This window comes from Motacilla alba, chromosome 1, assembly GCF_015832195.1.
Source record: "Motacilla alba alba isolate MOTALB_02 chromosome 1, Motacilla_alba_V1.0_pri, whole genome shotgun sequence".
NCBI classification, from domain to species: domain Eukaryota; kingdom Metazoa; phylum Chordata; class Aves; order Passeriformes; family Motacillidae; genus Motacilla; species Motacilla alba.
Genome location: NC_052016.1, coordinates 97,348,152 through 97,409,274, shown reverse-complemented (window position 1 = coordinate 97,409,274; position 61,123 = coordinate 97,348,152). Strand labels below are relative to the sequence as shown.

Here is a 61,123-nt window from a genome sequence, read left to right as displayed (position 1 = left end):
CGGGAGGGGTGGTTCCCTCCTCTGTCAGCCCTGCGGGAGACGCGGCGGCCGGAACGCCCGCAGTTATGTGAACTAGGTGCCTCCTGGGAGCGGCTGTTGCTGGCTTTGTGTTTTTCGGCTTTTTTTTAATTTTTTTTTTTCCAGAACCGAAAATTGCTGTCAAAACAGTTCCAAGTATTTTCACTGTTTCCTACGCGTGGTTGGGTAGTGCAGGATAATTTGTAGCAAGAAAGCTGTCGCCACGCCTTGGGGTGCCAAATATGCTTAGGTGAGTTTTGCTGGAGCCAGAGTCTGGTTTAGATCAACATGTTTTTAAGCCGGTAACAGCGTTAATAAGCAACGGCGTGGGGAAAGGCTAGCACCTCACTCAGGCTCAGCAATTTATAAAGCCAATGTAAGAAAGTTGCCAAACCTGGGGCCAAACCTTCCACTTCACTTGGAGAGAAGCAACCTCATTCCAAATCAGGGAAGTTTCAAAGGCACACTATGGACAAATGAAAGGAGCATAATAGAAAAGGTGATATTATTCAGCTGTCTGTATCGCCACCCATTGCCGTCCTTAATATCAGAACAAGGAAGTGGCGGGTTGGAATGAAAAATGCAAATATTTGCCCGCCAGGATTAAGGAAATATCTATATGGCTCCAAGAAGACAGCCAAAGGAATATGTTAAGCCAGTGGAGATCAGTATAGACAGGGATGAGTGAGCACAGATCAGAAAGAATAATTCAAACATGGAGCGCATCTTTTTTGGTATCCATCAGAACCAGGAAAAGAATGTAATTTTAGGAGACTATGATGTACAAAAGGTATTTGATGGCAGTGTCAGAAGCATGGTTCTAGAGAGGACTACAGCTATAGAAACACAGACTGGCTGTAGTACTTTTGTTTGTTTATTTGTTATTTTCTCCTTGGCAGGGTTCAGTTTTGCTTGCCAAGATGAGGAATCAAACACAGCAAGACTTTAGCATCACAGAGAATACATTTCTGCATAAAGAGGAAAATAGAGTATATGGCTGAAAAGGGAAGGGATGATATGCCAGAAGAGGGGGATATGATCCTTCTCCTTTACTCAGCATTGGTCAAGCCATACCTGGAGGGCTGAGCCCAGTTCTGGGCTTCCCAGTACAAGAGAGACATGGACTTACTGGAAAGAGCCCATCAAATGGTCACTAATATTTTTTAGAGACTAGAGCACCTCTCCTCTGAGGAGAGACAGAGAGCTAGGGCTGCTCAGACCAAAGAAGAGAAGGCTCAGAGGCATCTTACCAATTAATAAAAATACCTGAAAAGAAGGGTAAAAGGAGGACAAAGCCAGTATCTTTTCAGTGGAATCCAGTGACAGGAACAGAGGCAGGGGAAACAAACTGAAATATAAGAGGTTCCCTCTGAACATCAGGGAAATTTCCACTGTGAGAGTGACTGAACACTGGAAGAGGTTGTCTGTGGAGGCTGTGGAGTCTCCACCCTTGAAGGTACTCCATAGCCATCTAGATGTGATCCTAGGAATCTGGTTGTAGGCAACCATCCTTGAACAGAGAGGTTGGACAAGTGACCCCCCCAGAGCTACCTGCCAACCTCCACAATGGTGTGATTATGTTGAAAAACCAATCACATCACCCCTCCTCAATTAAAAAAAAAAACCAACAAAAACAAAACCACAAAATAACCAAACCCAAAACACCCACCCATTTTCATGAGTCTATCAGCAAAGCTTCCTTATATCACCTAAATAAGTAAGTACTCATTCTGTGCCAGCTGAAGGTAATACAACCCTTTTGTTTTTTTCTAATCTGCTTTGGGCAGTCTGCCATTACTTGTAGGCAGCTTCATGAATGTCTTTAATTAACCTCAGCTTGTCTGCAAGGATTTCATGGTCCCTCTCATTGCTGATCCTCCTGGGGAGCTGTATGAGGTGGTCGTCCCTGGCTGCTAAAGAGCAGCACCTCTGACCAGTGCAGCCTGAAAGGGCAGGGAGGTGGCTTGGCGGGTGTGCAACTACCAGGGCAGCAAACTTCAAAGCAGTAAATTCTGGAAATAATTAACAGGCAGTGCCAGCCAACAAGCGCAGCCGTTGTGGCGCTTCCTTTGGAGGGCACTTAAATGGATTTAACCGCGAGTGAATTGCATCATGTACAGTTTTCCAGGGCTTTTAAAGATGAAATCCCTAAAGCCCGGTCTGCTAGCAATATAATCTCAAAGTAGCAAAGGCATTCTCATAGAGAGTGGGAGAGCCTTCCCCAAACATGTACAAATGCCAAACACTAAGTACTAGCAGCTTTTGGAAATGCTAAGTACCAAGAAAAGCCAGGAATTCAGTTTTGCAGTTTCCCTCCCCATTCTGTCTGCACTTTGCAGCAAGTTTGCGCCTTGGGGGCTGTTTTGTCTTGCTTTACAACAGAAATAACAATTCTTAATTGTTATTAATTATCCATTACATAGTATTAGACCATGCTGGCATTCTAATTAACTTGTAAAATTCAGTCCAGAATACTTAAGCAAGTAATTTAATAGGATTCACAAAACACACTACAGACTGGTAAGGAGATCATTCCTTCCATTCCAGTATAATGCAGGCTATGACGATTTTCTTCCTATGCAGTTTAAAGAAAATATGGTAATCTGCCTACGTATTTCAGCTTACAAACCCATCACAAAGTTTAACATTCTGCTGCTAATGTACTTGGCATCAGGTACAGAAGTGCCATTATCCCCAGCAGGCAAGTCAGGAAATAGAGACAGAGACGCTGAAATTAAATTCACAAAGGAAGCATGTGGCAAAGCAGGGAATTTGGACTCCATGTCTCCAGACCAGCATATTAATCACAAAATTAATGCTGTGTTTTTGTTTTTTTTTTTTTACTCTCATCTCTCCCTTTAAGACCAGAGTAAAATGCAGTTTTAAGTAGGCATATGCTTCTGATGTTTTGTTTCCAGACTACTTTACATTTTCCATCACTGTTGAAATACCAAACTTATTGTACTGCAGCTGGCAGTAACACTTTAGTGACATGGACTCAGCAGTGCCAGGTTAACAGTTGGATTCTTTGATCTTTGAGGAATTCTTCAACCTAAATGATTCTGTCACTCTAAAGTGACAGCACAGAGCCTCTACCTATTCAGAGCTAAATGCATGATCAGCTTTGCTGACACTGAACAAGCATTATTGGCCATTATTGTAGGCCTGGGGAAGAAGTGAGAAAGGAAGGATTATTGAGGACAGATGAGAAGGCAGCTAGGCAGCTGCTCGGTCAAAGAATTTGACTGCCTGTCTCTAATCACAGATACCAGCATCTTTACATCAAGTTCTTTTTCCGGAAATGAAAAAGTATTTTATGATTTTGGCAGAGTGGTATGAAGAGATGTGAGTAACTAACTTCTAACTGTGGTATTTGCTCAAGCTTTTGCTTTCTTCCAGAACTTCATGCAACTGCAGATGGTAGATTCAGAGAATGGTTTGGGACCTTAAACATCATGTAATTCCAACCCCCCTGCCACAGGCAGGGATGTCTAACTAGACCAGGTTACTCAGAGCCCCATCCAACCTGGCTTTGAATACTTCAAGGGATGGGACATCCACAGCTTCTCTGGGCAACTGTTCCAGGGCCTCACCACCCTCACAGTAAAGAATTTCGTTCTCATATCCAGTCTAAGCCTATTCTGACTCTGAGAGCCTGTTAGCAGAGCAGCCCCATGGTTGTTTACCTTAATATAATCAATGGATTTAAATTGTAAACTGTGTTGGTGTTCATGTCATACTTCCAAAGCTATGAAGCTAAGGCAACAGTGAAGGAAACTTTGACCATGTAAGTAGGAATAATTTTTGAACATGGGGTGTCTAGCTAAATAATCTCAGCAAAGCTGTAAATGAATTAATGGGTGAAAAATTATTTAGGTTTCACATGTTTGTTCAACATTATTAACTCCACTAATCAATTGAATAGGTTTTGACCGCTAGTTGCTATTATTAAAAACAATATGTAGTTTGCTCAGAACACTAGAAGACATTTTAGTGATCATTCTGACATTCATATAAAAAAGCCAGATTTCTGCTTCATGCATTTTAGACACACCTAGTATATTCGGCATCACTTTTTCTTGGAAGAGGGAAGGAGACTGCAAAACCAAGGATATAAATTTTATTGATCAATCTCAAACTTCTGCAAAATCGATCAATAAAATTCCATATTTACCAGCATAAATTTCTGCTTCATGCCAAGATCAGTATTTGTGCAGACACAGTAAAGGCTAAAGAAAAAACTTAAGGTAGCACCACAAAACAGGTACTTTAAGAAATAGTGACTCTTGGAGATCATGGTATTACTCTCACATTTTTTATAGTAAAAGTGTGTAATTTTTCTATTTTAAGCTTTTTGTCACTGCAATTCCCATCTTTCCCAGAATGTCACAAAACCTTAGCTTTTCTGTGTTTTCTGAAAATCCTCTTTCTGCAAGATTTCCACTATCCCCCACCATTGCAATCAACTGGTTTAACCAGTTTCCAAGAGAAAGGCTGGTGGGGAGTCAGGGCAGGGACAGAGAGCTGCCACGTCAACAACAGGAGCTGTTTAGGGTTTTTATCACCACCATCTGCTTTTCTCCCTGTTGCAGAGGCTGTAGCCCTCTGCCCCTGGAGCAGAGGGACCACCCACCTGGTCCTTTGCAAAGGTGGGCAGCTTCACCTGGACTGCTACAGCTGCGGTTTAAGCCGATGCTGTGACTAGATGTGAGAGGAACATTAACTAGTCTGTATGAATATGTGGATGCTAAAGCCAAAATGATGCGATTGGCCTTCTCCCCTGGCAAGAGTAATGCTGAGCATCAGCAACTTAACTCCACAAAGGGGAGTAATAACAGTGAAACAGCATTTGGGTAAAAGCCTTTTTCTGAAGCTCTATAATGGTTTCTATGCTTTTTATTTTTGAGACGCTCTGCATGCTGCAAAGGGCAAGAGAGCCAAGAGCTAATACGTACCTCCCCTCCGGAAACAGCCTGAGTGTTCTCAGAACAAGCTTCGATTTTCAGGCAATGAAACAATAAACCCCACTTGAATTCTATGCTTGTACTCAGCTGCTATCCAGTGTCTATCAATTTAGAACACTTTCAAAGGCTGCTGTGGGAGGACTGGGTCTGTGCCCATGCCCAAAAGAGCACACAGTTTTTGACACTCATTACATTTACCTTGGATTCCTAAGAAACCTTTAGGCTGACAGCGAAAAAAAAAAAAGATTTGCCAATACCAAGGCATGCTGATTTGTTGGAGCAGTAACTGATGTTCATTTCCATACTTGTTTTAGTATTCTCAGTCTTTACTATTCAATCCAGCCTGAATCCTCAAAACGAGCCTGAGAAACACAGGGCAGGAAGGAAAGGAAGGAAGCTCCTGAGTCAAAGATATATCTTCTCATCCTTTCACAACCATATGATAAATTTAAATCAAATTAATTTAAAAAGTAGTCAGATTATTATTTCCCTTCCCCACAGCATATACACATTTATTTGAAAGCTGTTAGAAATTGAGTGGAAGTATCAGGCTCTCTTTTTAGACCCTTATATCCATTTATTATGGATTGATTATTTTCACGGCTTATGATCCCCTCTCTGACCATGTATTTGTGTAATAAGCATGGTCTAAGAAAAATGGTTGGCAAGAAAATAAACATACCAAACCCTTGCTTAAATCAAACCAACTCTTCATCCACTGAGCTTGTAATCTTTGCACTAGGACAATTATGCAGATAAAGAAAAATTATCACAGCCTATTAGGGAAGAGGTAGTTACCACCATTTCAAAGTTGAGTGCAATTAGAAACGCATGCTGATTTATAAGGTAGTTAGTACTCAAAACACACTAAGTGCAATCCTGCTGATAAGGCCATTAACAGCTTCCGCAACCCTCCTCCGTGTTTAATATTGCCAGTTTGCTGATGACAATCTAGGAACACATTTGAAGTTCTTTAAATGAGGTTTTTCTAAAATATTTTTTTAAAAAGCCCTAGAACAAACCAATTTCTTTTCTGTTCACTCAGAAGAATCCATTGCTGTAGTTGCCTTCCAAAGTAGAGGCTGTGGATGCTATACCAGATCCATAAAATCTCTTCAAGACAATGGCAGACAGTCCTTGTTTTCTACCTTGCACCTGAGTAGCATTTTCTCAGGTAAGAACAGGCATTCATGGAAAAAGAAGTCACTCTCTTGAGTAAAGGTGAATTTTATTGACGTGATGGCCACATGAAAAGGCCACCAAAAACATATTTCCAAACAAAATACTTAGCTATCCAGACTAGCAATTCTGAAATTACTACAACAAATATATTTTTATCTCTTCATACATTTGGTTTCTCAGCTTGTGGGTGGTGACTGCTATTTGCAAGGCTTCTAAGGGAGATATTTTCACAGTACCAACAATAGCAGAACTAGTGGGTAGTTTAGGAACTATTGGTGCACTGGGTGAAGCTAAGGCATAAGCCAAATGAAGCATAATACATGTTTAAGCTGGCTTCAAAGTCACTTAGCACAAAGTAAGGAGAAGTTTTAGGCATTCCTCCACAATTTCATCATCTCTTATCACAGCAAATAGATGGAGGGAGATAGATGAAGGAGTATTTAAATTTAGAAAATAATATAACCCTGCATTCTCACAGTCATACTTTGGGGAAGGAGAGTCATGAAAGAAAAAAAGCAACCTTACTCTCCTGTGTATAATTTCTAACATGGTTCCCTTTGGCCATCCTGAAGCCCAGATTCAACTGGCCATATCTATACAACAGCCTGACAAGTTCTGATCTTCCTGTCGTTCAGCTGGAGCACTTTTTGCTTGCACAGATGAGTCTCCCTTCTGGGTAAAGGGAAAATGAAAGACATATAACCCATTTCTAAGCCAGCATTAGATAGCTGAAAATTCAGCCACAGTGCCAGTCTGGGAACCCTGAATCACTCCAATTTTTGTTTTTTACTTAATATATAATCTGTATAGTGACAGCAGAATGACTATTATTATTGTTATTATTATTATTATTGTTATTTCCTCCTATTCCCTCCTAATGCTTGGGCTGAAGGCAGGCTGTTAAAAGATAAAAATCAGTCCTAAGCTTATAAGCATTTTGGGCAAGGGTGATATTTTCAGTGAAACATTCTAATAAATGCGGCACTGTAAAGAAAACAAAAAGAACCAGAAAGCAAAGTCAGCACAGTGCTCTTCCAAGAAAGAGCACCACAGTATATCAAGAAGCAGCAGTGCTAGTTAAAACTTTAAACTGCTTTTTGAAAGCAAATCACAGCTACAATGTTGTACATTAAAATTCAAATATATGACATATAAAAAGTTCTCTATGCAAAATAATCCTGTTTCCAGTTCATTTTCTTCTATGCCATTTTCTCAAGTGTCTTTTAAACTTTATTTTCTTTCAGTTAGTTCTGGCAGTCTTAGCAACAGAAAACAGTTTAATAACAGTTATTAAAATATTTTTACATTAAGATCTCTATCTTTCATTGTAAAAAAAATATATTAATGTAAGTTGTTCACTCCATTCATAAGTACGGTACTCAAGTTTTACTAAAAACAGTGAGCATGCAACTCAGACTTGAAAGAAGTCAATATGCAACTGGTATTTATACAGCCAGTGATATACGTTACTTGCACACCTTTATTCACAGCTTACAATATTCAGTAATTTACAGTTCTGAAATATGTGCATTTTAAGAGAAACTTGTCACAGCTCTTAAGCAATAGTGGAGACTAAATCAGGTCAGCAGCAAACAGAATGTGAACTGAGACAAAGCCATACCCTTCCACTCATGTGCTTCCATTGTTAAAATCACAGCAGGAGGATGACTAGCACTTATTTTTATACATGTTTTAAATCTCTCCTGTTGCTGTTTTGGCATTCTTCTGAGTGACATTAACCAAATCCAGCTGAATAAGGAGTTGGAATCCAGCATCCGAGATCTGGTCCAACTCATTCCAAAGGCAAATGCAAGAAAGCCTAAACACAGCCTCCTGTTTGGTACCTACAGACACCTAAAAGACTCGTCCCTCACACTACTGTTGATCAGTTCTGTGTTCTGAAAGTTCCCAGAGGATTTTTCCCCAGTAGCACAAACCATAAAGGTTCCAGTTAAAATATATACTGGAGGGAAAGAAAATAGAAGTGCCTAAGTCGGTGGAAAGGAATTAAAGTACCTAAATAAAGCCCTTTGGCTTTGTTGATCGTGTACTGAAATATATACAACAAGCAAAAAATTAAACCAAAAGCAAATTTACTGAACAGTTTATTCTCAACATGTTGCCATTCTGCTGTTCGTATGTTCAGATTACCCTCAGCCTGAAATAAGGCAATATTAAAGGAACAAGCATAATTTCCTCAGCACTAAGGTAGATAGGAAAGGAAGAACCCTATTTAGTATTTGTATGGGTACCAGGGAAAGACTCTCTGTAAAACAACACAGAGAACATGAAAACATGAGTGAAAAAGACAGAAAGACTCTGGTTTAAACATAGGCAGGATTTGAACACATGTGTATGCTTTTCAAAACCTTACAAATAAATTAAGATGGTGAAAGGCATTATGGACTGTATAAGGGAGAAGACAACCGAAGGTAAAAAGAGGTGCTGTGTTGATAACAGAAGAAGAGATGGTATAAATTTATTTTTCTTGGGAAAAACTTGTAACATTCTGTTGAGTAACCTGGAACAGAGACCATCTCATCTGTGCAAATATCTGCGCAAACAATGTACACACACACACAGGTAATGGAGAGAATAAGATCTTCAATCATTAGAACATTTAAAAAATGCTTCTATTGACAAAAGCTTCATTCTTTTCTCTCAGAAGTTAATGTTAGGAGTCTGACCTGTGGGCTCAGATTCGTTCTTTAGTGTCTTCACTACGACTAAGTTAGTATGAGTAGTCTTGTCATCCAATTAGAGACATTGTTACAGTAATGGAACATATCTTCCTGGTCTTTCCCACAAACTTCCAACCTCAGATTAAAGCCCTAGCTTATGCTCTTTCTCACAAAGCTTCAGCTGACGTAGGACTCTGAGTCTTGGAGTACTATCCTAAGGCTTCCATAGATGACATTAATCTCTACTACAGTACCATGCCCAGGTGTGACAAGCACTGTATTTCATACAGATTTTGCACCCTCTACATTTTGTGAACTGTTGCCTTCATGTTCTGCAAAAGCAAAATAATTTAAGAAAGACAACAACTTAAAAGCAGAAAATGCCCTTTCTGTTTCTTAATTATCTTACATTTCGTAGCCATCACAAGAGGAAATAATTTTAAATTTCTTAAATGTGCAGAGAGTAACACTAACCATATAGATTAGCTAGCTGACAGTGATATGTGAAAGCAACTGTAAACACTTTTAAATGCTTAAAATCTAAACTCTAGTTATTCCAGTTAATATAAGGTCAAACTTTTAAACTGATATCAAAAGAGCTATCATAGGTTGACAAATTCTGTTTCCAAGCTATTTGCAATGAAATTGTCACTTCTCATAGTTCTTATTATCAGCTTTAACATTCACAAGAAAAATAGTTCACTGCTGCCAGAGCATAACATAGGACCATCTTTCAGAGCTACTGCAGGCTTCTTTCTTAGTGGAGCCTAAAAAGCTGAAAAAACCACACAAGAATAAAACCCTGTAGTTCAATGATACAACACCAACATATCTACAGTTAGATTTCTCAGTTTTGCAGTTGTGGAATGTTTTTAAGGATTCAGTGTTTCCACTGTTTTATCGAAGTCCTGACCAGCTGTGGAGGTACGAAGCCCACCCAGAAGGCCGTGAGGTACTCTCTTCTTCACCTGAAGGAGGAAGAAAAACTTCCTTTATATTATGACATTTATTATTATAGACATTATTATAGACATTTATTATTATAGACATTTATTATGTTAGACAGTGCATTGTTTGGTTACATATCCTTGCCCCCATTCCTTGCCTTTATCTTTTTTCAAATGCTGCCCTCAAGCTTGGTGAGAAAGGAATTCAGTCTTGGGCTGCCATAGACATGGGTTGTACCAAGTCCACTTTACTTTGGGTACTTAAGAATGTCTGAAATAGGTAATTAATCATCACTCTCCAGAAAAATCCAATCAGTCTTCATTAGAGGGCCAGAACAACATCAACATGCTATGAACTTAACTTACATCTTATTTTTCCAAATGCACAGCCTATCATGGAATGCAATACTTGAACACTTCCCTTTTTAATGTGATTTTGTTCACAAGTTTTAAGTTCTGATACGTACATGTGTGTTGCTTACTGTTTATATTAATTCTAAGATAAAGTATGGGTCAGTTGCTAATGAAGTACAAGAAGCTACAGTTACTGTCATTGAGAAGTGACAAACAATATCTTAAAAAGCATTTAAGGGAAAAAATGCTGCTGAGAGTATTTGAAGCAGAAAATTATTGTACACAGAAATCCAGTGTTTATTTCTTGGAAATGCCTAACTCTTTTTATGACCTTCCCTAGATCCTTTATTTCTTCAACAAAGAGCATATTTTAAGATATCTTTAAATGTATTATATTGGAACTAATATTAGATCTGCAGTACTGCCTTGAGAGGACCACTTTAGCTGTCTGTTTAGTACCTCTGCTAAGAAAATAATTCAATTATATAAACCTCTATTTTGACAAAATATTTTAAACTCTACTCAAAACATGAACACATTAAATTTTTCAACTTACCATTGTCTTCCTGAAATGTGAATGTTTCAGAAGAAAATATATTTTATGTCAATTTTACGGTATTTGTTCTGTTTATTGAAAACTAAATAGTAACTTCCTAACAAAGAAAATGGTATTATGACTAATTCACTGACATTATAATACTAAGTTTTGTTTTTTCTCAAAGGTCTACACAACAGACAGCACAGAACTATCCTTTTCCTTTTTCACTTTTCTTCTTTTTTTGTGACAATATTTTTAACACCACCTACCTTGGGCAATTGCAACCAGCTTCCCCTTCTCTTCGGGGCTGAGTTGCAACATGGTGTCTATCACGGGGAGCAGCCTTTCCTTCTCACTTCCTGATTTCAGAAATATGAACTGCAATAGAACATTCTTCAAGTATTCTAGATTAGCCACAGACTTTTCTCTCTCTTGATTTCTTTCCAATCTTCTTATTTCATTCTTAAGAAGCTGCAGATGAGGAAAAAAATATGTAATGCTGCTTGCCTCATTAAATGAGTAATTGAACAAAGGTCTTTTGAAGAGCTAAAAAATGAATTGTGCAGCTTGCTTCAAAAAGAATAATGCATGTTTAGCAACATATCAGGACAAAAATTCAGTGAAAATTAAATATGTGATAATGTTGTAAGAAATAACTTATTGTTGACTAAAAATACCCTTTTTGGATAAAATTTGTGCAATATAGAGATCACAGTATCAGTGATAAAAGAGTAGTAACAGTGGAATAGTTAAATAACTCAGAAATCTGATGATATTAATTTAAAAGCATTTTAGAAAAGAAAGCTTAGTACATTTAGAAATGTCTTCAGAAAGTTCACTCATACATTAGTTCATATGTCTTCTTTTAACTAAAGAAAGCTAAAACAGGTTACAGAAAGAGAAACCAGACAATGCTTTACTTGGGATTTACTGCATTTATCTAAGTGAAAGTAGTACAGACCCTTTACTGAACATTAAACTTCCCAACTCCAGAAGTTTTTTTGTAGAAGCTTTTACTCCTACACTCCTCTCTCCCTTCCCCTCAGCCAAGTAGAAACTGTGGTGGAAAAAACCCTAAAAAAATGAAGTATACTCTGTAAGCACTAATCAGACCTCTGGAATAAAAGCCCCTCCCAAATTAAGTTTTACATCACCAAAATTTTATAGGCTGGGATTTTCTGAAAGATATTTAGTCTAAGAAACAGACCATGGAAATTAGAGATGTCCTTACATCTCTTGTTCTGCTAACCTTTATTTGTTCCATTAGGATTGCATTGGTTGCTTCTGATTCACGAAGTAATTCATTCAAGTGATCAGCACTCTTAGTTGTTGTGTTTAGTTTCTGAATCAGTTCATCCTTGCTGAGATCTGCTTGCCACTGAGACGGTTCTGCAATTAATTGGAAAAGAAAACTAAGAAAAGGAAAAAGCACTTGCATCTACTTCATACTAACTTAACATCAGGACTCGATTGATATAGTTTCTTATAAACAGAACTCATGCAAAGTTAGAGTGCAGACTTAACAGGCATCAATGCTGCTGCTGCATGCTTATTTTCTGATCTATTTCTGTTTAAACATTAGAAGGGGGCTGGCAAAATAGTTCTAGAGTACCTCAAGATACCTGGTTTCAACTTATTCCTTGTTTCCTACATATAAATTTATCCATGAAGTGTTCAGTAGACTCTTAAAACAGGACTATATGCTACCATGTATTTTTCTGGTTTTTGGGGACTCCTAAAACATTCTTTTTCATGCTGGATTTCACTTTCCTAGAAAAAAAAACTTATGAATAAAGTACTGTTCTAATAAACCTCATTAAGATAAACAGAAATTTTATCCTTTCACTAACAGGGTTAAATCAGCACTTAACTGTCCCTAATAGAGACTTATCCAGAATACAAAAATTTCTGTAACTATTCACTGACTTGCTCTTTTCCCTTTAAAAGCTCAGAAATATGGCATCTTTAAATGACTGAAACCTGCAGAAATGTCCTACTGTAAGTCCTTAATCAATGACAAAACTCCACCAGAAGTTCAGGATGGTGTAAACTCAGTGGCACTTGACTAGACTTGTCTTGCACCTAAAAGCATAAAGCACAATGCTCTCAAATATTGTGAGGGCATGAACTTCTGCAACCCATGTAGGCAAGCACTTCTGAAAGCCACGCTCTACCTACCAGGCTTTGCTTCTGGTGAGTTCAGCAGTTGCTCCAAGGACTGAACATAGGTGCTGGCTGAGGACACAGACTCCGTGTCTGTTGTTTCCATACCTTCTCCCTCTTCCCTAGCCACAGTGTGCACATCGAGCACAGGAAGGTCAGTGTTCCGCCGCTCTCTCAAGTTCTTCATTGCCGGATTTGAAACAGCTGGACCTGAAAGACACTCACTGATGTTCATACCAGAATGAAATTGGGAGGGATATTTCCTAGATGTGACTGTCAAGGATTGAGAATGGTACATAAAATAGTCTTCAAAATGCCAGGAAAAGCGAAGCCAAAAGAAAAAGCCAGATATGCATGTAATATTTATAATAGTAAAATACAGCCTTTCACCTCCCAATGGCCATTCCAATCAAAGTCTGGTTCTAAACTCAAACTTGACTGGCAATTTTTATTTCAGTGATTATGAAATATTCATCCACATCTCCCTGAAGATGTGTTTTAGTTATGGTAAGAGTAACAAATACCTTTAATGCAAAACAATATGCTTTTGTTTCAACCAGTCCTGTGGGAAGTGTAAATTCTTCTGTTTTATTACTGTGTGCATGACCCTTCTACTTCAGTAATAACAGAGCAACTTCTTAAACTGCTACTGCTGCTTGGCAAATGTCCAACTACATCCTGATTGTAACTTTACAGATACGAAAATAGCACTGGAGATTGAAGACAATAAAATCTTAAACTGGAACAAACAACAGGTATACAAATAACAGTTTAAATACGCTTTTCTTTAGTTTTACACTTCATACTTGAGGCAGATGTCCAGCATGCTCCAAAACCTGAGACAACAGGTTTTGGTAAGAAGAACACCAAATATTTTCAAAGTAATTTCCCTGCATCTCTCTGATACTGCAGAATAGGTATCAATGGTGCAGATTCTAGAACAGAATAGTTCCAGCTGGAAGTGACTTACAACAATTATCTAGTCTAACTGCTTGACAACTTCAAAAGTTAACACAATATCAAAGGCATTGTCAAAATGCCTCTGTTTCAGGCATCAATCACTTCAATGGGAAGCCTGTTCCAGAGTATGATTACCCTCTCAGTAAGAAAATGCTTCATAATGTCCAGTCTAAACCTCCCCATGGCAGCTCTGAACCAATCCCACATGTCTTATCATTATAAACCCGGGAGAAGAGCTCAGCACTTCCCCCCTCACTTCCCCCACTCAGGAATCTGTAAGACAGCCATGAGGTTGCCCTCAGCCTGCTTTCCTCAAAACTAGACCAAGCCAGAGTCCTCAGCTGCTCCTCAAAGGACAGTCCTTGCTGCCCTTCCACCACCTTTGTTGCCCTCCTCTGGATGTATTCAAGGACCTTAGGATTCCGAAGCAACAGTAAATAGTAACAAAGATGTATTCCTGACTTGGTATCTGTGGACTGACACAACATACTGCAGATTTCCCAGAAAAAGCTGCTGGTGATTTTACAGAAGCAAACACTGTAAGCACATTTTAGTTTCAGACTGAGGTACACAAATTGGTAACTAACCCATGAAAACCTGGTATGCTGCCTGGAAGTTACCTCTAGTGCTTGGTTCACTCTTGAGTTGGAAGAGCTGAGCTTCTACTCTGGAGAGTTGCTGCTGAAGTGTCTCTACTGTCTTCCTGTGCTCTTCTTGCAGGTTTCTGACCTGATCTCTGAAGTTGTTCCGGAGAGCTTCATTCTGGGCTGTCAGCTGACTCAACGCCTGGGCATGCTCTGTTTTGATGACCATGTTCTCAGACTGTATTGTGCAGAGTCTGAAAACAGCACGTGCACAAACAGTAAGACACAAGCAGCAAAACACTGTGAGTTTTACATTTCAGAATTTTTACCAGTTTGAGGCAGTTTTCAATTTTCATGTGTATGATTATCTTAGAACGCCTATGTGTGCAACTCTTTTTCATTTCAAGTCCTCTTTTTACAGGGAAAATCTGAGACTGAAAAAGCTATACATTACTACTTATATGAAAGCACTGTGCTATATAAACTTGATTTCTATTTCAGAACAAAAAATTCAGACATCTTTGGGAAATAATAAAAGACTTAAGAGACACTGTGGTCTAAACATTCTTAAATTTTATAACGGCATCATGGCTGTTTTTAGTATCATACAGGGCACCTCGCTTATACTCCACTTCCTACAACATTTATTTACCAAGCAGTTACTTGGGACTTCTAAAAACACAGGTTTCTAAGAAGGGAAGTTTATTTTTTTTAAACCTCAACTTTCAGTGCAGAAGAGTGTAGCTGTTAGCAAGAAAAATGTCAGTAACTCATCAGTTGTACTTGGTTTGGAGGTACTCCAGAAGCACACCAAAATTGTCACAAGCAATTAAATACATTAAATAAATAATAATATATAATATAGACATGATATATACTCATATGCAATTAAACAAATGCATTTATGGAAAAACTAAGCCCAGGACTTACCCTTATAAGCATACAGACTTAAACAGAACCAGAACAGAAAAGACCAGTATTTATTTAGGTATAAAGGGAACCTATTGTGAAATGGGTTGTTTCCAGAAAAATGCAGAACATAATTTGGTTGACTACAGTGAATCATTATGTAGCTATCAGGAACAGATAAAACTGTACAAAGACAGTGACAAGAAGTCAACAGTTCCTAATATCCATCAGTAATTTCTAATTAATACTTCATGTGAATATCTTTGTACCCTAAATGGAGAAGAAAAGACAATGATAGACTCTTTTTGTGTAGCTCAAGTATTAGGTACTCATGTGATTTTACAAGGAGTGATAAAGATTAAACAGATTCCATTCATTTTGAAAGAAAAATAAGGCAAATTAAGCCTCTGGCAAGCACATACTTAAAATACAGTACTTTCTGTGAGAAAGGCGCTTGGTGGACAAGAACTGGGTATTTTGTCAGTGAAATTGTTTGCTTTCCATATAATTATCTTTTTTTTTTTTTTTTTTAACATCCCTAAAATTTAGTAGAGTGGTACAACACAAATGTGGTGCTGGGCACTAGACTTAAAAATAGCCAGTGTGCTTAAAAAATGTTTATTTTTAGATCTGATAGTTAAGAGGTAGGTTTGCAGAAATCTCAAATTCCCCTATCAGCTACTATTTCACTGTTATTGTGGAAGCTTCTGATGGCTTGTGAAAAATAGCAAACAAGCCTTTTGAAATTCCTTTAACTTTCTCAACAACATGCCTATTTTTTGGTGAAGTATAGTTATAGGCTTCTACATGTTACGATATTGAAATTCAAACAAAATAAAATATCCCTATCTTTTCACCAGCAGACCATACTTTTCACGGAGCTCTGCTTCTTTTGCAACAGTCTCTTGCAGCATCTTATTGTGTCTTTCCAGCAGGGTGTCGTGTTCAGACTGCAATGCCTGGAGTTCAGATGCATTCATCTGTGAATTATGCTGAGCATCTTGCAGCTTAACTTTAAGTTGATCTATCACCATTTCCAACTGTTCCCTGCACATGGAAGGAAGGAAAAGTAATACACAACATGCATTTAAAATCATTACATTATTTCAGAACCTATATTATATACACAACATTTTGGATAGCTCATTCAATTTGTGTATTTATTAATAAATCAACACAGCACTAAGACCAAAATAATCTTAGAATGTGGCTACAGCAGAAACAATCAGATTCTGTTTCAGTATAAATACAAATAGGTTTGCCACATCCCATCTGAACTGCTGGGTGTGCAACTACTGGGGTAGGAAGCATGACTGACAGCACTTTTTTTACTTCAAGGAGGGACAAGACAGAGGGAAAATAATATTTGGGAATCAGATGGGAGAAAAAATTTCTTCTTAAAAGTGGTGAGGCTTTTTTTCCATTTGTTTAGTAAATGCACATCAGTTCAGTAACACCAAATACAGGGGACAAATGGTTGGAGTAGATTTTAAGCAAATCACTAGAAAGCAACATCAAGTCCATAACAGATAAACTCAATTGGTCAGAAACAATTCAAAATCAGAAATATCAGGAAGAAAAAAAAATATTAAGTCACACACATTCTTTTTTTACTGATTTCTGTGTTTATATATGCAGATGACTCCATTATCTCATGAACTGTGTATCTCACTAATCCTTAGAGTTACTTGTAAATAATTTCTTTGGGAACCATTTGACATCTGTTTATTGCTTATCCAATTTGTTCCCAAGATGGTTCTCTCTCACAAAAAATTATCAATACCAGAACGTCTTAAAATTCTGCAAATAAGAGAGTCAAAGAAATGCAGCTCTTAGCTTGGCTGCTTCAAAAGCAAGAATGTTTCAAAAACCCCAAAGCAGCCCTAAATCTCCAACAAGGCACAAGTCGCCCTCTGGTGGATGTCTGGCCGCAGTTGCCGGCACCGAGTGAGGGGCAGCGCCCGAAGCGAATCCTGGCATTTCACACATAAACGCCCAGTCTGTCACCAAGGGCAGCCATCAATGACTAATAAAAATAACTTGCACAAACGGATTGACTTTTGCAGTGAGTTGAGACATTTTCTCAAGTGAATATGAATTTATACCTGGCTTATGACTGTACTTAAAGGATTTTCAGGCAACTTTTGGTAGTGTAACTCTTTCCTTCCAAGTCTTTCCTCATATGATACAACATACAGGATTTCATAAATATGCAGTAACTGATGACTGAATCGGCATCCAGAGCTTTACCTACACTTAACCACTCACTCCTGAAAAAGTTCAAAGTGAGCTCAGCTGAACTGAACCAATCTGCTCTTCTCCTCTTTGTTGCAAATGGCACTTGTTACTTCACCTCAGAGAAAAGGACGTGTCAAGTCTACACAGAATGTGCAAGCTAATTTCTGCTCATGAGAGTTATAAAAAACTTCCTAAGACCTTACTTCTCCTTCCAACTGTAACAATAGGTGATCTACACAAAAATAATGGTTAAAAAGACAAATCCAGCTATTAGAAACTAATATAGCACCATGCCAGTAGGAACTGATAATACTTCTGTTCAGCTAGGCAGTGCCACAGGTGCTGATTACAGATCAAGTAAAAATGTTTGTTTTACCTTTCTTGTTTGGCTCCTTCAGACTCTGTCTGAGCAGTAGATTTATTCTTTTGCTGTTTTAGAACATTATGAACACGGACTTTGTAACTCTCAAATTCAGATGTAACAGATGCTTGTTCAGCCTATCGCACAGAAAACAAAGCTGTAAATTATAATATTGACTATTGCTCCCTTATTTCTCTATAATGAAATGCATCTTACACTAAAAAACAAAACCATCTGCTGCATTTCCTTCTTTAAAATAGATAATTCAAACAGCAACCGCCATAACAATGTTTCTTTAGATTTTAACTGAGTATCATATAATGTGAAATTTGAGACACTAATTTTCAACATACCAGTATTAAAGAAAAGAAAGACTACTTGCAAATTCAAAAATTGCATTCAACTGAGAGATTCATAAGCCAGGGGATCTATGAACAGCTTTAAATGAAAGCAAAGGTGACAGAAAATACAAGAGGCAAAATTCTGTTTCCAGTATTACAAGGGTGACAAAAATTCTAACATGCCATAAAGTTATGCATAATTCTGAGGAGTTAAGTCAGTCTTGCAATGGTATTACATAGCACCAGATATAATGTTCTAGTTGACTGTAAAGGTGTTTGGTCTTTTCTTCTAAATTCATCGGTTGCCTGAGTTTCTGTGGACATACAGAAAACTGCCTCACTTCACAGTAGCTTCATCCCTGACTGTACACTATACAGCAAAGATTATTGTAACCCTTCCAGTAGTCACGCTGCATATTCCTCTTAAAAAAAAAACAAAACAACAAAACAGCACCAATGCAGGTTTTCTTTCTTGGATCTTAGGACAAGCTCGTGGATTCATTAGTCACTCCCATTTACAGGTAACTAAAATGTTCTTATCTCCAAAAGGAGGATTTTGGAAACTTTCCCTTCAGCTGAACTGATGACTGAAATTCTACAGCACTGACTCTGATTAGCCACTGGTCCAGATTTTCAGAGTCTGTACATTTTGTAGCCATTTTCTTTACAGTAATCCCTTGCTTTTCTTCCTGTCAAACTGTGTGAATATTCCTAAGTCCTCAGGTACACAGCCTTAAATGTCAGCATGATTTCTATTTTCTACTATCTGCTTTGGTGTCCACATTTCCTTTAGAGGGAATTTTCCTTTGCTAATAACCTTGCAATAGTATCTATTTTCCATATGTAGGGCATCTAAATAGGAAAGCTAATCCTCCAAGAGGTTCAAGCCATGCCAACATGGAAGATCTACAACCTTGCTGATCTCACAGCATCACGGAGCAAACCACCAGACAGGTATTGTAAGCACCCAGGTAGGAAGAATACATTTGTAAAACCATGATCCATGTGTACCAGCACAACTAAGGCAAACCTCCTGTAGCAGCAATGACAAAGTTTGTCCATTTTAGTTCAGCTTGTTAAAATGTAGAAGTTCTTTTGAGAGGCTGCGTTGAGCTGTTGCTTACCTGCAGGATGCACCTACCACCACATCTACCACACAACAGGGGCCATAGAGTAGTGAGTGCAGAAATCCCCATAAAGGGGTTTGAACGTAAGAGTCCTACTACATTTTGAATCTGTTTGTCTCCAATGTAAACACTTCTTTCCAGGACCAAGCAGAGTTATATGAGCAAAAAAAATCCCAGAAACATTAATAAACTTCATCAACAGTGTCAGTTTTCCATGTAGTTCAGCTGCCAATTAAGAAGCTGCTCATATTTCAGCATATTAAAAGGTGCTTGCAAATATACTTTTCATAGCTTTTTTTTTCTTTTAAGTGGTATCTCTGTTAATTGGTTATATATGAAACAAGATATACTCCTTTTTTTCATTTGTGCTCTTTTCTTGAAAGACTCTTCTTTTCCCTGAGTGTACACTTACTGATCATCTTAAATAAACCCCGGGTCCCCACTACCACAAGTTTTTCCCTACTGGAAACAGAAGTACGCAGGTCCAGATGTTTCACCCCAAGTGATACACATCAACCAGGATAGTCTGGCTCATCCTTTATACCACCACTCAATACTGGGGTAATTTGCAATTCTTGACAGACAAAAAGAGAAGAGTGAAAAATCTTGAGTGAAAATATTTTTGAAGAAGCAAAGAGTGCAAGTAATCTCCCTTCTTAAGCCTCTAAGATTACTTCCACTGGGATACCTGGGCTGCTCTGCACTCTTCTTGCAGGGTTGCAATTTTTTGCTGGCAAGCACTCATCGTACGCTGGTGCTGCTCCGAAGATGTTCGCAGTTGCTCCTGAACTTTATGCTTTTCTGATGTCAGTACAGCCACTTGAATCTGAAAAAGTCAGTTGAAAATTTCACTATCACGGAAACTTTTCTTACTTCTCCAAGGGAACATGCCACGGAGAACCCAGGACTCTACTACAGTAATTCCTGCACAGAACTGGTGAACACAAAATTAAAATCCAACCAAAATAGAATAAAAAAACAGACATGGGTTACCATGTAATAATATTTAAAAAGTGATGCTGCTTAAAGAGAGAATTGAAGATATAATTACAATGCTGGGGTGGCAGCATTTAAGAAAGCTAACCTCTCTCCCTTCCCTGCTTCTTTTATTATATTCCAATACATTTCTATTCCATATACAGATAGACAACACTTAAGATTTTTGCTGACAAGGTTGTGCTTTTCTGGTTTTAACTGAGCCACTACCCTTTTTAAAGAAACATTGAAAAATATATTCCATTTACAAGCTTTAAACTCCACAGTCCTCTCCTTTGGTGGAAAGGGAAAGAGGAAAAAGACAGGGTAAATCCACCTAAAGAAAATCATACAAAAAAAAATTTGAGAAAAGCAGGAAACAGACAAAAGTCATTTAAGAAAAAGAACCAGTAACCTAAAAGTAAAAACAGCACCTCTTTATTCTTCAGCCTGTATTCCATGTGCCCAGTAAAAATCACACCCTCACTACTTAAATGAGAAAACTCGTACTAACAAAAAGTGAAGTTTCTTGCCTTATAGGCTTCCACTTGCTGTTGACTGGCTTCCAGTTCCCCTTTCAACGATGCCTGCAACATTAGATGGTCATTTTCCTGCAAGATAAAATTACCTGGAGATTAAAAAAAACCCTCCAAACCTCAGTAACCTAAAAATTCAGCTACCAGCTGTTTTTGAAAATATTGTTTGAAAATAGAATACACAGTCATTAGCTTATGGACTTACAGCTTGTTTTGAATCAGCTAGTTCTTTTTTGGTTTTCACCAGGAGTTGTTTTATCTTGGCATTTCTTTCCTCATCCTGTTGCATAGTTGACTGAAGTGACTCTAATGCAGAGAAAAACAATTATATGCAAAGGAAACTTCCCCTTTTATATTTCCTTAAAAATGCTGGAAAATATTTTAAAAAATTCCAACAGATTCCTTAAGAGCTACGAACAAGTAGCTTAAAGTAACTTTAGTAAACTTTTCCTAAGTTATCACAAAGATCTTAAAGTAAGTGAAATGTTTTCACACTTGAGCATGGGAAGAAAAGGAATTTTCACATGGTAATCAGTAGTTTTATGAGTGTGGTATATCCAAATGAAACCCTTGTCAGTCACCAATATTTACAACCTATGAATAACTTTATCAGGTAATAAACACAGTATGACAGGCAGGTAAATTGGCTTTTGAGTGCTGAACACCGTATTAAGTGATTGATAACCTAGTAAAGGTTCCTCTAAGACAAAATTGCTTTCCTAATGCAACTGTTTAGTATTCCCTGCAAAACTTACCCTCACTTGCTGACTTGAGAAGTTGTTTCTGAATTGTATCTTTTACCACTGCTAACTATACCATAGTGACTCTTCTGTTTATAGTTTACTCACTTATTTCTTCCTGTAGGGTCTCTTGTTTCTGTTTCTGAATCCCTGTTTCTTGCTCAAGATCTTCTATTCTGCTGTCTTTATCAGTAATCTTCTGATTAAGTTCTTTTACTAGCCTTTCATAGTCAGCTATTTCCATATCCATCAGTGTACTCTTTTGAGCATCCTGTAAGGTACACAAAATGAAGTTAGAGCTTACAATTTGCCTTGCCTGCTAATACTTTTGTAATTCTGTAAAAAACTATACTGCCCATCAGACAAAGATTTTGTCTCTATCCATATCCACAAATATCACCCATCCATTGGGTTTCCATATCCTCAGTAAATACTCTGTCTTCAAACAAGAATCAAAAGCTTTGAAAAATTAGTTGTTTTATCAGTAGGTATTTTGTATGTATTAGTTTTTGTCATCTTCAGTCCTTAAAACCAAGGTAATTTCTTAACAGTGCACTACACATGTACTTCAGACATCTGAATTCTATTCCTATTTCTACTCATGAAAGGCCACATAACCCAAGCTAAACAAACAAAAAATAAAACCAAAGCAAATTCCAAAAGTACATTTCAGCCCTCCAAGCACACAACCAGGGGCAAAAGCCCTCACATTCTCCCTTTTGCAAACCTCCAGCTTTAAAATCCTCAGAACAGAAAGGGAAGCATTCAACGCAGCCAGATGGCCCAAAATCTTTGGTAGTCCATTAAGCACTAACATGGATAGCAATGCTACCTTTCTGGCCAGCTCTAGCTCTTGCATAGTTTTCTGCAGATGTTTCTTTTCCTTCTGAAGTTGCATCTGAAGTTCCTCCACTTCTCGGAGAGCACCACTATGTTCCTGAAATTTAAGTAGTTGTCAATTATGCAGCCCAGCTTCAAAATAGATGCCAACATCTTTCTATACTTAGACACATAAACACACACACACACACTTGCGTTGTACAAAGACAGCTGATTCCTTTCTTAGGAAATCACTGTGAACCAGAGAAAAACCAATACTATGAAGTGGTTTTCACATTCTGTGTAACTGCCCCTAACCTCAACTGACAGCCTTGCAAAGTTCTTTCAATGAATAGACCAAGTTTTCAAAAAAGTCAAGTAACACAGAGGGGAAGTGCAGAACCTGGTCTATACAAACACAGTTTACAAAGGTCTAACAGAAATCACATCCATTGAAAGCAATGCTTCAGCCCATTTACCATCTCTATGAAGTACTACCTTTGTTTTCTGCTCTCTTAGAAGCTTTTCAGCTTCTAGTTCTTTGTCAGCCTTTGCTTTGGCTCTTTGTATCTCCAGGATCTGAGTTTCCAGCAGCTTAGCATTATTTTGCAGTGTTTCAACACGAGCCAGGAGGTCTTCATTAGCAGAGCGTAACTGATCATGCTGAAATTAGCACAGTAGAATGGTAAAAACATAAGCTAAATTTATGTGCAATGTTAACAGATAAAATATTTTCTGTATTTAAAAAATACCCAACACCCAATTCTATCCAAATCCCTTACAAACAACAGTACTACAGATGAGTTTGCCCAGCTTAATTCTGTTAAACCAGATTAATAAACAGGTGAAATTAAAACCATTAGCATATTTTGGTTATTTTGTTCAGTTAATTTGCCCAGCTTCCTGTAAAATGGCAAGAATCAAAAGAAAACAAAAGAAAAAAATGAATCAAAAGAAAAAAATACCCAAAAATTTATGCTTTCTGCATTATCACCTTCCCCTTGTAACAACACAGTATTTCAATACTTATTGCCACACTTCAAATACAGCTGCTGTATTTATAAACAAATTATCATACTATTAACTCCTAAAAAAGGCTAAACTGCAAACTTTGACTGAACCACCAAGTCTTGCACTAGTACACAGTAAGAACTTTACTGCATCAGGCATACTTTTGCAATGCCTTTAACAGATTTAATTTGGACGTTTTCAATTATGTATCCTAGTCTTCATTTTGCCTATTAAGAATGAAGTATACGTGAAAGATGTCAACTACCTAAACAGTGTTTTATTTACAAATTCTTTATAAAAAAACTTGAAAAATGCAAAGCCTGCATAATCAGCAGAACATATACTATTATTTCTTATTTCTTCCTATGCTATTTACTACTGGCTTGTGTTTATAAGGAAACAGTGGCCAAGGTGGATCTCCAGTGTATGGGGCCTGGGAGTTTAAATCCAAATAATAAATAAATTAATATTATAAAAATAATATCCTAAATACCAAACCCATTGCAGTTAGCTTTGCAAAGATGTGTCTCACAGCCCATTAATTACCATTTTAGACTTCTGAATGCCACTATAGTACTCTACAATGCATCTTAAAGTCTAATCCTTGTGAAAAATCCAAAATCCATAACTCATTCAGTATATTTAAATACTGTGTTGATGAAACAAAACAATTAGAAAACCCCAAAGCCACATTTTGTTGAAGAAATAGAAGAAAAAAATATCTCAGTTAAAGGTTACTACACTTCATGAGAAGTGTAGGTGTGCAGTCAGAAAAACAGTGCACGTTTGATACTTGCAGCAGAGCTGTAGGTCCAAAAGCAAGCCAGAGATCTGCTCTTTTCTCTGAGTTGAGCTGGGATAAATTAAACTCTTTCTATTGACAAAGCCAGACATTCTAGATAGGTAAGGTATCAGATGTTGAAAAGGAACACACAAACCACTCCGAATTTAAAGTTACTATTTAAAACACACATAGGTTATGAAACTATAGTAACAATCACATGATGAGGACTTTCACCCAATAGGCAGAATTAATTTTTATGATCAGACCCACATCCAGAACTGACCTGCTCGGATGACACCTGTAGCTGTCTTGTGAGGTCCTCTATCTGACGTTCAAGATTATTTGCTCTGCCTTTTTCAGAATCCAGCTGCTCTCCTTGCTTGTCGTATTCCATCAAAAGATTCTTAACACATACAAACACAAAGGCATAATTTTTTACAAGATGTATTGCATAAGCACATTCTATACCTTTGAGGTGTGCTTACCTAGTATTTCATTATATGAGGTGTCTTACTGTAACATCAGAAATATCAGAATGAAATTAAAGCTATCATTCCATTACAGGCTCTCAGAGAAACCCCTTGCAGTTCATGACATCCTAGAGTAATTCAGGTTGGAAGACAGCTCAGCAGGTGTCACCCTTCCTGCTTAAAGTAGCGTCAGCAGTCAGATGAGACCAGATTGCTCAGAGCTTTGTCCAATTATGTCTTTCCAAGGACCTGCCTCCCAGAATGGAGACAGCTACTCCACTAAGCAACCTATTCCAAAGCTCGACCATTCTCATAGCATGAAAATGTTTATTCATGAATCCAGTTGGAATCCTTTCCTTCAATTGAGGACTACTGTCTTATCTTGCACCACCATTAATAACCTGACTTTCTTCCCTTCATAATGTTTTTGTAGGTACTGGAAGACTCTTATTAGGTTCCTTTAAAGTTTTCTGCAGGCTGAGCAGCTTCTCATCACTTATTCCAGTCCCTTGACAAACCTGTCATCCCTCCACTGAAATCACTTCAAGATATCAATGTTGTATTTGGGGGGAGAAGGAGGAACAAGAGTTGATGTAATACTCTCAATGATGTCACAGAATCATTTAGATGGGAAATTACCTTTAAGATCATTGAATCCAACTGTAAACCCAGCACTGCCAAATCCACCACTAACATATGTCCTTAAGTGCTGTGTTTGCCTCACGTACTTGTATATAAAGTGCTTGCTGTGTTTAGTCCTTGTACTTTAAATACCACCAGAGATGATGATTCCATTGCTTCTCTGTTCTAATGCTCAAGCATCCTTCTTGTAAAGAAATTGCTCCTAATATCCAATCTAAACCTCCCTTGGTAGAACTTAAGGACATTTTCCTCTGTCCTATCTTGTTGCTTGAGAGAAAAGGTTGATCCCCACCTGACTACACCCTCCTTTCATGTGTTTGGAGAGAGTGATAAGCCTCCCCTGAGCCTGCTGTTCTCCAGACTACCTGACCTCAGTTCCCTCAGCTTCTCCTCCTGAGTCTTACAGGGAACAGCTTTCTCTTGGGGAAGCAATGCTGACTCGTCACCTGCTTCTGCTTCATGTGCCCAGAGATGTGCTCCAAGAAGACTTGCTCCCAGCAAATTACAAGTTTGTCCTTATCATTTAAGGATTTTCAAACCATCTTCAATTTTTTCAAACCATCTTCACAGAGATTTATGTTTTGCCTAGCAACACATTGCTTGGTATATACGATGCTAGATTCAAAAGGGTTAAAAATAGCATTCCAGTAGAAAGGAAGTGTCTCATTTGCTTCTCACAACAGCTGCATGGTTCCCTTAAGAGAACCTTACAGTTCTTGATTCTGGTATTCAACTGCACTGACACAATTTCTTTTGCCAAACATAATTGTGCAAGTAAATAGCAATGTACATCCAGGCTAGGCTTCAAACCCGAAGTATTTTCTGACAGTTTACTGCTTCTGTGAATGTAGCACTATTCTTACCTTATAGCTTTCAGCTCCTTGTATTACATCTTTCATTGAAGCAGACAGCTGATCTTTTTCTGATCGAACCAACTCCAACTCTTCCTTCAGAGTCTGCACCTTATTAAAAAGAAGTGTGTGCCATTAAAACAAAGCCCCCTGTGCAAAATCTTCTTCATATTAGGAATTAGTCAGGGTACCTCTTTTCGGCTGGCATCTAATTCTTTCTTGGCTTTCACAGCAACCACTTTAATTTTATTTAGCTTCTCTCCTTTTTCGGCAGAATCTTTTTCCAGCATCCCTAAAAGAAATACATAAGAAAGTTAAAAACGACATCCTAGAAGAAATACATAAGTAAGTTAAAAACTACACCCTTTCATTTCTTCCCAAGAAATGAAATTAAATGAAATTCAATTAGAACACAAACATCAGCATGACTTTAAAATCAAACAAAATATAAAGCAGGGGGAGATTTTCAAGTGTTTCATTGAGTCAGGCATTTAATTTGAAGCTAAAACATCCAGACATACAGAGAACTTAGGGGCAATCTTTCCCTGGACAATCTTTCCCTGTTTCAGAAGCTTCCATCACAGTTAAGAGCAATATTCCTGTCTACTTCTACATAAAGTTAACAAATCAGAAGCATTTTCCTGCTCTTGTGTTGGGCTAACTGCCATAAAGCAACAGTAGTTTTGGCAATGTTGCTTCCCTTTCCTTCTGGTAGCCTCTGAGATTCTTACTGATAAATTTCCTACATTAAAAATAAAGATTAAATCCACTGCACTGTTTATAGACCGATGTACAGAGGAAGAAAAAGCCTTAAAAAGTACCAAATCACATCCAACTTAGAACTGCTAACATTTTAAATTCCCATTTAGTTGAGGAATACTGTTCCTCAACTTGTGGAAATACAGGGCAATCAAGCAAAGAAAGAAAAGGTAACAATCCAAAGGAAAAAAGTGAGAAAGATACCAATTTTTTCTTGAAGCTCTGCTACTGAAGACTGTTGATCAGTTTTCTCAGTCATTGTTTCCATTAAATTCTGTGTTATAAACAGAGATATAAGAAGTATTACAAACATTTCTTTGTGGTACCTGTTTTGTCCCTAACAAGCCACCAGAAATTTCAGCTACAGCTAAAACTGTCTATGTTCTTACAACCAGGAAAGCCTTTATGAGCAACTTTGTATCACCTTCATGAAAGTACAGTTATGCTGAAAGCAGAACATTCCAATCTTTTAAGAGCTGCTTTCCATCCTGTCCAAGGATAAAAAGAGGGGAGACACCCTCATTCTGCAGCCGTTAGCTTTACAAAATCAGCAATTCCCAAGACCTGAAGCTAATGCAGATCAAGAAGTTTTGTTTGAGATGGAACCACAGAAAGTTAGAGGTGAAAGATTATGAGGCTAGGTAGTCCATCTAGTCAATTGATTGCTTCAGGAGATATTGATAGGAATAAAGGTTCAAGTACAAGCAACTTTTGTCAAAAAAGCATTATGATTGGTTTTGCTTCATTTTTTTTTTTCCTGGGGGAAAGAAGGTAATTCTGAGGTGCTGGAAAACTCAGAAATATGTGCTTTTTAGAAGGGAGACTCACTTTCAGGCCAAGGGAAAAAAAGAAAAAAAAAAGAAAAGAGAGAATTGAAAGTATTTTTTGAACCTTAATTCTGAAGACTTTAGAGGTTTAGTCTTTATACTTCAATAACAAAATATAACCTTTAGAGAACTCAGTTCGTCTTTCACATTTCTAAGCTCAGTTTCCTTTTGTTCCAGAATGAAATTTAAGTCGTCTTGTTTTTCAGATCCTTTTTGCTGTTCTTGTATTTGACTTTCATAAAGAGCAAGTTTTTGACTAATCTCTTCAGTATTAGCTAAAAGATCTTGATTTTCAATCCTTGTTTTTTCACTGGCATTTCTCAACTCCTGGATATCACGTTGAAGTGCTTCTTTTTCAGACAACACTCCTTCCAGTTCTTCTCTCAAAAGATTCTTTTCTTTTTCAAAATCCTGAATCATGGATCTATGTTCTCCATGTTGAGCTGCATTTTCTTCCTCTAATCTCTCAACTTCTCGCTGCAAACGAATTACTTCCTCCTCCTTTTGTAGAGCAAGGCACTGCTCTTCTTTAATTTTTGACAAGCATTCATTTACAATTTTTAACAAGTTAAGAGAATCATATTCTTCATTAGAATCTGAAATGCTGAACCCCACTTGCTCAAGTAGGTGGTACAGCTGAGTTCTTACAAGGGATGTGTGCGCTTGTTCATTTTCAAGTAATGTTGATACATGGTCTTTTTCTGCAGTCATCATTTGTAGTTTCTTTTCTAAGTTTTCAGACTGCTCTTTCAATACTAAACAACCATCTTTTTCAGATGTAGTCTTTCCCAGCTCTTCACTTAATTCACCTTTTTCCTGAATGAGTTTCTTATTTTCCTCATGGAGAGTGTGCACTTCAGATGAAAGCTGTTCTTTATCACGCACCAGAGATTCAATCTGTTTTTCTAATTGCTCTAGCATTTGAGCATTTTCACCCTTAGAAATTAAAGCTTCATTCAGTCTCTCTGTTAATTCCTCTACCTTTTGCTTCAGGTCATTATTGTACTGGTTAGCACAATCTACTTCTTGCTGAAGTTCCTGAATTTTAACTTGTTCTTGCTTGCATATTTCCTGAAGGGTTTCTCTCTCTTCACCCAAGCACTTTACATCATTTAAAATATCCCTGTTTTGATCAGTAAGAGCAACGATCTTCTCTTCCAGTTTTCTTACAGTAATCTCTTTTTGGTCAACGGAGCTTGTCATTGCACTATTGTCCTCCTGAAGACTAACGATTTTACATTTAAGTTCTTCTGTCTCTAACTGATAAGATAACAATTTTTTTACTTCTTCCTGGAGGTGATTTACAGTTTCAAGAAGAACATCCCTTTCATTGAAAGCAGCCCGGAGTTTCTGTTGCAGTTGACTGACATCAGACGCTTGCTGTTGTTTCATTGATTCAAACTCCTGGCTGATCTTTCCAGCAGATTCGCCTAGCTCAGCCTGTAGAGTTTCCATTGTTTCTCTCAGGCTGTTGTAATTGGACACTGCTTCTTCTTTCTCCTGAGTTATCTTTTCAAGTTGTTCTCTAAGTTCCTGCATTTCAAAAACTAATGCCATCTGTTCTTTTTCAGAACCAGATAATAAAGTTTCATTTAGTTCAGAGATTTCTCTCTGGTGTTGATCTTTCAGAGTCTGAATCTCTAATTTGTGCTCTTTTGCAGCAGTTTCATAGTGCTGTCCTGCTGCTTGAAGCTCCAATTTTAGTTTTTCAATTACACAGCAGTAATCTTCTTTAGTAAGCTGCAATTCATTTATCTTAAAGTCCAAGTCTTCCCGCTCATGAAAGTACTCATCCTTCATACGATGGATTTCCTCTTCCAGTTTTATCTTGACATTGCTCATATAAGTTAACTCATCTTTCAATATACTATGTTGGGACTGGAGTTCTTCTAAACTATGCTCCAGGTACCTAACTTTTTCCTCCATTTTTGAATTTACACAAGGTTCTTCTTGTGTATCTGCAACATCTATCTTGTTTTCTAAATTTTTATGTAACACTTCTCTCAGCTGCTCCAAGTCATATTCACGCTGGTCAGTCTGAGCATGCATTTCATCCTTGGCATTTTTCTCTGCCAAATTATGCTGCAACTGATTTATTTGGTTTTGCTTTTCTTCATTTTCTTTAGATGATGTTTCAATCCGATGCATTAGTTCTGACACCTCTTCCTGATGGGCAGTTTTTAATTTTTTAAGTTCTTCATTCAGATTTTTTATTTCATTATGGTAACACTGAGAGTTGCTTTTAATAGTTTCTTGCAGATTTGTCACTTCTTTGTTTTTGTCTTCATTCACAGCTTCCAACTGCTTGTTCAGACACAGAATTTGCTCCTCATAAGTAGATGTAATCCTTTGGACATCATCTTGTAATCTTTTAACTTCTTTTTGACTATCATTGTAACATTCAACCTGCTCCACCAGCTCCATTTGCTTCTTCACTTGTTCATCTAATTCCATCTTCAGTTTTTTTAAATCCTCATTGTGCTTGCATTGTGCATTTGCTAATTCACTCTTCAGAGCTTTTATTTCTTCCAGAGAGTCAATTCTTGATTGTTCCAGTTGCTTCTGCAATTCTTCTGATTTAGCCACTGCAGCCTAAACAAACAAGCAAATTATTAAATACTGGTAATTTAGCACACAAAATTTCGAAGTGAACTGTTTACAATAATGAATTAGAAAACATAGTAGTCCACAGTTTTAAAAACTGCTATAGCTTTTAAATATCTAACTGTATCAGGACAACTAAATTCAGAAGACACTACACAGAGCACAAGAACATTTGCAAAATGAGAAAGGAAAACTAAGTCCTAGATCATGTTTACCAGCATAATTTCACAAAATGTCACAACAGACTTCAGCTTTAGCAACTATTCTGATAATGTATTAAAGATCAGATAATTTTTAGAGCATCAAATCCAGGTATCTGGATATAACAATGTCCATCAATTGCAAGCAGTTCAATCTTCACTTCACCATTAATTGAGATTATTGATATAATATAGGTGCCTTGGCTGACAGGCTACTTCTTACGAATATCTAAAGGTAAACCTCACATGAATATCTAAAGGTTTACCTGGTAAAGCTAAACTCATGCTCCCATGGAAAGACAGAGCTGATTGATTGATACCTATGTAGGCTTTTAATGCACAGACTGAATTCTTCTTGCAGCTGAGGATCTAGACAGTGTATATAAGAATTTTTAATTTATTACTATAAACTAGGAGGTACAGAGAAAATACGCTTTAATATATAAAGCCTTTATATTTTTTTAGATTTTTTAAGAGACAGAACACAGGTAAGTGAAGAAAAAGATTAAAATTAGATACACAACAAGCAAACCTAGAAAATAAATAAAATTCTGAAATATTTCAGTAATGTTGTGTGGCTCATTTCAGTACCTCTGCTTCTTGCTTTATTTGAACATTTTCTTTTTTCAGAGCTATGCACTGCTGCTGACTTTCAGCTTTTTCCAGAAGCACCACATCCAGCCTTTCTGTGAGAGCCTAATATTAAATGAGAAAGATGAGAAAGATCACTGAAAGGAGGGTTTCTTAACAATGGAAACAGTGATTTCTGCAAAATGTAGAAACTCACATATAGATTATGACCCATTTTGTCAAATAAACACATCAGTCAGCAATTAAAAAATTGCTTTCAGCCCAAATAAAAATGATATGAAATTGGGAGAGTAAAACAATGATTTTGGGTTCTTTTAAAAATTGTACTTGTGATCAGCTACCTTTTTATTACCAGGTGATGGTGGTGAAGTTCCCTTTCTGAAGAAATCTCCATCCAAATTATTCAAAACAATTCTCTAATTGAGAAACTCCTCCTCACTACCAATTTTCACTTTTGTATGCTATGACCCTTATCTTGAGAAAAACAGATCCTAAAAGTATTTCTTGTGACATGTAACTTGAATTATGTGTTTCTAATCTCATCAAATTATTGTCTCAGAACTTTTTTAAATGGCTGAAGTGTTTCTGCAATGGTCACTCCAAAATAAACAAAAGCTGGCCTAACCAGCCGAACAAGGAAAAGTCTTGCTGGGGACATTCATAGAGTCACATAATAGTTTGGGTGGGTGGGGACCTTTAAAGGCCATCTAGTCTAACCCCCTTGCAGTGAATAGGGACATCTTCAACTCCACCAGGTGGCTCAGAATCCCATTCAACCTGATCTTGAATATTTCCGGGGGTGGGGGGAATCTACCACCTCTCTGAGCAATCTTTTCCAGTGTTTCACCACCCTCTGCGTAGAAAAAAGCTCTTCCTTATATCTGACCTAAATCAACCCTCGTTCTATTGCAACAGGTTCTGCTGAAAAGTTTATCCACATCTCATAAGCTCCATTCAAGTACTGAAGTGCTGAGGTAAGCTCTGCCTGGGAAGTGTACTACACTTTGTACTATTCCTCACAGAACTAAGAGTGCTTGCTGGCAAGTGGAGCAAGGACGTGAGGGGAGAAGGAAGAAAAAGGGTTTTAGAAGTGTCTTGGACTCCTGCAGATTGATTCCATTCAATTTGAATAATGGTTTTCAAACTATTAACATTTTACCAAATTATTTCTGTGGATTTATTTCAGCTAACTTTACATAATAGAATAGAAACCAATTACATATTCCTACCTGAATAATATCATCAGCTCCTGCAGTAGCTGCTTTAGATCTGAGTTCTTCAATTTCTTTCTCTAGTTCTTAAAATGTAAAGAAACGTTACAGTATGAATTGATGCTGCATCACAGTAGCAAATTTTAGTAAATCCTGTGCCTGACAACACTTCTATTCAAATCAGAGAAGTCTTTTACTTCACCAATTTTTGTTTGTTACTGAGTGACAGACAGGACTAACAGAAAGAGAACAAATATTCAGTACTACTTCTCCAGTCCTGAAACTCAGCACGGTTTCCTGAGGAAGCAAAACTTCCTGGCTTGGATAGAGGGACAGCAGATAGAAATTCTTCTGAAGATCACCCATCTTACCTTCTATTTCATGGTCAATTTAAATCAGAGGAAAGATATTCAGTTTCTACTGTTTCCCTAAAAATAGGCAGCAAGCAGAAGAACAAGATCTTATGAACAACCACACTGAGGAAAAGCCTGGAACAGCCCATTTCTGTATCCTTATTGTTTCAGAGGGCAGCTACCAGCAGTCAGCATAACTGCCATTCCAAACAAGGGGCAGTGACACCAGTCCAAGTAGTGGGCCACTGGAGGAAAAGAGACTGCAGAGTAGGCAAGGACAGCACATGAGAGCACAGATTTACAGGTACTTTTAGGTGTTAAGCATAAAATTTTGTTTGGTATATTTTACAATTTCTTGTTAAAGCAATAAAAGATCAAATATAAAGTAGCAAGCAATCTATCTTAAAGAAGTCATTGTACTCTACAACAAACTATACTCTACTAATTATGCCAGACATTACTCCTCCCACTTGCTTCCTGAAAAGCAACCTGCACCAATATGAGGAAGAGACAATGACAAATCCCACTTCAACTTGTCCACAAGCTACACTGCTCCATCATGCCATACTGTCAGACCAAAATTAATTTAATACATGACAAAAGCAATGCTTCTTTTCTTCTCTTTCTTAATCAAATTACTTTTGTCCTTATACTCCCACCATAAAAAGCCAAATTGAAGAAAAATAAAATCTAGTATTTTTGCCTAGAATTTAAATCTACCTATCAAAAACACACAGTGATATTTGAAAAGGTCAGGTAGTGCCAAGCATTAAGGCAGAAATTGCACTTTCCAGTAAGATACCTGCACATCTTGACTTCACTTTCTGTATAAGCATCATTTGCTTTTTTGCAAACTTGATGAGGTCTTCTTTGGGCAATGTGTCCAGCTGTAAAGAAAGTATGTATCAGAGAAACCAGTCTCCTCTAACCCAGAGGGAAATAGAAAAAAGGCATTTTAGCATCAGACTTCCAAAAAGCTGAATTTTAGGACAAGAAACTCTCACCATACATTTGCAAGACGTGTAACATTTCAAAAAAAGAATAACAGTCCAAGTCACTGATGTTCTGTTATCCAATTCTGTTATTTCAATTACAGTAACAGAAACTACTCCTCATTCTATACTTTACTGAAACAACTCTGTAGCTCACAGTTGGGCAGCATTGGTTTGGAAAACTCAGTTAGGAAGGATTACAATGCAGTAACACAATTTGAACAATATTTTGAAAATAGCATGCTGACCTAACATTGTCATTGTTTAAATTTACTTCCACTGAATGGAAAGATGTCTGTGTCCATTATGAAACAGACTGCTGCCAAAACTGGATGCTATTAATAATTTATCAAATATAACAGGAAGTGAACATACCAAAAAGAGATTTTTTTTTCCTCATGGTTTCCAAAACACTTTATCTTAATGTTTCTAAGTTAATTTTTCCTGTCTAGAAGAAATGTTAAAAATATCTTTGTCTTCCTATCACTCACAGCTTGCATGCTACTGCTATCCAAATAAATTAGGTTTGTGAAGACTGATTACCTTTGATTTGCTTGATCCTGGTGTGCCAGAAGATGCCACCATCTCCTGCCCAGCATCTTGAACCTACAATAAAATAAAGTACAATCTGCAGTAACAGACTTTTCGGTGTAAGACTACCAAAAAAACGAATCGAAAATCTCCAAACAGAGAGGAACTGAATATAGTGAAAGCACAAGAAAAAAAGTACACCAAAATTTTTAAAACAACATGTATTTGTAGGATGAGTCAGAAACATAGTGGAAAAAGATCTACTGTGATTATTAGAACTGCAGAGTAGAAACCTCCCAATATCCAAACCAGTATGATTTTATGATTCCATTACTGAATGGACATCTAGAGCTGATACAGTATTGCAAATTAATTTTATTTACAAGCAGTTTCAAAAGCATGACTCAATGTCTTGTTCTTAAAAGAGCCATTAAAAAAAGCAAGAACAACAACAACAAAAAAACCAAACCAAAACCAAAACAACAAACAAACCAAACACCCCCAAAACCCCCAAACAACAACAACAACAACAAAAAAACCAAACACCCAAAAAATCTTATAGAGGAGTTGCAGTTAAATCAAACCTTGGGAACTTTTGAACCACATAAGCTCGTAATCTCTTTTGTTTCCTTCTTAAACATACTGGTTTATCACTACAATTGTTAGCCTATCAAATATATTCCAAAAGATTCGGCAAAGTCAGGGCTCATTTGGACAAATATTAACCCTTCTCTTTTTTTTTTTAAAAACATGCTAGTGTCCACTAGGATTGCTGGCCTGACAAACATATCTGAAACAGCTCTGCAAATTCTGGGCTCTCTATCCCTAAAATACATGCAAAACACCTTTGGCTGTAAACTTCCACAGATCCAATCTGGGAGACTGTTACTTTACAGTGGTTTAGATGTGATATGCTTATGTATAATCAGGAACACAAAGAAATGTGTGCAGCCATGATGGATGCTGCAAAGGAAAAGGGAACAGATGCTTCCAATATATTAGGAATAGCATTTCCAAGCCTTGAGCTTTACCCTACTTTTTTTCTTCAGACTATCTATCATATGTGCATGAGTACGAAAGTGAAGAGGTGTATATGTAAATATTTGTATTTTTATATATCTAGATTTTTGTGTGTGTGTGTGTGTGTGTATACACACCTACCCTCTCTTTTATTCTGCTACTCTCTTCATTCTGCCAAAAAAATCAAAACCCTTATAAGTAGAAACTAAGGAAGAACCAAACTGGATCTTACCACTATGAGTGAGAATGGACAATCACTAATAATTTAGATAGAACAGGTGACACAGATAATAAAAAGCATCACCTTTAGAAATATGAGTTCAAGTACAGACCAAGGACAAAGGCAGTTATAGTCCTCTATGTACACATATGCTAGGTCTTTGGGGTTTTTTTTTTAGCATGACAAAAATAAACTTATTAAAAAAAAATGTGCTGTTTAGCATTAGGAAAAAAAAGCTATAAAGTTTCAGATTTTCTTAGCATGTAAGACTTTGTCAACATTTACACTCCTAATATTTTAGCACTTGGACAGCATATCGAATTATAACAAACTGCATGTACTGTTCAGAAAATGACAGCTCACCATTCTCCATACTACAGCGAGGTCAGATGAATTTTCTTTTCACAATACTTTTACTCCTTTAGGCTAATACATACAGAAGCAGAATCACATACTGTGTAAAACAATGCATCCAGTTTTAGTTTTCTGGTAACAGAAACCAGAGGCAGCTTATGTAGAGGGCTTCAGCCACTTGAATTAGAAGAAAAATAAGGAAGATGAGCTATCAAAAAACTCTGAACTTTTCATTGATTAGCTGCATCCAAGCTATGAACCAGCAGCTACTAAGTTTACTTTTAAGCCCAATACAATCCTGCATGGTTTCTAGTCCACCATTCTGAAATCTGGATGCTTCCATAGTTTACTGATATGTATACATACACAGATGTACATATATTCTTTTTTTTTGAATTTTATTTCAATCCTACCTTACCCCCTACACTAAGGGGTTTCCATGTCACATTTCAAGATGTTCTATGCATTTTAACTGCTATCTATCCCTTACTTTTGCAATAGCTTAACATACTCTTAAAAGCCTAACCAATGCATAAATGCAATATATTAGCCTTTGCTGTGAACTGTGGCAGTAGTAGCCATCACGAACAGCAATTTTCTGAGCAGTGCGCAACTATTAGACATCACCAACTCTAGGTGTACCAAGTCACATCAAAACACATTTTGACTTGTGATTGCTTCAACCAACAGCGGCATTGAACCTCTATTAGAATGTGGCACACGAGCAGCACAGACACTACCAGGAGAGTTAACAGACACTACTAGGAGAGTTAATTTAATGTGTGAACTTAAAACTCCTCAATGTTGCCTTTGGATTTGCCTTGGTGTTTATAAAAGCTACACTAGATACAGACACTTCAGTGGTTTTATTTGTTTGCGTTGGTAGGTGTTTCAGAGCTGACGTCCTGTCGTTAACACATCGGGTCACCCCAGTGGAGAAGGACCCCTTGTTCGCCCGTGGGTGCTGTCACACAGTAACCACTCGACGCCCTGGCCGTGTGTCACCAGAGTGTCGCTCCCCTGGAGTCGGCGCTGCCCGCTGTCCCCAGCCCGTGCCAACAGGGCGACGTCCCCACCTTCTAAGCAGGAGGGGCACAGAACAAACCCCTGGCAGCCCGCACGGGCGCTCGCATTTCCGCAGGGCAGCGGCAGCGGCGGGGCCCCCCTTCCCGCCCCCGGCCTCCCTCACAGCTGCGCCACCCGCGGGGGCTGCGCGGCGGCGGCAAAGGGCGCGCAGTGACCCGCGGGCTCCTCCGCCCATCACCGCGGGAAGGGAAAGGAACCGGCGGCGTGGGAGGGGCTGGTCCGCGCCTTCCCCGGTCCCCCGTGCTGCATGCCAAGGTCACGCACCGCCCCCTCCGCACCCGCCCCCGCTGCGGTGACCCCGAGGGCTCCGCGGCCCCTCTGCCCGAGCCGCGCCGCCCGCCGCGTTACCTCCATGGCGGGGCCGGCCGGCTGCAGGGGCGGGGAGATCGCGGCGCCACAGCCGCTGCCAGCGCCGCTACATCCTCCCCGAGCCGCTTCCGCCTCCGTCATCCCGGCACGCCGGGCTCGCCGGGCTCGGCCTGTCCGTCACGGAGCGCCGCCCCGGGGGCGGGCGGGGCTGAGCCGAGGGCCCGCGGCCTCGGCGGCTGAGCGCGCCTGGAAGGGGCCGTGGGCCGGGCAGTGGGCATCGCTGCCGACCTCGTATTCTCCGCCTTTAAAAGGGGGACGGGGAAGGGGTACGGCTGCAACACGAGAGCACCCCGCTAGTCCCTGTTCATGAAGGGCTCCTGAGGGCAAAGCAGTGCTGCAGGCGTGTCTCACTGCCGCCATAAGGAGAGTGTGAGGTGAAGAGTGACGTGCTCGGGCAGAAACGCAGCGATTTAAGACCCTGTTTTTAACAGCTTGATGGAAACACAAATTGATTAAAATTATTTATCAAATAAATGCGGTGGGTGCCAGTAGGATGGTGCTAGACTTTTCATCTGTGCCCAGCGACAGGACAAGGAGCACTGGCCTTAAATAAAACCACAAGAAGTTTCATTGTAGCATGAGGAAGAACTTCTTTACTTAAGGCTGGCAGAGCACTGGCACAGCTGCCCAGGGGTCTTGTGGAGTCTCCCTCTGGAGACATTCAAACCCCACCTGGATGTGTTCTTTGGCACCTGCTGTAGGTGACCCTGCCTTGGCAGGAGGGTTGGATGAGTTGATCACCAGAGGTCTCTTCCAACCCTAACTATTCCATGATTCCATAAATTCGAAAATGGATTGTGAAGGACTACCAGAGCAAATAGCAGAACCTAGGTGTTATGGCAGGTGATTACATATTCTTAAAGAGATTTTTTTGGCCTGTTTGAGTAGGTTTTTGAGGGGAACAATGCCTACTTTAAAGGGCACACATTTTTCATTGTAACCATGCATGCACTTTGGTAGTGCTTGAATAATTTTTCACATTTCATGATAAGTAATTGATTTTTAATGAAAAGTTGCCTGGGAAAAACAATTTAGGCATGTTATTCTGTTCATGGTTCACTGGGTGAATACTGAATATCACTGAATTAATTATAATGTCATGAGAGAATATGTATTTTAATAAAAAAGGAGAGTTGTTTGTTGAAATGCTTGTCTCGGAAGAATAATTGCATTTTTCCAAGTCTGCTTACTGTCATTCTTCTTGTAAAATTCAAATGGCAAATGGTGACAAAAAGCAGAAAGGTTCTTCACCTATACCTAATAAAGTATTTATTTTTTTTCTACCTCCAAGGCATTCACTGTCCATTACATATATTCATATATATCTATTTATGCAGCTACACAACTGATTCCATGCTCACAAAGGTTGCTGGCAAGGAACAGATATCCCTAACCAAACAGCATTGCAGTGTTTTTTCATTACTTCTCTTATTATTCTTTTTAGAAGCTTCAGAGGATGTTAAACTGATTTATTCTTTCCTTCCCCTTTCACATTGGGGTACTCTGAACTGGTTACCTATGCCTATGTTGCTCTGATCTAACGTGGGGATTTCACACAACTTCAAGACGAGCTTTTTGAGATAGAGTCCTTCCAAAACCATTCCAGAGCAGAAGCTGTTCACCCCAAACTATGCCATACTGCATGGCTCTGTGCTTTGAGGTTAGCTTCCAGCTGAATCGGAATATTTGGGGAGAACACTGTAGGAAACGAACCTTCTCTTTTGGGAAACCACAGAGAAAACAATGTTTCATGCAAATTTGTTCCTTCTGACTATCTTCAGACAGTATGTATTATGTACCAACTCTTGGGTCATCTCATTATTTAACCTACGAGGGAGTTGATTTTGGAGCTCATCCAAGGCAGACACAAAAGAGATTTCAGAGGTGTTAGTACTGAAGACAATGAGCTACTAGCTCAGTCATTGCAGGCTTTCTGTAGCTGATTCCGGCTAGAAGCCACTCAGCCCTCCCTCCATTTTATGTAACAGAGTTTAGGTTGTACATTTGAGATTGTCTTAACAGTCTTTCATTCTGGTCCTGAATTGCAACAGCAATTGAAAAGAATCTTGGTTAGGGAACGGTAAAAGAATTTGAAAAGTTTCTAGAATAACTATAAGAAAACTGATTGAGGATTTTGTCTGTTGATTGTTTCAGTTTATTAAAATAAAATGCAAGTTGCTCTGAATTTTGTGGGGAAAAATGTTGATTTGTACCTGCAATAGTCTGATAAAGTTTTCTTAAATAATTTATGAGTTGTGTCTTACTATCTAGAAGGAGACAGTAAGCTGATACATAATAATAAGTGCAGCTAATTTGAGACAAGGTAAGTGAGAAAAACAAGAATAATTTACATAGTCCATATATCCCATGATTTTATTATCTTTGTAAAATATAATTAATTCATCTTTTAAAATAGCATTGTCTATGTAAAACAAGATTGCCTAGAGATTTATGGGATGTGTTGGGGCAGAGCATAATAAATTTCCAATTCTGCTTTCGTTGAGAAGCCAAGTCCCACAGGGCTGTAATTAGTCCTTACATCAAGGCAGGGTACAAATACTTGTTCACTGTCATTGGAATTATTAGACCTGCAAGAATTTTCTGAAGAGCACAGAATGAGAAAATGCCTGTAATTTTGCTATTGGGGAATGTGTTTTTGGCATAAAGGAGCAGATGCTTTAAATACTTACCACTGTAGAATCTGTCTTTGCGACAAGTTCTGACGATTGCAGACTCTGTTTTGACCCATGCTGGGCCAGTCAGAGTTCTTGGTTTGAGCTGCTTCTATGCCTTTTTTACATGCCAGCTTAATATAAAGGAAAACAACATATGAATTCATAGAATGATCACTATTCTCCTCTGTTTGGAAACCTAAAGCACACCCCCTGTGCAGACGAACTGCAAGTTATTTGGCTGACTATGGCCATTTTGTTGGGTTAAGGTTCAGTAGGTTCCCACAGGAGTGGAATGGTACAGTGAAAAAAAGAGATATTTATCTCAGGATCATTTTGTGTATGAAGGATTTGGTTAGGTGTTAAAACATTAGTTGTATATACAGTCCTTAATTCTGGTCTAAATCTGTAATAGGAAACAGAGGTGGGTAGTTTGGTGTTCTCACCAGCAAAAGCCAACAAGCCTTTTGATAAATTAATCTAAAACTCACACAAGGAACCATTTTGTTTCCACACCTGGTATGAAGTCTGGCTACAAAAGACTGTTCTATTGTAAACAGCACATTGAGAACCTTTAATTGCACGCAGAGATAGTAGCAAATGTGTTACTGCTGAGTGTTATTGGTACAATAACAAATTACTGTGAATCAAAAGGCCCAATTTTAACAAATTTTAAAAAATTAGTTACCTTAATTTTTAGGTCCCTGACCTAAGATTCTACCTGTATTTATATTGCCTGTACCACAGCAGGAGCCAGTGTAGCTTGCTTTTGACATGATGCCTCTGTCTCCACAGTCATGGTAGATGGATATGATTCTACTGGGAGCCTTCAGTTCAGAAGGCAGTCTGAGCTCACACAGCTGATAGATACCAACTGCCCTTGCAGCAGCCTATGCCAAAGCCCTTCTGCAAAAGAATCCTTGAGTAATTTGCTTCTTTGACATTAACCACTGGGTGCTGCTGAATGATGGTTTTTCTGATCTACCTACACAGTGCTTGGTCTGGAGGGCAGGCAGAGCCTTGTTTGTTATCCAGCCTAAGCCCATTACTTTCAGTCTGGCAGCACAGTTTGGCTGCATCTTAGAAGTATGAAGGGTTTAACTCTCAATGTGCCTCTAGGCTCACCTGCAGCCTACACTGAGACCTTGCAGCAGTCATTGAGGATGTGAGGGAAATGAAAGCTTCAGTCCAGGCTTAAAATATGTTAATGCACTTCTGAAAAATGCCAGAATTAATAATTAACCTTGTTATCAACGTAAAACACTTTATGAACATGTTGATATAAACCATTAATGTAAAATATGATATCCATATCCTGTATGGATAGGGCAAATTACATAAAATTTATTTCCTCTGCATGGTCTGTTTTCCAAACAGAGAGACAAACAGAGACTTTCAGTTCAAGTATGAAGCAGATCATCTGCAGTTAGATTAATGGAAAGGAAAGCAGCATCCCTCTGTCTTTGGGAGGAATGCTAGCTAGGAAAATAGAACAGCTCCCTTCTCTGATTATTTCTTCAATTTTTTTGGAGCTCTGTGCTTCTTTCATTCTCTTTCACAAATGGTTGCATTCCAAGTGAAGATGTCTCCCCTAGCTGCTATTGACAGCCAAGCTCAAGGGGGAATATGACTGTTCTAGGACTAATACAGCAGTGTCTTTAAACAGTCTGTATTGAAGCAGGAATCTTTAGTCTTTCCTATGGGAGGATTTGTTTTGGTAGTTGTTAATGCAGAGCTGCAAAACAGAACCACATGAACAGTTAACATGTATTAATCAACACTGACCCTGAAACATTTTTTAGAGATGAATAACAAAGTTTCTGTACTATCAAAACCCAGCAGGGGCGCTTTCTTCTAAAAGAAGAAACAAGCAGAATCAAAGAAGTTGCTGTGGGATTGCACTAGCTAAACTGACACAAGTCTTGTTAAACTGACATTGAAGATGTTGCATCTGAGAAGGTTAGTAAAGCTGTGCATCTGGGTAACTGGATGAAAATAAAGCATGGATATATTTTCAGGACTTATGTCTAATATATTTCTGTACAGTTTTATCTCCACAATAAACAGAATTATGTGTTTGCATCAGAAGTGTGACAATAGTTTAAATTATTTGAAATAATTTGGCTGTACACATGAAATCTTCTTCTGCAGGTGCTCATTCATTTACAGTGTCTTACGTAAAAATATATTAAATCTCTTACCAACTTTTGTCGGTATTAGTAAAAAATCTCCATATACATAATTTAAAGCTCTTCTGTACATAACAACTGTCAGACCTAAAGATATGGAAGTTAAAGGCACTCTAGATGAGGGCGCCCTCCAGAAGCATATGCCCAGAAGCATATGCACAATTCTATTGACATACAGTCAAAATAGGCACAAAACCATGGTAGAATCTATGACCTTTGAGGGATGCATACAACCCATTAACCTTTTATCCAAATTTTCTTCATAACTACAGGTCAAGTAGTTTTCAAGTAATTTTCACTGGTAACAATAAACTACTCCCTGTAGTTTCACACTAGTGAACATTTTGCGAATCATGATTGAATCTATAAGCTGTTCTCTCAGCTACGGTGGCTTGAGAAGGCATAAAAAGCAGAAAGTCTCCACTTTTCTATCCTGCTGCCAGCTATATTTTGTCAAAATAGTTAAGATTCCTGTCTCTGAATATACAGAAAGATAATATCAATAGCATGAGAAAAGCTACTTCTTATGTAGCCACACACCAAGTGTTTGTTTCTCCCCTTTTGTATTCTAGGACTGCAATATGACCTGTGGTACTTCTTATCTGTTGTTTATAGCAGCTGAATTGTAGCTGGGTGAAAAGTTACCTGAGGAAGTGAGAGCAAAGGTGACTTTCCCAATGTGATACTAGTCCCTTATAATAGGGTGCCTCTATGCTTGCAGTTGCTGTGCAACTCCCTTTTCAAATAAGGCTTCAGCCACTGTCAGCATTTTGCTTTTCTGATAGTTTTGAGATTTCAAGGGAGGAGCAAGCAGGTCATCTGTATGACCTTTTGTACAGCACTGCTCATAAAATGTCACCAAGCTACTGAGTTAAGCATGTTTTCCATTTACTGATACCTCTTGTGGCACTGAATGAGGATTAGATTGACAAACTGTGCTGACTCATGTGGTTTCATAGAGCAACGCAAGAGAGTGGAAATATCTGAAAGAGCAGGCAACATCTTTTCTTCATACTAGTGAGACAGTAAATCAAGTTAATCATAAACAAAACCCAAACAAGTAGCAGAAAGCTCCTCAAGCTGGTATTTAGCCTTGCTGTGATGAACAGCAGTGCCTCTGACAGATAATTTTTTCTCGGGTAGTCATGTTACTGAGACATCCTTTGTTTATGGGCAGGAATCTGTGGACCTGAAGTTAAAAAAAATAATAAATTATACTAATGTAGTAAATACATGCTTCCAGTTTCAGTGATTCCTGCATTTTTGGGGAAAATTCTGTGGGCCAGGACAATGTAACTCCTACATTTACCAGACAACTTTTTGTTTATTTTCAAATTGATGCAAGGTATTGCTGCCCTTTATGATTGCATTCGCTTTAGATATGTGCTGCCCTTTATGACTGCATTAATGACTGCAATATGTGGATTAAATTAGTAGCCTGAAATGAGCTTTGCATTTGACAGCTGCTCATAGTGCTACACCTTTTTAGCTTACTTTTAACTCTCCACAAGCCAAAGAGAAAATATCCCCAGCAAACATTTTTTGTATTAAATTTGACTAAACGAGACTAAGACAGTACTTTCCTTTAGCTGCTGTAATCTGCGTTCTGTTCCCTCTAACATTCAGAATGCAAACTCAGTTAAGCAGGAAGTCTTTTGTGGCCTTTTTTGCATGCCAACTCCATGATGGCACTTTAAATCCAAAAGTGGATTGGTTTCAGTTGCCTATAATTAAACAGGTTATGAATTGCTTTAGTTAATTTTGCAGAAGCTCAAAGCAAGGCTGTAGTTACGGTACTAATGCTAAAGCAGAACTGGTTTTTATTTTCCAGTATCTACCAGACCCTATTGCAACTAAGAGCTCTCAACAAGATGTTTATATATTTGATTGAGAGTAAGGTAAAGGAGAAGGCAATGACATGAAGTATCTGATGAACACTTCTGCAACAGTGAAGAGGGAGGTGGCATTTGCAGCCTTGACTATCCACCTGGTTCATGCCAGAATTTTCCAATTGTTAAGAGAACACTATGATATCCAGTTCAGAAGGCAAATGTGAGATGCAATAAGGACCACTGTGCCCACAGCTAGACTGTAAATAAATGCCTCTATATAGCCCCTCAGCAATTTTTATCAAAAGAAGTAATAGGTGTTTGGTGTTTTTGGAAATGTTGCTTTCATTTCAACAGCATTTCTTATGTTTGACTTAAAATGAGAGAAGATAAAACAATTTATTCTACTTTGTGCACTTCTGTTCCCCGCTTTATACTTGACCACCTTTAAATTTATATATTGTTATTAATTGATTAATGTTCATACAACCTGTTGTATTCTTTTAACAACTTTTTTCCTGTTGGCTCCTAGTTTCTGTTAGAGTTTGATTTGAAAATGCCAGCAATATCAACTGCAGTTTTACAAAGATCAAAACCCACAGCATGTCTGAAATATTTTTATTAATGCTGAAAGTAACTGTGGTGGGGGTGACTGAGAATTGTCCAGTGGAGTTATTTTCTTGAGGGAGATTTAAACTTTGGCAAAATTTGGGCACTTTCCCAATAATGAAAAATCAGTGATGTGTGAAAGGAAGATCTTGGAATCTTAGGGACACTGGCATTTTGTGAAAGAAAAACAAAATATGTAACACGGGAAAGACTGAAGATCATAAATTTCAATTGCAAGTAATTACAATTCCATGCGAAAAACAAGAGAGGTATCAGACATCTTCTTCTTATAATCTTCATCAAATTTCTCATTCTGTGCCACAGTGAAATGATTCTTCCAGTCTGCAACGGTCCCTAAGAAACGACAAAGGAAAAAAAGAGAAAAGATTGATTTACCAGTATTACCTGAAGCTCATTATCAGCAACTTATTGGATACTTCAATGCTTATTTCAAAACTGACAGAATGACAACCAGACAGGGTTGATGTCAGTGACAAACCTCAGTACCTTTTCTCATGAATGGGGAAATGGAATGATCCATTATTCCTTGGAAGTCTTTAGTGTAGTTTGCCATGGGATTTTCCTTCATTACCTCAAACGAGGTGTTATGGACTATTTTGTTTAGAACCTCCTGACTCAGATCCTTCTCCAGGAACTTTGCAATCTTCTCAATTTCTCGCTTTGGATTCTGCAGAGACAATTACATGGGATAAGACACTGAGCTAGGAAAAGCAAAGAAATCAAACATCATGTGAGAGCTGCAATTCTCACATAGAGAAGATCAAGTTACTGTATGGATTACTGATGCTGGCATCATAATATAAAACTGTTCCTTGTAATTAGTATCTGCTAGACTTACAGATTTCAGAGCTGTATAAACATATGTTCAGCCTTTTACCTCCTTCATATCTTCATAGAAGAGATAGAGTATACGGTGCTTATCTTTTGCCTTCCACCATCCTTTTACGTGGTCGTACCAGGAGCCCCAGAGGACTGAAAAAGAAGTAACATCAGCAGCAGCTATAAATGCTGATTGTGTCTTTAACACATGTGGCACTCATGTTTGCCTCTTAACCAGTACCTGTGAATTTCCAAGCTGGTTTTGAATCAGTATGGCTATGATAATAAGCACTGCTGTGCTCTGTGTTTATTACAGCATTTTTGCTATTAATCCCTCAGGTTTATGGGTGCTCAGAAGAGGATTCAGGTATAACTTCAGAGGGCAACAAATGCAGATGCATTATAGTCAATGGAAACACACATTTCCAGTACTCATTTGATCATCTGGACAAGGCTTGTCTTAATTAGCCCTGCTTTGAGCAGGGCAGGGGTTGGGAACATATGAACAAAAAAAAAAAAAAAATCCATTCCAGCTTGCATTATTCTATGATTCTACCTGGTTTCAATATTTGCTATGCTATCAGAAATGCCTGATTCTCTAGAGCAAGTGTCAAAATTACTAGCTAAGACAGAAGTAAATGCATTCTATATTTCTCCACTGGGACAGATAGCTGAGCTGGTCAAACACAAGACATAAGATCACCTTTGGGCATGTGATTCTCATGCTGGTCCAGACAGTGGTATCTCTAGGCTTACATGGTGGCAAAAATATTAATGACCTAAGGAAGCTATAATGACTCAAACTGTAAACTGCCATCCACTTGACCAGGTTTTGTTTCTTGGATATCCTGTGATATCAGCACATCTTTTAGAAAGGGAGGAATCTGTGTCTGGGGTTGCCTTCTCTTAGTTAGATAACTGCCTTTGTTCAGATGCCTGATTTTTGCATACATAAATTTAGGTACAAAGACTCCCTTATCTTGAATTCACACTGCACATTTCTAGCAAAATTAACTCTCCACTTCTTTTTTAAATTTAAGATTTTATCAAAGTTTATAGTAAGACCAGTTAAACCATTGGTCCTTTTCAAATGGCTTATTTTAATCTCAGAGAGAAGAGATGAAGCCTGAAAATTGTCATATATATTTTTGAATTATAAAAGAATAAAGATTAGTGTTCATATTATTTCCCAAAATGGGAGCATAAAGATAGATTTCATCCTTTAGGTAATAATAAAAATCTGTGAATGAAGAAAAGTTATGATTGAAACACCTTCAGCAGATATCCTTCCACAGCATCTCTGCCCAGGATTTCAAACCATAACTGAAATTAAAAAAATCAATCCTGTGCATTCTTAAAATGATCAAAATCTCTTATACAACTGATTGCAGTTAATCACCTTTTCCAGTCATGAATTTCTCCACAAACTCCTCCCAGGTTCCTGGATCAGGCAATCCTTTATTCATTCTGTGGAAGTGGTAGTATGACACCAGGTTGTCTTTTGCATTTCTTGCCACATAGATTATCTTTATTGATATGAAAAGAGAAAGAAATTAACTTGCACATACAAATATAGATATTGAGCATCTCCTGGAGTTTTCTCTTAGAGCTTGCTGGTAGAGATTTAAGAGGTTTTTTTCTTTGAAGTTGCCATTTTCTAAAATCCAGCTCTGGTAACTTAGTCATGACTTTAGATTCCCATAGACTTCATACATTAAAGGGAAAATATTTTTTAAGAACTTTTGATTTCCCAGTGATTCTGGAAAACATATTCTGCCCTGGTTTATGTCACTTTCTATGTCCATGAGGTAGAATAGGGCTCTTCAGCCTTACCTTACAGTTTTGTTCCCAGAAGGATGGAGGCAGCAGCTGCACGGGCAGATGAGTTTTCATTGTTCGTGGAGATGGCATGGCTTCAGCTAACTCCACACCTGTGGGTTGTTTAATTATGAAAAGTTATTCTCTAAATTGCACTAGCACTTCTTTCCTATGCTCACACATGTGATTGTGACTGTGACTTTCCAGCAGTTCACCTTGCATTGATCATTCATCTCCAAAGCACTTACTAGCAGGATAACATATACAACATTACATAAGCATCTTCAATATTTCTAGAGAAAATTTGACCTGTGTATTTGAGTAGAAAAGGGGAAACATTGATTTATGTATTTTTTGCTTTCTTGGGCCCATACCTAACTCCTTCTCTCCAAGGGATAATGAAGAATACTGATTTCTATTTATCCAACCAAAGATTTTCCTTTGCAATATTTAGTGGACTCCTTCCACCTTATAGGTAAGAAATTTTAGTTTCTTTCTAGGGTAAAAGAATATGATGGCTGACTAGACTTTGTGGATAGCACATAAAGAGAAACTAGGAGAATGACAGTGGATTTTCAGTAGCTATGGATGTATGGGACTACTTGGGAATATCTGGTGATATTTGGAGATGTGTTATCTCCTCCCCTTCCCCTTTTAAACATCTATCATGACCTCCAAAATTTTTTCCCTGTCATCATCTATCATCCTCTGTTATCTATAATGTTTTTGTCTCTTTCTGTGACAACACAGTCTAGTTTAGAAGAGAAAAAGTAGCACTTCTCCAGAGTTAGTCAAGCTTTTTAGCTTCAGATGCGAGAGTCTGACTTAATGATTTGTGTGGAAATGCAGCTCTTGCTGAGGGAGACTTTTGTAAGAAACTGCAAGCCAGTGAAACCTGCTGGTTGCCTGAATGTTTCATAGCTTGTTTAGATGACTGGACCCTAGAACTGAGCAGCAGTTACTTGAAACAGTAGCAAAACCACTAAAAACATTATGCACCTCTCAGAAATAGGTCCATGCCATATGTTTCTCTTCCATACAGCCTGTAATCTCAGAATGGCGTTCAATTGCCCCGATGCCCCATTCAATTGCCATTATATACATATCTGCTGCTGGGTTAGATACTGTGGAGTATCAAGCACAGCTTCAGACACTACTACAAAACATCATGGTCTTCAGTAGCACCTGAAGCAATCCCATCTGCCAGCCTTGCAGCACCTTGAGTAGCACTAGATGTTTACGTTAAAGCACCTGAACTGGTCCTTAATAGCCAAAAAATGGTGCTTAGCTAGAAAGAGCAAAGCAAGTGGGACCTTTTCCAGGAAACTTGTGGCATCAACACTATGTGCTTGTTTTGTTTAGTTTTTTTAAAAAATAGAAATAATATTCACCTGAGTAACGTGCAGATGCAGGCTCTGCGAAAAACCACTCGAGGAAAGGATGGCGTTTGTAAGTAGTCTCACGTTTACACTTCTCAGTATCTCCATTTTGTTGAACCATATCCACTATCTCCTGTGTCCACGTGGTACCTGAAAATGTCAAATGTTTAGATGTTTCCCTCCAGGATAGCCAAGAGTTTCTTCTACTAGGGCACTGAAAGCCAGAAGGATGGACTCTGTGCTAATGAGGGAAAGAATAGTATAGAAAATAATAGACAAAATGGAAAAAGAGTATAATACAGGCAAAATGCCTAATTAAGCAACAAAGGTAAATCTCAAAGCTCAGTTCAGGAATTCCATTTTAGACAGACTTCTTGCCTAAAGAAATAAGTCCCCACACCAGTATGAAAAAAATACTGGGATAAACTCACTATTGTTGGGAGAATATTATTTGCAGAGGAATGAAACTCCCTCCTTTAATCTCTCACAAAAAATCAGGTATTTAATTTTCATACTGAATTTGAGTAAAAAAAATGCAATACCTGAACTTCAAGTGAGTTAAAATTGCATACAGTTTGAAAATATAAAGAAGTGGCAGTATTTGCAAAGTCTCCATTTGAAACATGTTAATAGAAGTCTGTACAACATTTCATCTGCCTGAGTGACTGCAACATTTGTAAGAGTTACAGTATAGTGTATCTCATGTGTCTCTTTTCTTTTATAGCTGTCATTTCTGTGTCAACCACATCTCCTCTGAGGTACTGTGGCAGGTCAGCTAGAGAACAGGCTAAGGGATAAATTGGAAAGCAATTTAGGCAGGAGATTCAGCCCTTCTTAAGATGCTTGTGTTGTGCATCACATACAGATATGACATAATGACAAATGGAATCCAAACTTTATTTATTTTCAGTTTAGTGGCTGGAAGGTTGTATCCCAGTTAGATAAAATAATGTGGTTTTACCTTTAGTATACAGGTAGTAAATCAAAAGCTTTCAGGTTTTACAAAATTAATGGCAGGGTTTTTTGTTAAAAACATTTTTTCCCCTACTGACCAAAAAAAAAAAAAAAAAAAGCCCTAAAAATTGTTGCTAATTCAAATAATTATTTTTTATGACGATCAAATTCTCCCATATCTGTTCCTGAATCTCCAAAATTGTACATGTTTTTATTCATACAGAATATTTGTTATTAATTGTTTTCTTGTGTAGTAAGTGTAAAGGGTTTGATGAAGAGCAGAAATCTTGTCCAGTCACTGAGTAAAATGCCAGATAGCTAATATTAATGGTGGTATTTTTTTTTGTTGGTTGAAATTATTAAATGAATTTGGTTATTTTAAAGAATTAATCAATTGTCAGAAATCACTACCAGTTTACACAAAAAATCATTCCCCAAATACATAATATGTTCCATAGTCATACAGTTAGTTTCTATTATTTCTTAGTAATGATCACTTCTTTCTAGGCATTGTTAAATCACTACATATTGGTGGAAAACTCCTATTGTCACCATTAATATAAATGTATATAATCTCAGTTAAAGGTAACAATTATAGGTCATTAGACTTTGGCCATTTGTTCTTCAGTTGTAGCAGGTGGTTGTTGCATCTGCCAAAGAAGTCAGGAGTTACTAGTCACAGCTGACACAGCTTCATGTCTTTAAAATATGTCTAGTTTAGATTTAAACAAATATCAGTCACAATAAGAAAAACATATCTCAATCCCAACAATAAACACTATGCCAAACTTTTCTGTTCTGTTTCCTACCCACACCAACCTGCTTTTGCATAGGTTGCAATGAGCACATCATCAGGCTTGGCTTTGAAATTCCACACTTGGTCCCAAATGCTGGCAGTTGCTTGTGTGAGGAGAGCACCATCCAATTCAAATAACCCAGGTCGAACCATTGTCTCTTCCAGACTCAAATCTTTCATTTTATTCATGGCAATGAGAACTGCATGAAGAAAGGCTTAGAATTAAAGGCTCTGAAAAAAAATCTGAATTTACTCATCTTGAGGTCTGTCTTATTGACCAAATTCCATGTCCTCTGATTTCTTTTTTGCCATGATTTGGCATATCTGGATCCATATATGGACTCCTTAAAGCTGGATTGCATTTTCAGAAATGCATGGTGTGTTGCTAGTGGTAGTTTTCTGTGTCTCTAAAAATCACTCTGTTTAGTCAGATACAAGAAGAGAAAAAAGTCATATTCTCGTATCGAACATATTTATGTAAAATTCTGATGATTGGTATGAAGGCTTCTAAAGGCAAAAAAAAAGTAACCAGGGGTGTGATTCAAAAGAAGGGAGAGAATAACAGCAGGTAATGAAATCAGCATACAGGGCCTAACCCTTAATCTGTGAAGAAAATAAACAGAAACGCCTGCTAACACCCTTTGTGCCTTATACTCACAAGAATATTTGCAGACCTTTTCTGTGTTTCGTTCTGGGATCTCAGCACTCTTGGAACTCTTTGCTGTATTTTGAAATATGTTGCCCATAAATAACCTGAACTAGATTGATCATTAACTAAAGTTTGTTAGAATTTAATTAGGTGAATCAATCTGTTTTACAATAACTAGTTACTGATTTCTGAATTTCTCTAGGGAGACCTCTTAAGCATAATTTTCAGAGCTCCAGAGTCTGGTCAGAAGAAAGGTGTACTTAAAGGGAGGCTATAGAAATAATCTCAACTAAAAATATCATCCAGAAAAAAAGACATTTCAATCCCAACAGCAAACATTGCTAGAATATTTTCTTTAGTTTTCTTGTTTACTCACATCAATTTCATACAGATTCAGCTGAGCGGAGTGAGATGTTGGATTGGTGGCTGGGCAGTCACTCAAGAAATTTTTAAAAAATGAAGGTAAAAGAAACTTGCCAGAGAATTTTTCCAGCTTAAATGTCTTCAGTCCTTGGCTGAAGTTGATAACTATGCAGGAAGTTCAGGCACAAGTAGGTTGAAAACTTGTGTGGGTGGAGTTTCCATTCTTCCTATCAGTATGAGGAGAGTAAAGGAGAAGTGCAGCAGCAACGAACAGCTGAGCACTTTTTCTGGCATGGTTTGTGAAATCCTTTCTAATCCTGTGAAAGAAAAACACTTGGAATTCTCATGTAAAGTGTGATTCTTTACTGGCAACAACATAAAATGTCAGGCAATCGCTCTAGCAAGATTGTTATTTTGTCTCTCTCATTGTCAGCAGTCTTGGAATAATTTATTTTCTTCCTAATATCTAATATAAATTGCAAAGATCCTGTGTGTACAGGCAAAGGAAAAAACATTCCAAAAATTTTATTCTCTACTTCCCATCAGTAGGTGATCCAGCCACCTCCCAGGAAGCAGGGCTTCAGTCCACAGATGGTTGCTGTATGTAAGCCTACTGCACTTATACTTACTAGCACTATGGGGATGCTATGGGGAAAATTAACTCTATCTTATGGATCGGGCATCCCCCATTTCTCTGGGCAGCCTGTCCCACTGTCTCACTACCCTCACAGTTAAGAATTTCTTCCTAACAACTGATCTAAACCTACTCTCTTTCAGTTTTAAGCCCCCTTGTCCTGTCACTCTATGCCCTTGTCAAAAGCCTCTCTCCGTCTTTCTTGTAGATTCCCCTCAGGTACCACATGGCTGCAGTTGGGTCACCCTGAAGCCTTCTCTTCTCCAGACAGAGCAATTCCAGTTCCCTCAGCCTTTCCTTATAGGAGAGGTGCTCCATCTCTCTGATTGTCTTGGTGGCCTCCTCTGGACTCGCTCTGACAGGTCCATGTCCTTCCTGTGCTGGGGACCCCAGAGCTGGATGCAGCTCCTGGTGGGGTCTCACCAGTGCGGAGTAGAGAGGCAGAATCACCTTCCTGAATGCACTTCCCGGCCTCCTCTGGATGCAGCTGAGGACACATTCGGCTTTCTGGGCTGCAAGTCCACATTGCTGGGTCACGTCCAGACTCTCATCCATCAGCACTCCCCAAGTCCTTCTTCCCAGGGCTACTCTCCATCTGTTCATCCCCATCCAGCCTGTATTGATACTGGGAGATGCCCCAACCCAAGTGTGGCACCTTGTGCTTGGTCTTGTTAAATCTCATGAGATTCCCATGGGCCCACTTCTCAAGCCTTGTCCAGATTCCACTGGATGGCATCCTGTCCTTCAGATGTGTCAACAGCACCACTCAGCTTTGTGTCATCTACAAAGTTGCTGAGGGTGCACTCAATCCTTTGTCATTAATGAAGATCTTAAATAACCCTGGTCCCAGTATGGATTTCTGAGAGACTTTACTTTTCACTGATGTCCATCAGGACTCTGAGCCACTGACCACTACAATCTGGATGCTACTGTCCAACCACTTTCTTATCCATCTAACTGTTCACCCATCTAATCCAACTCTCTTCAATTTACAGAGAAGGATTTTGGTGGGGACTGTGTTAAAACTTATGTTTACATAAGTCCAGATAAATGACATCTGTGACCTTTCCCTTTTCCACTGATATGGTCACTCTGTTAGAGCATACATGTTGGTCAGGCAGGGCTTGCCCTTGGTGAAGTCATTCCAGCTAATTCCTAATTCCAGCTGATTCCCTAATCAACTCCCTGTCCTCCATGTGCCTGAGCACAACTTCTATACAGGTTGGTTCTATACAGTTCCCAGGGTCTTCCTTTCTGCACTTTTTAAAGACAGGTACAATTTTGTCCTTTTCCCAGTCACCTGAGACTTCACCTGACTGCCATGGAGAGTGGCTTGGCAACTGCATCAGCCACTTCTGTTAGGATTCTGGGATGTATCTCTGGGTCCCATGGACTTTAGGTTCAGATTCCTAAGATAGTAATGAACCTGATTTTTCCTTACAGTGGAAGGGACTTTGTTCCCTCAGTTCCCATCTTGCTGTCCAACAGCTCAAGAGATGTGGGAAGAGAGGTTGCCATTGGATACTGAGGCAGAAAAGTCGCTGAGCACTTCAGCTTTCTCCTCCTCCATGTTACCAGTTTTCCATTATTGTTTCTTGTTGGGAGTTTACCTTCTATAACCTTCTTTTTCTGATCAACACACCTATAGAAGCCCTTCTTGTTACTCTTTGTGTTGTTTGCTATGTTCAGTTCCAGCTTTACCTTTAACCATACAACCTGACTATCTCAATAATCTTCCCAGGTTACCTGTTCTTTTCTCCACTATCTGTGGACTTGCTTCTTTCCCTTTAGTCTGATCAGCAGTTTCTTACTCATTCTTGCTGGTCTCTTGCCTTCTCTGATTTCTTGCTCCTGGGGATTGATACCTCTTGCTCTCTATGGAAGCCTGCCTTAGAGATCTGCTAGCTCTGTCCTGCTCCTTTGTCCCTGAAGGCAGTCTTCCAGGGGATCTTATTGAGTATATCCTTGAAGAGCTGGAAGTTTGCTTTCATAGAATTCGGGGCCTAACTTTTCTCCTCACCTGATTCATATCCCTCAGGATGCAAATTCCACCAATGCATGACCTCTTCAGCCAGGCTGCCTCTGATCTTGATATCCCTGATTAGCTCACTTACGTTGCTGACCACCAGATGAAGTGTCACATCCCCTCTGGTACGGTTGTCTGTTCCCTGGCTTGAAGAGCCCAAGTGTTGAAGCAGCCAGACAGAATGCCAGTCACCCAGGTTGTGGATGTAATCTTTTAGCATGTCTCAAAGTTCTGATAGGGCCAGAGACTGTATTGTTTCCTCTTTCTTTTTGAATTCTCTCACTCCTTCGTCCAATTTCTTTGTTGGAAAAACAACCTCTTGGTAAAACCCCTTGTCTTTTTCCTGCCCCCTTTCTAATTGATGATATGGATCCATTATTCTCCTTGTCAACTTTTTCACAATTACTGTCATTGTTTGGATCCCTGTCTCAACCATGGTGCCCTCCAATACGTTTTGTGTCCCTGCCTCGGCTACAGTCCTCTGATAGTATTGAACTGTGGCTCACTGGGCGCAGGCCAGGCTCCAGTACAGTGCTAGAGGTTGCTGATTTTCAGTCTGCTAGAGTCATTTGTTCAGGTGTATAAAGTCTCAGGTCATGGGATGAGATAACTATCCCGGGAATCTGACCAAATCCTTCCCCACACCCTGCCATCCAGAGATGATTACTTCAGGGCACGTTACAATTTTTCCTCATCCAAAATTTGTCTGCTCTGATACCAGGACAACGGCAGATTCCACAAACTCCATAATATGCTAACAATGTTAATTATTAGTACGAAAGCTTTATTTGAGGGTGAACAAGGACATTGTGAGCCTGACTAATAAACCATCCACATCAGTCCCAGATAGGAGAGATGTATTCCCTCATCATCTCCACAAGGCAGATATAGCACAGCAAGGCCAGCAATTCCAGGGCAAAAAACTGAGTCATTATTTGTATTAACATGTTCACAAAATAAAGAGAGAAGCAGCACAACCAACAAGCTGTGACCTGCACAGGAGCTTTCCATGTAATACCTGCTATAGCTACAGCACTCCTAATACAAAACTGCTGTTATCTTGAACCCCATGTTGGGTGCCAAAATCAACTGTGATAAGTTGACTTTAGGTACCAGCTGCTCACCAAATTCCTCTATCACTCCCCTACTCAGCAGGACAGTGGGAAGACAATAATAGGGAAAAATACCTTCTGTGTTGAAACCATGCAGTTTACTAAAGCAAAAGCAAGGGTCATGTATGTGAAACTGAAAGATTTTATTCTCTACTTCCCATCAGCAGATGTTGTATGGCATTTCCTGGGAATCAGGGCTTCAGGACACGTAGTGGTTGCTCTTAAAGGCAAGCAGTGTAAATTAGGAATGCCTCCCTTCCTCCTTCTTTCTCTTAGCTTTTATTGCTGAGTAGACATCATATGTTATGGAATATTTTTTTAGTCTTTGGTCAAGCACTTGATCTTTTTCTGACTCTTACACCAAGTTTTTCTTCTGAAGGCTGGCAAAGGCTGACCAGAATGAATAATTAAACCACAACAAGCAGAGAATATATGGGTAAGGTATTTGTCTTTTTACTTTCAAGTTGTCTCATGGGAAGATTTGCCATGTTCCTCTCTGTGTTAAGCCTGTGCTGGTTCTGCTTGTTCTTCACATACCTGGCAGATCATTTACTGGTTTGTAACATTGCTCACCACTCTCAGTTATGCAACCATCCTGATAATGCAGTAATCCCCAAAGCATATCATTTGTGTGTATGACAAAGAAAACTCAAGACTACTTATTGAGTGTCTCTTTTCTATTGCTGCTGTAAATCTGAGTAGCCTTTGGACAATGCACTGTGCCAGATAAGCTGCAGTGAGATCAAAAATTACTGCCTATAGCTTTAAAACTGCTTTTGAAGTAGGCAATGGGTGATGAATTTCTCCAGTTCTGAAAAAGGGAGATGAGGGTGGAACTGGCTGGTCCAGGAACTGGATTTCTTCTCTGGAGCCATGATTTACAGGACCACTATAAAAAAAAGTCTCTGTAGAGAGCTTCCTCCAGGTTACTGTTCACCTTTTCCTGAGTGCAAACTGGTGGCAGGTGTTTCCTCATCCAAAACACACTGTGCTTGTTTTACTTTCTTATTGAATTTGACTTTATTTTTGCTTGTCTTTGTTTTATTTTATTATTTCTATAGTATCAGACTTCAGCTGGGATGAAAGCTACAAATCCTATATCAGAATCAAGCACTATGATATGGTTTTAAATCTGATTAACTTCATATTTTGCCTACACTTAATGGTCTATATAACATAAGGTACTATTTCTTATGAATTAAAATCTCTATCTGATACATTTGAGTGAAAGAATGTGTTTCTGTGTTATGCTTCATGTTTGTATTACATTTCTCTTAAACTCAGGTCTCCCTCTGCTGGACAAAACACAATCTCTTTATTCTAAAAGATGTTAAAATATTTTGAAATTAAAATTACATTTGATAGCTATTGCTATCCTTAGATACCAACCTGTATTCCTCATTCAGAAAAATACATACTTTGGAGAAATGAAAGAACACTCTGGATAGACCAAGGTGTCACTTTGAGGCTTCTTGAATTTTAAAACTGTGTTCATCTCTTGGTGACTGAATTAAGCTTGATCTGACTGTAAGTCAGTGGGCAACCTTAGGCAACAAAAGCTTTTGGTACTGTGGGGTACATTTAGACTCAATCACAAATACATCCTGCCATAGGCTCCTGGCTATCTCCATATGCTGTGGAGAGCGATCCTGCAGGTCTCAGTAAAATTGAAACACTACTACCAATCTTGTGATGGGTATTTAGTATTGGGTTCCAGCCAGACACAGGTGAAATAATCCTCACTGATATATTTATGAAGTAGCAAAGTAAGTACTAAAAGTTATTGTAAGTGTAACCATGGAATGAACAGTCCTAAGGCTTTAATTAAGAAACACATTTAAGCACAATACCCAAGTGCAATCCCTATCAGTAAAGCATTCATGTTCCATTACCATCACACTCATGAAATTTCTTGGTTTTAAGTATTCTCTCTCCAGTAGAGTTTCCTCCAAGGAGAAGTGTTGGAGCCTACAGTGTGTGTAACACTGACCAGCTCCACATGTGTTGGGGTCACAGCAATAGTATCATAAAAGCTTGTTATTGTGGGCATGCATACTCCAGTGATAAAGTATAATTGGAATTCTGCAGCTTTTTAAAGTACTTTTCCCAATAAAATATGCACATAAAGTTCTTTGTGAGAACTCTGTGCTTTTGTCTGAACCCTAACCTTAAGTATAACCCTAACCCTAGGCAGAACTGGAAAAGCTGCATTTTTCTGAGGTGCTAAGCACATGAATGTAGCCAGTAAAAAGGCTGTGGAGAGAGCAATGTCGTGGCAATGCTCTCTGCAGCTGCAAAAGGCCTGAGTTCCTGAAGTTAGTCAAGCTAGATCCAGACTCAATTGGATATGTATACTATTGATAGTATGGCTATCAATAAAATGGATTTTGAACTGCAAATATTAAGTTATCTCACCTACAAATAGACATATGAGGAACAGTAACCTATATAAAAGCAAATGCATATCTAGAAATAAACAAAATTCTTTAGTAAAAATCTTTGTTGTCCAACCAAATGCTGAACAGAAGGTCTGAAAAAAAATTCTTTACAAATAGTATAATTTCTAAAGTGTGTGCCAGAGTTCTGCTTCCATAAAAATGTAGAGTAATATATATATATGACTTTAATGAGAGAAGAACTAATTTGGAATACTAGCTTGGTGGGAGATTAAAAACTATTGTAATGTTTAAGGGTTTAAAAAATCTTACAGGCATGTGAAAATTCTGCAAGAAACAAAATACTTTTTCAAGTCTGCTTAATGCCATTTCTCATAGAGAACAAGCCAGAGAGTGTAAAGGAGGTATGTGAGGTTCTGGCTCTCTGTGTACTTTGCATCATACTTCTTGTTCCTGTAAGTCCAGCCTTGTTCCTTGGGATGCTGAGGTACATGGTTGCACATGTCATCTGCAAGACAGAAAGACAAGATCCAGTTGTCAGTTTTTCCCAACAAGAAAAGTAGAGTTTAAAGTCAAAACAGATATGAAGCAAGAATGCTGTGGGAACAACAACAAAAAAAAAGACCAGTCATATATTTGTGCTTTGATCTAAACTGTAAAATGACAAAAGTGTGACAGGATGGTTTCTGAGTTATTAGAAAGTTCTTACCTTTTAACAATGTTCATTCTTCATTCTTCTAGTTGTCTTGAAAAATATCTCCTAGAAAGTCACTACTGATGATTAAATCTCAGTTCAAAACTTTTAAGTGTACCTTCACTACAGAATCAAGAAAATATGGCAAATTATTTTTTTATAAATTTGGAGAGGTGTCTTTCCTTAGATTGCTTATGTCTGACCTAAACCTCTTCTGTTGAATTTAGTGAAAGTTCATAAACTCTGTGCTGTTTGCATCTTCCCAAATGGTAAAAAACTCAGCAACGTATTAATAATCCAGTTTCATGTGACTTTTCTTTTTCAACTAGATGTCAGTTTTTTCAATGATGTCAGACATGTGGATTCCTAATGAAATTAAAGAACAGAAGATTACAAATTAATGGCAAATATTTTACAAAGCAATGTCCTTTTCACAACAAGGGCTGAATTTCAAGGATTGGGTAATTATGATCATTAATATACATTTCATTTTAGATGCTGAGAAAAATTGCTTCTGTCACAAGAAATGACAGTCCTAATACCAGATGAACACATTTGATATTTCTGTGCTTAAAAGACAGCTATTTTTCCTGCATATTTTAAAATATGCTGTTCATCAGTGTCATCAAAGTACTATCATACTTTTATACTGTGTGTAAGAACAGCTTCTAATGCTATCCAGTGTAAGAATAGTTTATTTTTGTTTACTTTAATGAAGATGTTTCTTCTAAAGAACAACCAAGACAGGGAGACCTACATAAAAGAGATGTGTGAATTATTTAAGGCTATTATCCCAAATTAGGGCTTTTTAATGTAAAAAAAAAATATTTTAGATGCTTTGATTGCATTCATCTTAATCTCTTTTGTATGCATTGAATATGGAAGCTGTCAAAAGTGTTGAAAGTCTGACAGATTTTTTGAGCTAAGTATTTTATTTTTTGACAGAACATTTTGGTTTCTGAGTCCTGCATCCTTGCTTCACTGAGCAAGGATGCTGTTATGTTTGGCTTAGTTCATTTTGAAGTCTCCAGTGGTCATAACCCATAAACCAGAGTGACACGGGGCCATCAATCAACATGCAAAGACTGTTGTCTAAGCTTTGAATTCTTGAGGCTATCTTTGCACATGGTGTTCAGAGTTCAGCTTGTGGAATATCAATCATTTTTATCATGTGATTGTGAAGCTCTGAGACTGGAGTTCCTGCTCACTTCTCCATGTTTTGAACATTTAACTGCTCTGTGACCTACCTGACAGCACTGTTTCTTCAGGCATGGTGTTTTCATATGTAAGAAAACCTCTAAATATTTTTGAGTTATACCTTAAATGACATGGCATTCAACCAATGAACCATGATTGATCCTGGCCTTTGGTGGCTAAATGGCTAAATTTAAAATTTGGCAAAGTAAAATAGTGAAATAATCTGCCTGATTTGTACAAGTATTTGTGCTTATTTCCAGGTTTTATGTAAGACTATGTCTTTTGCACCCTTTCCATACAGTCTGCCACACAGATTTTCTAAATTAATTGAGGGAAAACAGAATCTCTCAGCTCAACTAAGCTAATAAAAAAATCCCATAACCTAAATAATACTGGTAATACTGTTCTCCATAAACTGGACTTGGATTTTGCCAACATGCTAAATTGTGATTTTGTTATACCAGAAGGTTTACGACTTTTAGTGACCACTCAGTTTAGGGAATTCTGAAACCCATACTTTACAATTTGACTGATTCAAGAAATTTATTTAGAAATACCAAAACCATTTAAAAACTCCTTCCGCATGACCTTCTTTATTTTGTGGTGAAATATGACTGAAGCAGAGTTCAGTGGAAAAGTAAGTCTGTAGCTGATTCAAAACACTCTGAAGTCCCATTATGTTTTATTTCACTCATTATGAGAACTTCAGCATATGATTGAACCCTTGCATTTGCGTAATTGTTTTGTTGTTTGGGGGGTCAAAATTTTGAAAATAAAGCTCCTTATTTTTTTTTTTTTCTCAAAGAATTTTTTTCCTTCTTGCATAGCTGGTTAGTTTTAATAAAACTTCTATTGTAAATGACCTGCCAAATATGACCAATGATCATACTTTCTATTAAAAATTATTCATTTTTGTAAACCTCAAAGACATACTTCTAGATAACTGCAGCTACTTCTTTAGCTTCTTTATCATCACTTGAATGGCCTTTTTTGCTCATTGTGCTCTCCTCGTTTGGTCTCTGCTGTAAACCTTGTAACAAACTGGAAAATTCTGAGATTAATTTACAGGAATTTCTTGTGATTCCCTTCTTGTGAGGGTCACAAAGCTGTGTGAAGATGGCAGCTGCTGCTTGTTCCAGAGAGTTTTGTGGTTGGTGAAGCTGTGGAGGGGCTGTTGCTGGGGATAGGGATGGGCTAATCTGGGGCCAAAATAGCATAAGGGTTATGTGAATTCAACTGCCTAAGCAATAGGGGTCTAGTCCCCTTGGACATCCCAATCTGACCCCAGTTGCTTCTCTACAGGGAGGGAAATTTCCTGTGGGTCATGCCTGTCAGACATGGGCAAACATCTTGGAAATATGCTAAATTAGCATCTGACTTGCTTGGAGGACTCTGTGTAACTCAGCAATCCCTTAGTGTACAAAGACAGTGGATACATCCCAAGGGATGTAGGAAATGCAATTCTGTGTGATAGTTATAGATATAAAATGTTAACAAACCCCCTCAATTGTTATCTAAAACTGCACAGAGCCAATTTCAAGTCTTTAGCACCTGAAGCTGCTGTCCCAGAACAGCCAATGCAGGAACAGATGACTGGATTCATTTAGTCAGCTAGCAGCCAACATGCAGCAAATCTAACTCAGAAAGCAAGGTC

At 38.2% G+C, this 61,123-nt stretch overlaps 2 protein-coding genes across 4 annotated transcripts; both read right to left on the bottom strand.

The window, feature by feature from the left end:
- Nucleotides 1-6,193: 6,193 nt before the first annotated feature.
- GCC2 (GRIP and coiled-coil domain containing 2) lies at nt 6,194-37,446 on the bottom strand. Its single transcript, XM_038139677.1, has 23 exons — nt 37,292-37,446; nt 34,276-34,338; nt 33,543-33,627; nt 32,406-32,473; nt 31,177-31,281; nt 27,902-30,373; nt 27,159-27,228; nt 26,387-26,487; nt 26,208-26,306; nt 24,516-24,635; nt 22,936-23,100; nt 22,451-22,555; nt 21,727-21,889; nt 21,084-21,184; nt 20,876-20,953; nt 20,056-20,193; nt 17,915-18,036; nt 16,171-16,347; nt 14,428-14,645; nt 12,863-13,057; nt 11,934-12,073; nt 10,954-11,155; nt 6,194-9,813 (listed from the first exon to the last, which is right to left on the bottom strand). The coding sequence occupies exons 1-23, from the start codon at nt 37,391-37,393 to the stop codon at nt 9,743-9,745; spliced, it is 5,160 nt and encodes a 1,719-aa protein (XP_037995605.1). The 5' UTR covers nt 37,394-37,446; the 3' UTR covers nt 6,194-9,742.
- A 7,157-nt stretch (nt 37,447-44,603) lies between these two features.
- Nucleotides 44,604-51,558, bottom strand: SULT1C4 (sulfotransferase family 1C member 4). 3 transcript variants are annotated; one of them, XM_038155448.1, is made up of 8 exons: nt 51,424-51,558; nt 50,422-50,598; nt 48,661-48,798; nt 47,285-47,382; nt 46,851-46,977; nt 45,510-45,604; nt 45,119-45,299; nt 44,604-44,965 (listed from the first exon to the last, which is right to left on the bottom strand). In XM_038155448.1, the coding sequence occupies exons 2-8, from the start codon at nt 50,585-50,587 to the stop codon at nt 44,853-44,855; spliced, it is 918 nt and encodes a 305-aa protein (XP_038011376.1). In that variant the 5' UTR covers nt 50,588-50,598; nt 51,424-51,558; the 3' UTR covers nt 44,604-44,852. The 3 variants fall into 3 exon arrangements, with proteins under 3 accessions (XP_038011376.1, XP_038011359.1, XP_038011367.1); XM_038155431.1 differs by lacking the exon at nt 51,424-51,558 and adding an exon at nt 51,057-51,145; XM_038155439.1 differs by lacking the exon at nt 51,424-51,558 and adding an exon at nt 51,073-51,131.
- Nucleotides 51,559-61,123: the final 9,565 nt, after the last annotated feature.

Bases quoted from the DNA above. Each gene is read 5' to 3' on its own strand.
- SULT1C4 (XM_038155431.1), bottom strand. From the start codon at position 51,144: ATGGGCAACATATTTCAAAATACAGCAAAGAGTTCCAAGAGTGCTGAG. The intron at 46,978-47,284 runs GTAAGGCTGAAG...ATATCAATAAAG, and splicing joins TCTGGGAACAAAACTGTAAG to ATAATCTATGTGGCAAGAAA. The intron at 45,605-46,850 runs GTGATTAACTGC...CTTCTTTTTCAG, and splicing joins GAAATTCATGACTGGAAAAG to TCCTCTGGGGCTCCTGGTAC.
- GCC2 (XM_038139677.1), bottom strand. From the start codon at position 37,393: ATGACGGAGGCGGAAGCGGCTCGGGGAGGATGTAGCGGCGCTGGCAGC. The intron at 34,339-37,291 runs GTAACGCGGCGG...ATTTTATTGTAG, and splicing joins CGGCCGGCCCCGCCATGGAG to GTTCAAGATGCTGGGCAGGA. The intron at 14,646-16,170 runs GTATGGTCTGCT...TGCTGTTTTCAG, and splicing joins GAAGCAGAGCTCCGTGAAAA to ACTCTGCACAATACAGTCTG.